Source organism: Lactuca virosa, chromosome 9 (genome assembly GCF_052849685.1).
Source record: "Lactuca virosa cultivar CGN04683 chromosome 9, Lactuca_virosa_CGN04683_v6, whole genome shotgun sequence".
Lineage (NCBI taxonomy): Eukaryota > Viridiplantae > Streptophyta > Magnoliopsida > Asterales > Asteraceae > Lactuca > Lactuca virosa.
The window spans coordinates 74,457,484-74,529,572 of NC_136434.1; the positions used below are offsets into that span (position 1 = coordinate 74,457,484).

The 72,089-nt window shown below is 38.9% G+C and overlaps 1 long non-coding RNA gene across 2 annotated transcripts; it reads left to right on the forward strand.

The window, feature by feature from the left end:
* Nucleotides 1–24,086: 24,086 nt before the first annotated feature.
* On the forward strand, nucleotides 24,087–25,692 carry LOC145138636 (uncharacterized). 2 transcript variants are annotated; one of them, XR_013721636.1, is made up of 5 exons: nucleotides 24,087–24,579; nucleotides 24,669–24,751; nucleotides 24,860–24,953; nucleotides 25,059–25,148; nucleotides 25,460–25,692. It is a non-coding gene; the product is annotated as an uncharacterized LOC145138636 (long non-coding RNA). The 2 variants fall into 2 exon arrangements; XR_013721635.1 differs by having other exon boundaries at nucleotides 24,089–24,579; nucleotides 25,059–25,136.
* The last annotated feature ends 46,397 nt before the right edge of the window (nucleotides 25,693–72,089 follow it).

Consider the following 72,089-nt stretch of genomic DNA (forward strand, 5'->3'; position numbering starts at 1 on the left):
TGGAAAATAAAATTTTGCATGTATAATAGAGAAAACATAGATCCAAGGTTTCTAGGGTTGCATGCACACCATAGGAGTGTTAGAATGCTCAAAATCCATCAGTGGTATTAGAGCCAAGGCTTGTTTTCAATTATAGTTGATGCTACATGTTTTTCCAAAGTTGAAATTCTGCCATTTTTGCATCTGACTGCTCACCACGATGTGTCAGTCTTTACCACGACGTGGTGATGCACCTGTGTGCAGAATTTCGGGTTTTTGCTTGGTATTGGATGAGGATCATTACCCTAAACTATTTTTTGAACCTAGAAAACTGTTTTTCAAGAGGGTAATGTTCTTGCTTGTTCAATTGAAAGGTGATTGTCAAAATTTCATACTTTGTTTTAGTTTATATGATTAATCTAAATTACATGGAATTTGTTTGATTTGAATTACCTTAATCATATGAGTTTAATCTAGAAGATGAACACTCTTTTTAGTTGAATTGTTGTTCTTGATGATTTTAATGGACTTCATAAATTGTCCTCAAGTTATGGAATTCCAAAAGTTTTCTTTTAAATGGATCATTAAAAGTCATAGGTTATTAAAATGAAGAGTCTCATTTTCAAGAACCATTAAACTCATATGTTATGAAGTTGAAAAGTTTTGAAAAGTTTCAAAACTTGTCGTCAAGTTTTGGAAATTTTAAAGTCACTTTAGAAAACTTTAATTCCAATCCCTTGAATTTTAAAAGTTTAAAAATAAACCATTATACTTTATAGTATTATAAGTTAATAATATATATATATATATATATATATATATATATATATATATATATATATATATATGTATAAGATCAAGTCAGTCTTACCGTTAGTAGGCCTTATTCACGAAGCCGGTCTATAAGGGGGGTATAAGCTTGTTGCCTATATAATGGCAACTTAATGGGTGTCCACTCTCACCCACCGCTTCCTTGACTGGTGGAGGGTCGTTAGCCGAACGGTTAGGACAAAGACTATATTTCTCATTAAAAGTATAATGATAAATATAAAGAAACTAAACCTTTTAGAAATTCCCAATCTTAGTTAGTTTAGGAAAATGTGAAATTGATGCTAACCCATGAAATTACACTTTGCACCTTGCTAAAGTCGTTAGTGGAGCGGTTGTGGTTAACCGGCACACTAACTTGGACTTAACAAGGGTGGAAAAGGGTGGCTTAAGGTTTATCATAGATCGGTGGAGCGTGTGTTGTTAACCAGCACATCGATTAGGTGATAAAATTAATTGTACCAAGTTAATTTGCATGATTATTCACACCTTGTTTGTGATCCTCGGTATCCCAGTCACAAACTTGAAGGGCATAATCGAGATTTAAACAAGCCAATGAATTGTTCAATGAATCTCAAAAGATCTAGGAGTTTCAATCCAATTAAAACCTAATAATCTATTTCGTTTTTCATGGTGGAAATTGGTAAATCGTTATTTACCTACATTCAAATATTTTGTAGCTTGGATTACGGCATCCCTCTTCTAAGTTATAAAATATTATGTTGGGTCCTAGCCTTAATATTTCATTTGGGTGTCTTATTAAGGATTCTATATATAATCTAAACTTGTCTTTCTTCCTTTTCAGATGTCTTCCAACAATGCTGCTTCTGGCTCAAACCCTACTGGCTCCTTCTCTCTCATGAACCTTTGTGGGAGAGTCATCTTTCATGGAACTAATTTCAATGATTGGATTAGGAACTTAAGGATGGTCACTCGTTATGAGGACATGGAATATGTCCTCGTCAAGGATCTTAAGGTCATTGATGAGTCTTCTGCTACTCCCGAGGAGACTGTTGAGTACACTAGCCATGAGAATGATGCCACTAAGGTATCTTGTACCATGTTGGCTACCATGACAGCAGAACTCCAGAAATCCTATGAAGATTTTTACCCTTATGAGATGCACCAGGACCAGATGGAAAGATACCATCAGAGTGCTCGTCAAGAAAGGTATGAAATCATCACCTCCATGATAACAACAAAAATGAAGGATGGAGAGTCTATTACGGGCCACCTGCAGAAAATGCAAAGATTCGTGGACCATTTGCTAAAGTTAAATGTGAACTTTGATGAGGAGTTAGCAATAGACATCATTCTACACTCATTACCCTCTTGTTATGATCAGTTCCGCATGACTTATCATATGAACAAGGAGGAGGTCACACTTAGCAAAATTCAAGGACTTTTGAGGACTGCTGAAAGTAGTCTCAAAGGTAAGAATGTTGTTACCACTCCTACTACAACCCCTGTTCTGGCAATCGGGCAAGGTAAAGGGAAAAAGAGGAAGACCCCTTCGAAGGGTACTAAGGGAAAGTCTCTTGATGGCTCGTCTTCGAGTGGAACCAAAGGTGGTTCTGCCACTCCCTCTTCTAACCTGAAGGATGCTCAATGCTTCTACTGTCAGGAAAAGGGGCACTGGAAGCGAAGCTGCCCCAAGTACTTGCAGGATGTAAAGGATAGGAAAGTTAAACCCACCCATGTAGGTATTTACACTATATTGTCTAATAACTCACCACATACTAATTCTTGGGTCCTTGATACAGGGTGTGGAATTCACACTTGTTCTGATTTGCAGGGCCTAAAAAGAAGTGAGGATGTGGAGCACGAGAAGATAAACTTGATCATGGGAAATAGGAAAGCTTCACATGTCGGCAAGATTGGAGTTTATTCTTTATTGCTTGGTAGTGGGTTAATATTAGATTTGAATAAATGTTGTTACTCATCTGAAATGGCGAGAAATATTATTTCCTTTCATGGTTTGTACAAACAAGGATTTACTTTTTCATTTGATAATGAATGTGGTGGAATTAATGCTTTTTATAATGGTGTTTTTTATTTTAAAGCATTACCTTGTGATGGTGTATATGAAACTATGTCGGTTGTAGACAACTTAGGAAATAATGTTTTGCATATTGATTATTCCACTAGTTTGGATAAGGAATTGTCGTCTTGGACATGTCAATAAGAAGCGCATAGGCCAACTCCAAAAGGCTGGAGTCTTGGAGTCATTTGACTTAAAGTCAGATGATAGTTGTGAATCTTGTTTACTTGGAAAATGACTAAGTCACCCTTCACCGGTACCTGTGCTAGGGGTGAGGTTTTGTTGGATCTCATACACACCGATGTGTGTGGGCCCTTCAGAACCGCCACAAGGGATGCTAGCCGCTTCTATGTGACTTTTACTGATGATCATAGTAGATATGGCTATGTCTACTTAATCAAGCATAAGTCAGAAACCTTTGAAAGATTCAAAGAGTTTAAACAAGAAGTGGAGAATCAGTTGGGCAGGAAGATAAAACGCTCCAATCCGATCGAGGTGGTGAGTATCTTAGTATCGAGTTCCTTGACTATCTTAAGGAATGTGAAATTGTTTCACAATTGACACCTCCTAGGACACCACAGCTAAATGGTGTGGCTGAGAGACGCAATCAAACCTTGTTGGACATGGTTCGTTCCATGATGAGTCGAGCTTCGTTACCAATCTCATTCTGGGGGTCTACCTTAGAGACTGCCGCCCATATCTTAATTTAGTCCCTACCAAGAAGGTTGCCAAAACACCTCACAAGATGTGGACTTGGAAAGTTCCCACTGTAGACCACATCAAGATTTGGGGTTGCAAGGCTTTCGTGAGGCGTGAGACTCACGGCAAGCTCGAAACTCGTAGTGAGCGGTGTATTTTCATCGGCTACCCACAGAAATCCTTTGGTCATCTCTTCTACAGACCCAGTGAAAATGTGGTCTTTGTGGCAAGGAGAGGAGTCTTTCATAAGAGAGAATTCATAAGTCAAGGAAACAGTAGGAGGCAAATTGACCTTGAAGAGCTTCAAGAGTCAAGTGGTGAAGGAACCTCAAACCCTAGCAATCAACCTGAGGAGGAAACTCCTGTTGAACCAACTGATGAGTCTGTACCTCTCAGGCGTTCCACCAAAGTTAGGAATCCACCTGAGCATTACTATGGTTTCCATATTACTACGGAAGGTGATATATTTATCAGTGATAGTACACTGGTAAATCTGGATGAACCTAACAACTATAAGGAAGCCATGGCAGGCCCTGAGTCTGCCAAATGGAAAGAGGCTATGGACAACGAGAATCAGTCCATGTATAACAATGAAATTTGGAACTTGGTTGACAATCTACCGGGTCGTAAGACAATCGGGTGCAAATGGATCTTCAAGAAGAAGACCGACATGGATGGGAATGTACACACTTATAAGGCACGACTGGTTGCGAAGGGTTTTAATCAAACTCCGGGAGTTGATTATGATGAAACATTCTCACCAGTAGCGAAGATTAAGTCTATTAGGGTTATGCTAGCCATAGCTGCATTTCATGATTAGGAAATATGGCAAATGGATGTCAAAACCGCTTTCCTTAATGGAAAGTTGGCTGAGGATGTTTACATGAGTCAGCCTGAGGGTTTTGTCGATGCAGAGTACCCTAATAGGGTGTGTAAGCTTGAGAAATCCATTTATGGCTTAAAACAAGCATCTCGCAAATGGAATCTTTGTTTCGATGAGAAAGTCAAAGAGTTTGGCTTTTCGAGGAGCGAGGATGAGTCCTGTGTATATGTCAAGGCTAGTGGGAGTATAGTTAGATTTTTGGTATTGTATGTGGATGACATACTACTCATAGGAAATGACATCCCAACCTTGCAGCAGGTTCAATCCTGGCTTGGGAAGTGTTACGCTATGAAGGACATTGGAGAAGCTGCCTATATCCTACGGATAAGGATATTAAGAGACAGAAGTAAGAGACTAATTGGACTTAGTCAAAGTACCTACTTGGATAAGGTGCTGAAAAGATCCAGCATGCAGGATTCCAAGAAATGTGACTTACCGATCCAGAGTAACGCCGAACTGAGTAAAACTCAGAGCCCGAGTACAAAGGCTGAGATAGCTGAGATGAGTCGAGTACCATATGCTTCCGCTGTAGGCTCGACCACATATGCCATGACTTCTACTCGCCCTGATGTGGCCTTTTCTTTGAGCATGGTCAGCAGATATCAAGGGAACCTCGACAAGGCTCACTGGACTACGGTGAAGAACATTCTCAAGTACCTGCGGAGGACTAAGGATTGGGTCCTGACCCTCGGTGGGAGTGATGACTTGAGAGTAGTGGGGTATAGTGACGCTAGTTTTCAGACTGATAGGGATAATTTACGCTCTCAGTCGGGCTGGGTCTTTACCCTAAATGGAGTAGCAATTACTTGGAAAAGTTCCAAGCAGGAGACAGTAGTTGATTCAACTTGCGAATCAGAGTATATAGCAGCAAGCAAGGCGGCGAAGGAGGCAATATGGCTGAAGAACTTCATTGGAGACCTTGCAGTTGTACCAGCTATAAAGGAGCCTATGGAGATTTTCTATGGTAACGAGAGTACAGTTGCCTTAGCCAAGGAACCAAGGGATCACGGCAGATCCAAGCATATTGACAGAAAAATACCACTTCATTAGACATCGAATAGAAGAAGGACTCCTCATGGCAAAGAGGGTATCATCAGGTGAGAACCCAGCAGATCCCCTCATGAAGGGAGTGTGTAGGGTTAAGCATTTACAGCATGCAAGGCGCATTGGGCTGAAGGATGATATTAGTTTTAGTAATAGATAGCTTTCGAAACTTGTAATAGTTGAAATGTAATTGACATCTGATGTTTAAATAAAAGGTGTTTTTATTTACTTGTATGATACTGTCTTGTGTCAATCATTTACTATTGTTTCATTTTGCATGTTTTGACTTCCAGAATAATTATGTTATGGTATATCATATTATTCAAACTATCCACAGTCGATCATACTCTGGAAGTTGGTATTTAAATAAGACTGTCATGAATTGGGTTTGTAGATTTCTCTGAATTGTATTAGACATAGCAATTGTTGTCGCAACATTCATGAGTGCTCATAAGTTCTTAGTATTGGATTCAACCCACACTCACTTGTATCACTTCATGGAATTTATCTCGAGTGATCGTGAGACGGTAACATCATATAAGTCTTCAAACCAAGAGATATGAGTTGTTGACTATGAGTTGGTTGTACATTGATAGTACCAAAACGCATCAGTAACTTGATGTTATAAAACGTGTTGTTGTGTATAATTTGATGATTAGTTAGTACAAGCATATAAGTCGAAGTTTATCTGTTCCTTTTAGTCCTTGGAGGATTAAAAGCAATATATTGGACCCCTCGATGATTTTTTTTACTTATGTGTCGGGCCCGGTCAGAACTGAATTGATGTGTTCGATTAAGTTCTATATCAAATAAATCGGAAATCGGGAAACAAACTATTGGACAATAAGTACGACGTTGTTCCGTGTATTTGTCCGGCTGATATCTTGAATAGATGATTATATGATCACTTATCTAAAATGGCACAACTTAGTTCTGCGAGACTTTGAAAGAGCTACGATTGCTGGTCGGATCCTGAAGTCATATTTGCAACTATAGTTATTAGACTTATCCAAGTGGGAGACTGTTGGATAAGGTGTCTAAGTCCATAACTACATTTGGTATGTACTTGACCCGATTTGGCATGGTCGATTTGGGTTGCATGGCATCGGAACAATTTGGATAGACTTTTGTGAGAAGAGGATATTTATGGTTTATTAATGTATTATAAGCTCTAATATATTAATATGAATTATTAATTAGTATTGATCGAGAATTAGTTTGGAATTAATTTTGTGATCAAAAGAGACTAATTAAATAAATGGGGATTGATTTGGGAAATCATTCATTCTTATATAGTGGGCTTATGATCCATAGTTCTTTATGATGGGCTAAACCCATGTGGTTACCCATGGATACTCCATGGAGGTTAAAACCCATGGATCATGAAGAATATGGAAAGACATGAGTTATATGGTGTAACCCTAACATGCACACTATATAAAGAAGCCTCATCCTTGTAAAATCGGTACTTAAGAGATACTAGTGAGGGCTAGCCGATTTTTGTGCATAGAATCTTCTCTTAAGTTATTCCAAGTTGTTGGTGGTGTTGTGTGAAGCATTTGAGGCATCACATTTAGGGTGCTAGGCTCACAAAGTCTTAAGGAATCCAAGCTACAAGAAAGGTATGCCAATCTACTAGTTTTTTATATTACATATACCTCATGATATGCTAGTTAGGATAAAACCTTGGAAAATAAAAGTTTGCATGTATAATAAAGAAAACATAGATCCAAGCTTTCTAGGGTTGCATGCACACCATAGGAGTGTTAGAATGCTCAAAACCCATCATGTGCACCATAGGACTGTTGTAGTATACAAAACCCAACAGTTACAAGTTGGTATCAGAGCCTTGGTTTGAGGAATTCGAACATACTTTCGGGTGTGTCTGAACTCAAACTGAGGATATGTAAAGTTTTCAAAGAAAAATGTTTTCAAGGAAAGAGTTTTCTAAGACAAGAAGGGTGTGGTGCATGCAATCAGTCGAGCTCAAGTAAGTTTTTTGTAGAATACCCACATATGCTATCTGTTATGATTTGATTTACGAATCTGAGTATCGCATGCAAGTTAGGTCTAGGGGAGATGCCTTTATATGTTGTATGAGCTGGTAGACTTGCATGCTAGTGATGAGTAGTCAGCAATAGATTGGCCTAATATGTGATGCTTATAGCGTTGGGGATACTGGACGCCATGCTAAAATGAGAATGATTATTGGTATTGATAACTACTAAGTGTATGTTTTAAAAATTGTATACGGTTAGGATCTTATAGCCTTAGAATGACTGGTTTGGCTCGTTTCCTGTTCTGTGTACAATTTGCATGCATAAGGCAGCCAGCAGTGAGGATGGGTGGAGGTGGATAACATGGGTAGTGGTACGAGGACTGAATGTCTGATGATAGTTTCACATGTTGGGGAGTACCCTAGGGAGAGCCTAGGATGAGATTAGTGACATGTGTTACGTGCTTGCAGATTGTATATGTGGATAGACTGACTTATCTAGTGTACGCTGGTTAGATTTACCTTACCTGAATGTTGCTTTCTTTGTGCTTTGTAGGACTCTTATTAATGTGAGTTAGCTACTAAGTGAATATGCTAAGTCACATGTGGCACAGGATGGATAATCTCAGAGTGATGGACTTGACCCTATTGCGCAGCTCTTGTATGAGTCCAACCGTTCTAGGGTTAAAACTTTTACTCGAAGGATTATCTGATCTCTGTTGCATATGGCCATATTCATGAGGTGGCTAGTTGACATTAATGGGAATCCTTCAGCAGCTGAGGGTAGGGTGAGGTTGGGAACCTAGGAAAGCATAGGATATGCTCCAGCGAGTTTAATGGGGCGGTTCGGTGAAGTTGGGAACCTAGGGGGAGCCTAAGAGGTGCTTCGGTAGATATCGTGTTGCTGTTTAGCAGTCATCTAGTATACCATTGGAGTAAGTGACTTAGAGGATTCAGGAGGATTGCTGAGGAAAGTATGGATAGGTGTGGAATGTAGTATTGGGCCCGTACTACTGAAGCACAGGATCCATACTCGAATCGGCGAGAGTCTTGGAGAATCTGAGAACCTTGGGGGAAATGAACTCTTGATTATGCTCCGATCATGAGGATATTTTCCTTGCGGGTTGAGGATGGGCACACATAAGGAAGGACTAGAGTTTCGTCCCGACTCCGGTGGTGAGCCAGTTAGCAGAAGGACTTCCAGGATTTCGAGTTCGCCGTGGATCTCTTGTATCTGGCGGCAAGGATTGATTGTGCGATTTATTGCGCTTTGGGATTGGAGACTATGTCTTGAGAGTAGTTTGTAGCCGATTTAGAGAAGAGGTTGCTCCAGCTATTGCAGTTCATCCGTGACGATTGAGCTGGTGAGCGTGTCGGGGTGCGAGACCCTGAATGATATGGATCCCAGAGCCGAGGGCGGAAAATTGATTAGGAGTACCTTGATGAGAGCGGTCCAGGTTAGGTGAATTTAGTGGAGGATCTCGGGCGGAGACCCAAGAAGTTCGGATTAGCTTTTAAGAGGCTAGCAGGTCGGGTTAAGTGCAACTCTTGTGGAAACTGCACGATGGAGGTTCATTCCAAGGGTTTGGATTGTCATTGGGATTGGAAGGAAGTGTTACACCATGTCCTCATGGTGTTCGAGGTAACACAGGAGGAAGAGGTCAGGATTCCTGCAGATGTTTGCGGAGATGTTATCTTCTGCCAATTTTGATGGATATCGGGAATTTGCATCGCTTTGGAATTATGATATGTTATATCTCAGGTCAGTTCTCTGCTATTGTCTGAGTGAGAAAGGATTGTCAGATGCCATTCAGCATGCCGAGGAATCCTTGAGAAATCTTCAGACAACCGTATCTCGTGGAGCGGGTCCTGCATGTACTGTTATTGTTTCGAGTCTTTGTCGGAATCTGTTCAGGGGTCTGGTTTGCTACAGGTGTAGCAGGGTTGGTCACGTCAGCAGGGATTGCCCACAGGGGGCAAGCCCGTTATATTTTCGTTGTACTCAGGTGGGCGACAAGGAGGTCGACTGTCTGCTGATCAGGGAGGAGCGATGAGTGCACCTGCTTCGGTTATTTTGAGAATCACCAAAGGACGAGATGGTAGAGCAGGAGCCCCAGCAGAGAGGGGCCACACTTCGCAGAATCAGACAGGAGAGATCGGAACTTCAGCAGACGAGGGTGCGGGGTATGTACTTTTTCCTTCCTTCCAACTTTACCGGTATTTTGTTGTTGTTATCTTGCATCAGCATGAGTAAGCGTATTGTTGGGTCATTATCACAGTTGTGGTCGAGTTGTATATATTCAAGAAGAGTCATATGCCATCCTCTTACCATGGATCTTTGGTGGAGTAGCACGAGGTCGTCTCATTATATACAACATATTCCCAGTGTTCGAATGTCATCTTGAGAGTAGTCGGGGTTAGTTCAAGGGCTTGCACAAAATAATTATGAGTAGGTTTTAGTAGCCTTAGTATTTTGTGCTTGGAAGAGCACTCAGGATTGCTGAGGGAAGAGAGAGTTGTTGTTGAAGTTTTGGTTTGACTAACCGTCCTTTGGACTCCGAGATCTGAGCGTGATATCATTTTTTTAAAACATCTCGAGTCATTGATGTTGTTGGGATTCAAGAAGTTTTAGCTGGTTCTCAGGAATTGTGTTGCTTTGATAAGAGTTACTTATGGTGCACTAGTTTGGTAGGCATCGGTCGTGAGCAGATTGATCATTGGAACGTAAGAAGGACTGAGAATCCTTCAATTTTCATGTGCCAAGCGGACATAGTTGAATCTAAGTGGGGTAGAACCATCCAAGTATCCAGGATAGAAGAAAGGATGAAACTAGGATGCATTTCACATCCCCATTGGAGAAGAGAATGCGGTCGTAGTGGCTGTCTGAATGTAGGATTCTGCGGGTAGGGAGTTCGGGAAATTCCCCAACATCTGGATTGCGTCTTCTTGTCAACAGATAGCAGGCTTTGAGGGAGGGAACTGATGGGTTTAGAGCACTATAACATCCCTATGGTACACATACAATCCTAATGCTTTGGATCTAAGTTTTCTCTAGTTATACATGCAATTTTCATTTTCCAAAGCATGAAGCCTAACTAGCATACAACATTGATAATTGAAACATAAAAAGAAGTAAGATGATTACCTCTTGTTGTAGCTTGTAGAACTTGGCCTTTCAAGAGCTTAGCACCTCAAATGTGATGCCTCTAATGTGGCACAAACACTATAAACAAATGGAGGATAATGAGAGAGAGGCTAGGATGCACCAAAAACGGTTAGGGTTCTTCTTAGAACTCTTAGGGGCCTTTTTGGTGATGCTAGGGGTTACATTTATAGTATGGAATTCCTAGGGTTTCACTTGTAAACTCTAATTCACTTCCTTGGGCCTTTAGTGCAATAATCCATATGATAAGCCCTTTGGACTAACTTTTCATGGACTCCCACATAAAATTAGTCCATCCTAATCAACATGGATCATTAGCCCAAACTATATGTATTACTGATTTACTTAATCAGTCCCCGTTAATTTAATCAGTCTCTTTTGATCACTAAATTAATTTCAAGTTAATTCTTGACCAATACCAATTAAATAATATGATTTCTCAATTAATATATTATTCTTATAATATATTAATAAATCACAAATAACCCCTTTCTCAAATATACATCCTATCAAATTGCTCCGGTGAAGGAAACCCAAAAGGACCATGCTACTATCGAGTCAAGTACATACCGATTATAGTTATGGGCTTAGACACCTAATCCAACAGGAACCAGGTTGGGTTCCAGTCAGTACTTGAGTCCAGTTAGGAGGTTAGACCGCGTGATTGCGCAACATTGAGATGTGTTCGGATTGGTAAATTAGTCATAGGATCATATGCGCCGGTTGTCGGATAGTGTTGGAAGTTTTATAAATCTGCGGGTGTAGCTGTAGCATTCACAAGGTTGTCGGATAGTTTTGGAAGTGTTGTAAGTCTGCGGGTGTAGCCGTAGCATCCACAAGGTTGTCGGATAGTGTTGGAAGTGTTGTAAGTTTGCGGGTGTAGCCGTAGCATTCATAAGGTTGTCGGATAGTGTGGGAAGTGTTGTAAGTCTGTGGGTACAGCCGTAGCATTCACGGATTCATTCAGATGATTTAGGCCAGGGAAGGCCAGTTCGCAAGATTGCAGGTAGGTCGCAACTTAATTAGAATCAGGACCGGAAGGATTGTTCGATCAGTTATCCGTGGGCGAGCCTGGATGGTTATGGGAATTTAGGATGGAAACAGTAGATACTGTTGAGCCAAGGGTTAGATCTTGAGTTGCAGGATCATGTGGATGAGTAGTGCATGTCAGTCCTAATATTTAATCTCTTAGGAACCTGGTGGTTAGACCGAGTGCGAGACTGGTAGTCGGGGATCGGCTAAGGGTATTTATTAATCGGCCAAGTAAGGGATGTCGAAAGTTATGGTGCATTATGCAAATGTAGATTCGTGGATCTTGAGGTAGGAGCGGAGTATCAATTTGTTTTAGGAAAGATCCCGAATCGGAGTTCGCGAGTGTGCAGTATAGGATTTTGTTTCAGTAAGATGAGATTTGGAAGCATCTATATGCCCATGACATCAAATGCAAGATTCCAAGGTAATGAATGGGTTTCGTTCGATGGTAGCTTAAGCCATCGTGATGTGTTTCGGGTTGGTTCTATCTGTAATAGAGCCACGACATGTTGGAATCAGGAAACAGCAGATCGAAGGATACCGGGAATGAGGTAAGACTACCGTTATTCAGGTAGCGCACACGTTTGCAGTGGATTTAGTGGCGACAGGTTGTTAGGTCATGATTATTGGATGTGTCAGAAAGATTGATGGAGCCATGAATGGCGGTATAGCTAGGACAGTTATTTCTAGACGTGGTCTCTTTCGGAGGTTGTGTGGGGCAAGTGTGAGGTTGCTAGTCGGCTCAGCAACCGGACAGAAATCTGGTATTCCGAATATAGGCGTTCGACACCCGGTCATGGTAAGTGAATCCAGTCGGTTGGTAACGCCGAGATAATCATGATCGGAGAGAGCCTAGTGTGGTTGAGAATTGTTGCCTTGTTGAACGATCATGGAATGATCGGGGTGACGGCTGTGTCCCTCGGGATGTCGGGTGTCGGTATTTGTTGGGTTCAGAATGGGTTGTCATTTATTGGTAAGAGTTGGATACTCAAGCTTCATCATGGTTAAAGTGCTCTCAAGGCTTCACTCAAAAGGAGTGACACCCGAGACAGGAAGCAGGGTTGAAGGTCAGGTTTAGTGAGTCAGTCAAGATTTGGCCCTGATAGGGCAACGAGTGCATCATGAAAGATTACAGAGGAAGCACTACCCAGAATTTTGCATCAGCCGACTTCGACGACGAAGTCTAGTTCAAGTGGGGGAGATTTGTAACGCTTGGTTTAGGTATTGGTCAGTTTTCAACATTTTTAGAGTTTTTGGCTGCGACTCGACGAGTTGGGGAGCTCCAACTCGTCGAGTAGAAATCATATTGGACGCGGGATGAAGGACCTACTCGACGAGTTGGAAGTCACCAACTCGACGAGTAGGAGCTGAAAAGGGAAACCCTAATTTTCAGGGTTTGTACCTTATTTAAAGGCCTTAAGCCTCACTTGTAGCCTCCCTTATCACCTCCTTTGTCAAGAGAAACCCTAAATCGTGTCTCATCTCCCATTTGGTGTGTACGTGAGCTTGGAAAGTGATTCTTGGTGCTCTTTTGGAAGGAACTTGAAGCTTGAAGAGGTTGGATTAAGTGGAAGGTAGTAGATCCAGGATTTCCTCCAGTATGGCAACCATTTTAAGGTATAAAGTCGAAACCTTGACCTTCCATTGCTTAGATCTCCTTCTATGAAAGTTTATGGCCATTATTAGCCTAGTTTGGTACCATTCTTGGTTTGGAGCATGATATGAAGATATGGCTGTAGATCTGGACATCTCAAGGCCTTTAGGGACTTAAAGTTGCCAACTTTATCAAGTCTTGTCCCTCCTTCATGCTCTAAGTCCTTTGACAAGCCTTGATTAAATGTTTTTAGCCTTTAATGCCTTGCATCGATGTAAAGTTAGCAACTTTACGTGGTATATCAACCCTAGGGGGTTGGATCTGAAGTTTGGGACCTTAGATCCCACTGGAAAGGACTGAACACAAAAAGGACTGAAGGAACTCATCGAGTCCCTTAGTCGACTCGACGAATCGGGTAGGGTTTACATGTTTTCGAGATTATGGATGAGTGCAATGAAGGATTAGAGTTTTGATTCGCATGAGTTTGCGGTCTTCTGTATATTAAGGAACTCAACGAGTTACATAGGTAACTCCGTGAGTTAACGAGTTACTCAAGTGACTCGACGAGTTGTTGGATGCACTCGACGAGTTAAGGTCAACATTGACTGTTGACTTTGACTTTGACCAAGAGTTGACTAGGATTGACCATTCAGTATTCAAGGCCTTTTTGGTGTTGGGCCTACTCGGGTTAGGCCCATTGATGGATTTTGGATATTATAGTGTTCGGCTTTGTTTTGGCGCTTGGGCCTCAGTTTTGGATCATGTTGGGCCAGGGGTAGAATGGTCATTCTACCCCATGAAATGGATTGAGGATTATAGAATGGAACCCAATTGCTAATTGGAAATATCGATTAGTATTGATAGCTCGGGAAGTCGGTGGGGGCAGCAGCTAAGGATGTCATTCGGGAAGCTTCTGCATTCAAGGTGAGTCTTCTCACCATACCAATGGGTCTAAGGCACCAAGGCCGACCCATTTTTCTAGTTATGATGATTGTTGCGGATGTGCTATTGTTACATTATGTATTTATGTGAATACCATGCGGGAGTTCCCATGGAAAGTAGTTATATATGTGGTATGCTAGTTGATTGTGTAGTATTTTGTATGCTAGTTGTCTTTGTGATACTTGTATGGAAGACTCCGGGGGGTTTCCAAGGCAGTTGGATATAAGACCATGTGGGGGTTCCCATGGCAGTGGGCTAAGACCATGAGGGGGTTCCTATGGCACCCAGAGTAAGACCTTGGAGGGTTTCCACGGCATCCTTATATGCTTCTGTGATCGGTATGGTTTATGTAGTTGTTATAGCTGATATGGATTATGTGGTCATTGGTATGCTCTGGGGAACTCACTAAGCTTCGTGCTTATAGTTTTGTTTATGGTTTCAGGTATCATTGTTTTGGAAAGGAAGGGCTCAGCTTGATCGCAGCACACACACCCGTGTTTTCCGCATTATGTGATTTTAGGATAAACTTTGATAATTGTTTTTAATTAGCAATGTTTTTGGAATACTTGGATTAAAAGATATATGTGTTTTGACTATAATAAAAATGAAATTTGTACCCTTGATTTTGGGGTCGTTACAAGGGATGTGCAAGTTTCGTCGCCTATGTTATGGATACCCGGGAGAAGGGTAAGGCGACAGTGGGTGATGTGTCGATGGTGCGGGAGTATCCGGGCGTGTTTCCGGAGGATTTGCCTGGAGTCCCTCCGGAGAGACAGGTGGAGTTCAGGATTGACCTAGTTCCGGGTGCAACTCTGATAGCCAAGGCACCGTATCGGTTGGCTCCTCCGGAGATGCAGGAGTTGTCTACACAACTGCAAGAGCTGTTAGACAAGGGATTTATCAGGCCAAGCAGTTCGCCTTGGGGACCCCCGATCTTGTTTGTGCAGAAGAAATACGAGTCCCACCGGATGTGTATAGACTACCGGGAGTTTAATAAGGTAACAGTGAAGAACCGTTACCTACTCACGAGGATCGATGATCTCTTCGAGCAACTTCAGGGAGAATCTTGGTTTTCCAAGATTGATTTGCGATCGGGCTACCATCAGATGAGACTCAGGGACGACGATGTACAGAAGACTGATTTTCGGACTCGCTTTGGCCAATATGAGTTCGTGGTGATGCCATTTAAGCTCACCAATGCTCCTGCTGCGTTCATGGATCTCATGAACTGCATATGCAAACCAATGCTGGATCGGTCTTTAATAGTCTTGTATTGGTGTTGATTATGATGGCATGTGCGGAATAAGAAAAGATCTAGTGAATCATCATGTAAACTCAAGAACACAAGGAGTAAATAAATCTGTGTAAGCTCATATTAGATCTAGAAAGAATATACAAATGGGTTTGTATAAAGTTTCTCTCTCTAGTCTAACACTCCAAATGGTTCCTTACATAATGGGAGTCACTCACTTCCTATTTATAGGAAAGACTCAACCCATTTACACATACAAGAGGGTAAGCCTAAAACACTACATCCAAGAGTGACTTTGCACCCTAACATTATCCCCCTCAAAGTTAGGATTGGATGTACCGGCTTCAGTCTCCAACGAGCTAGCGCGATCAATACCAAACTCCCCCTCGAAGTAACACCGGTCTTCAAATCCGCAAATGAATATTCGACAAACCCGAGAAGCTTCGAATACCCATCATTCTCCCCCTTTTTATAATCAAAAAATGATTATAAAACCCATTAAGGGTGAGAAGCGCTCGAGGAATGAACTTCACGATACTCCCCCTTGATGTGTACCAAAAATGAAACACCAAAAATCTTGCATGGAAAAACAATCACGAAAAAGCCAAAAAAAATTTCCAATTTATGAAAAATTTTGACTTTTTGAGTGAAAGTTGCAAGATTTTTCAAAAACCGGGTAGAAATTGTCAATTCCAAAATTTTGCAGTGACCCGGTGCGCCCAAAACAACAAAATATGCAAAACTCTCCCCCTTTTCCAAAGCTGGGTAGAAAGCGTCAATTTGCACAAACTGTAGGGGCCTGAAATGCATATTCTTCAATTTTCAGCAAAATCAGTCCTTTTTCGAATTTGGGTATGAACCACCAAATTTTCGAAACTTCAGGGACTAATTTCGACAATTCTGCCCTTTGTTCTCCAAGATACCCCAATTGTCATAGTTGCCAAACATTCGAAAGGTTAGGGGCTGTTTTCAAAACTTTCTCCTTTTTCTTTAAAACATACAAACTTTTGGTTATTCGTACCAAATTTTGTAAAAGATGTCAAACTTTCGTATGTTCAGGGGTCATTTTTGAAAATTATGAGTTTCTTTTTTCCAATTCGTACGAATCCTTCTTCTTCCCAATTCGTACGAAATTATATCATCTTCCCAATTCGTACGAAATTATATCAACGTACGAAACTTCATCCTTTCCCAATTTCGTTTCCCAGACATGTTCCCCTCGTACGAAACTCTCAATCCCTTCGTTAGATTCAATCGACACCAAAGTAACAAAAATTCCTCACATCCATTTTAACGAAAACGAAGGCACACGAAGCCTCTGAATGAGTTCTGGACCATTCAATTCCTCACTGAATCAAAACTTCATTCAAACAATTCTTCCCAAACTCATATGTTCGTCTTTTTGATTTAAACCAAAATCGTTGTTGATTTAACGAAGCATCAAAAACTTCGTTTTTAAGACTATCAAGTTCGAAATTATCATAACTCCAAAATCCACATCACTTTTCACAGTTCAACCCAAAACGAACGAAATTGAAATCCAGACTTCAAACATCGACTCTAAATCTTCCCAGTTCGTTTTTAATCAAGCAGCACAACTCAGCCTCGACCATCTGTTCTTCATCGATGCATCATAAAAGCGAATTTGTTCTCAACCAAACCATTCGAACTCAGAATAACCTAAGTCGATTCCAATTCTTTGCTTTTCAATTCAACCATTCGATCGTTGCCCTTTAATAACCCGTCGAACTTTCGCTTTTCAGTCAAGATCGACTCGACATCAGTGACTTTTGACTATTCGACACAAGATCAACAAATGAAGGTTGTTTAACGTCACCGTCCTTTACACACGAACAAGAACACATCGAATTTTCGAAATTAATTCCCAAATTAGAGTCGATTTCCTCATCCAAATCTCATATTCAACTCAAATCCAACGATTTCTACTTTCAATTCCCTGAATCAACTCCAGAATATCAACTTTGAATATTTCACAGTTTGACTTTTCAAAGTCAAAGAACCATAAACATGAAATTGACGATTTTAATGGCCACTTTTAGATCAAAAAGTGTTCCATCATCAGTTCTTCACATGTTCTTCACAAGAATCTAAAATTTCTTGATCAATTTCATCAAAATCAATCATACACAACCGATTCACTTGATCCTCATCGGCTTGCAATAGAAGAAGCTATACACAACCGATTCACAAGTCCAACTCAATAATCAAAACTGATTGAATGTTAAAGATGACGAAATGAAATCAAATCTATGAGAAAAAGTTGAACAAAACGTGAATCAATAACAAGATGTACAACCGATAAAGCGTATTTGAGAATGAAGAGTGATGAACTGCGAATTAGAGTCAAACATATTTGTTTGGATTTTGGGCTTAAACAACATTATCGGGTCATAAAAGAACAATTGGACTCAATATGGATATTCGAATAACAAATTGAATGATGAACATTAAACAATTCTTGTTTGGGCTGGTCTTCAAAAGAAATTACTGATGAACAGTAAAAAAAATAGAACTAGTTTTTCATTTTGATTTGATGAATAGTAAACGAAATTTAAGAATTGGTTTTGATTTTTGGAATTTTGATCTAAACAAAAATAATTGGATCAATCAATGGGGTTGAAACGGATTTGATCCAATGAAGCAAATCAATCAAAAAATGAAAAACGAAAAACACGAATCGAAATCATGGATGTTTTGGAATCCATTTGAGAATTTGTGATACCTTTTTGACGAATCGAGATCCATTTGCAACGAACGAATCAAATTTTGAAGATCTTGGTTCTTTTGTTGGAATGAGAAAATCTCCAATTTGAACATTGTACCACCCATTATGCGAGATGTACAACTCGTTCTTCGTGTTCTTCAACGATCCAGAACATCTTCAAAAGAACCACCAACACATTTGGGTTTTGACTTCAAATTCAATGCAACATTTGGAGATTGTTGCTTTGGAACCCAAATTTGCTTCACGGATTTCGATTTCACAACAACATTTGACGATTTTTGTGAATAAACCCGCTTGTTTTTGCGATAGATCTTCTTCTTCTTTTTCTTTCTCATCTTTTTGCATCTTGAAGACTTAATTTCATGAACAAACCCACTTTCAACAACTTCAACTTTGTGAGTTTGAATCAAATCTTTTGGAGTTTGATACTTGTGATTTTCTTGGATCACCGGCTTCCGATAAGGAATCATTCCTTCAAACGAATCACAAGAACACAAAATATCATCAGTTTGAACTCCAATCGAGCAAAAAACTTTTTCATCATGAACATCAACTTGAACTCCTTTTTCTTGAACATCAAGAACATCACATTGAACTCCATTGTTAAGAACTTCAACAAATTTAAGAGCATGAAGATCATTTGGGTCTTCAATAAGAGAAACATATTTCTTTTTGAACAAATATTTTTCTTCTCCAATCTTCTTAATACTACGTGTTGATATGGACCATGTAATATCAGCCAACCATTTGATCTCACAAAGTTGTTGAAATATCAAGTTTCCATGATCATCCTTCAATCCTCCATAAGAAACCATAGTTTCCCAATATATCAACTTGTTTAACACCAACCCATAATATTGATCTTTATTGACTTTGTATTTGATATCTTCAACGATCACAATCCAAGAATTGTAAGGCAAATTCACCATGATCACAAAAACTTGAAGATTTCTAGAGCGAGAAAGTGAAAATCAAGGAGATCTCTAGAGAGAGAAAGTGAATATGAACCAAATTCTAGTGAGAGAAAGTGGTACAAACAAGTATTCTAGAGAGAGAAAATCGAATTATGGATCAAATCAAGGAAAAATTCGATTTCTAGAACACAAAACACTCTTAAAACACGAAGTTCAATAAGAACATGAAGAATCATCAAATCAAGATTGCCACCATGGATCAATTCTTGATCTAATCAAGAACACCCGCTCTGATACCAATTGTATTTGTGTTGATTATGATGACATGTGCGGAATAAGAAAAGATCTAGTGAATCATCATGTAATCTCAAGAACACAAGGAGTAAATAAATCTGTGTAAGCTCATATTAGATCTAGAAAGAATATACAAATGGGTTTGTACAAAGTTTCTCTCTCTAGTCTAACACTCCAAATGATTCCTTACATAATGGGAGTCACTCACTTCCTATTTATAGGAAAGACTCAACCCATTTACACATACAAGAGGGTAAGCCTAAAACACTACATCCAAGAGTGACTTTGCACCCTAACAAGTCTTTATTGATGATATCGTGGTTTATTCCAAGATGCAGGAGCAGCACGAGGAGCACTTGAGGGAGGTACTGGAGACCTTGAGGAGGGAGAGACTTTTCGCAAAGTTCTCCAAGTGCGAGTTTTGGTTGTGTGAGGTGTAGTTTCTGGGGCACCTTGTCAACCAGAACGGTATTCTGGTCGATCCGGCCAAGGTAGAGGCAGTGATGAGATGAAAGGTTCCGAAGTCTCCATCAGAGATTCATAGTTTTCTTGGTTTAGCGGGTTACTATCGGAGAGTCATCCAGGATTTATCCAAGATTGTTGTTCCATTGACCCCACTGACCAAGAATTCGGTGATATTCCGTTGGGGGCCTGAGTAGCAGGCAACTTTCGAGACTTTCAGGAAGAAGTTGTGCGAGGCACCGATATTAACCCTGCCAGAGGGTATTGAGGATTTTGTAGAGTATTGTGACGCGTCTATCTTGGGTTTAGGCATAGTGTTGATGTAGAGAGGGCGCGTCATTGCTTACGCCTCGAGGCAGTTGAAGCCTCACGAGGTGAATTACCCGACACACGATCTGGAGTTGGGGACAGTTGCTTTTTCCCTCAAGATTTGGCGACACTACCTCTATGGGGTATGATATACCATTTACACGGACCACAAGAGCTTGAGGTACCTGATGGATCAGCCGAATCTGAATATGAGGCAGCGACGTTGGTTGGATGTAGTGAAGGATTACGACTGCGAGATCCTTTATCACCCGGGGAAGGCCAATGTGGTGGCCGATGCTCTCAGCCACAAGGCGGCCGCGACTCCGACTCGGGATATATGCTTGAGGATGACAGTGATTACTCTGTTGCTGGAACGGATTCGGGAGGCTCAGGTTGAGGGGATGAAGGAAGAGCGTCAGAAGTGTAAGGGGATCATAGGTCAGGCGGCATCATTTGATTACGACAGCCGGGGATTATTGACCTTGCACCAGAGAGTCTGGGTTCCGTATTGGGGCGGTGTACACCAGGTTCTGATGGAGGAGGCTCACAAGTCGAGATTCTCCATCCATCCCGGGGCAACGAAGATGTACCGGGATCTATGCCCAGACTATTGGTGGCCCTGCTTGAAGTGGGACATAGCATGGTTCGTGGAGAGGTGCTTGACTTGTAGAAAAGTCGAGGCCGAGCATCAGCGACCCCACGGCAAGACACAGCCGTTGGAGATTCCTGTGTGGAAATGGGAAGACATCACTATGGATTTCATCACAAAGCTTCCCATGACCGCACGTGGAATGGATTCGATTTGGGTCATCATGGATCAGTTGACCAAGAGTGCACATTTCATCCTGATCCAGGAGAGTATATCAGCTGAGATTTACGTCCAAGAAGTGGTGGCACGACATGGGGTGTCGGTTTCGGTTGTATTAGACTGAGATGTCCGCTTTATTTCCAGATTTTGGAAGCGGTTTCACGACGAGATGGGAACTCGTCTCCATTTCAGTACGGCTTTCCATCCACAGACCGATGGGCAGAGCAAGTGGACAATTCAGACCCTAGAGGATATGATGCGTGCGTGTGTATTGGATTTCGGTGGGAGTTGGGATACGTATCTTCCGTTAGCGGAATTTTCGTATAACAACAGTTATCACGCTAGCATTGATTGACCTCCTTTTGATATGCTCTACGGGAGGAAGTGCAGGACCCAGATCTGTTGGGGCGAGGTCGGTCAGCGGGTCATGGGGAGTACCGAGGTGGTACTCAAAACCACCAAGATGATACAGCAGGTGCGGAGCAGGCTATAGACAACGCAGAGTTGGCAGAAAAGCTATGCCGACAAGCGCCGATCGAATTTAGAGTTCCAGGTGGGAGATATGGTTCTCCTCAAGGTTTTACCTTGGAAAAGTGTCATCCGGTTCAGGAAGCGGGGCAAGCTGGGCCCCAGGTACATCGGTCCATTCAGGGTATTGGCCCGGGTGGGCCAGGTTAAATATCGACTGGATCTGCCAGACGAGCTTAGTCACATCCATAGCACCTTTCATGTCTCTCAGCTGTGGAAGTGCTTGGTAGACAATTCCGCAGCCGTGCCTTTAGAGGATATTCAGGTGGACGACCGCCTGAACTACATTGGGAGACCAGTGGCGATCTTAGACTGGAAGGCAAAAACCTTGAGGAACAAGGTTGTGAAGCTAGTAAAGGTGCAGTGGCTGCACCACAAAGGGGTCGGAGTGGACATGGGAGCTCGAAGAGGAGATGAATGAGCATTATCCAGGATTATTTGAGGCAGCGGACTTCAAGGACGAAGTCTGAGACAAGTAGGGGAGAATTGTAACACCTGGTTCCTGGTATGAAATTAACTTATAGTCTACTCATTATTATAGAGAAACTCGACGACTTGGAATCACCAACTCGTCGAGTAGAGACGATATGGACCGTGTAATTTGAGAAACCTACTCGACAAGTTGGAGGCCTCAACTCGACGAGTTGGCTGGCAGAAATCAACCCTAATTTTCAAGGTTCTGCACCATATTTAAAGACCTTATTGTTTTATTTTAGCCTCCCTCATCGTTCCCTCACACTAATGAAAACCCTAGTTCGTCCCTTTCTATCATTTTGAGTGTGTGAGAGTTGTAAGACTGCTTTCTTGGTGTTTATTTGAAGAAGCTTGAAGAGAAGGGTGAATAGTTGAAGGGAGAGGCTATAGATACGGTGTTTACTCTGTTTTGGCATTCATTTTGAGGTATAAAGTCGATACATTGGCTTTCTATTACTTAGATCTTCATCTATGGAACTATTTTGTCATTCTTGGTTCATATTGAGTAAATTTCGGGAACTGAGCATGTCATGAAGCTATGGCTTCAGATCTAGACATTTTAGGGCCTCTTGGGACTTAAAGTTGCCAACTTTATCATGTCTTGGCCCTCCTCCATGCCCTAGATCCCTTATAAAGCTTAGTTTTAGTGTTTTTAGCCTTTTGATGCTACGTATGGACGTAAAGTTAGCAACTTTACATGGTATTTCAATCCTAAGGGACCAGATCTATAGTTTGGGGCCTTGGATTCGACTGGAATGGGCTGAATATGTTAAGACAGGTAAAACTCGACGAGTTGCTCTGCCAACTTGACGAGTTAGTTCGGTTTTTCCCGCTTTCTGGATACTGTATGGACTCGATGAGTTGTTTTGACAACTCGACGAGTTAACTCAAGTCTTTCATGGTTTTCCGAGTTCTGAAGGAACTCAACAAGTCAGTAGCTGTACTCGACGAGTTGGGTCACCATGGACTGTTGACCTTGACTGTTAATGTTGACTTTGACCATGGTTGACCAAGTTTGACTTTAAGGGTATTTTGGGTACGGTGAGATTTTGATGGATTGATCTCTTAGTGAATGTAGGCATTGAGTAGGGAGCTGAGATTCGGAGTCGGGCCATATCAGTTATGTTCAACTTTTGAGGTGAGTTATCTTCCCGGTAGCAGTGGGTTTAAGGCACCAAGGTCGGCCCACTAGTAGTTGTTTATAGTTAGATAATTGTCTGTGTGATAATTGTCTAGTATGCCACAATCTGTTATGTTTTATGTGCTAGTATGCTATGATATTGTGTGGTAGTGGTAGGGGCGAAATAGACCCCGTATCCGATCGGACAAACCGAAGAGGAGGCCAGCACCCATATATGCTTGGCAATATCCGGTTGGTAAGACCGAAGGGGAGGCTAGCACCCATATATGCTCGACAGTATCCGGTCGGACATACCAAATGGGTATGCCAGCACCCAGATATGCTCGGCAGTATCCGGTCGGACAAACCGAAGGGGTAGGTCGAGCATCCAGATATACTCGACAGTGTCCGGTCAGATTAGACCGAAGGGGTAGGTTGGGCACCCAGATATGTCTGACAGTATGTGGTTATGTGGTATAATGGGGGAACTCACTAAGCTTCGTGCTTACGGTTTACAGTTTTGGTTTCACGTACTTCTTCTTCGATAGGAAAGGAGCCGACATGATAGCAACGCATCACACTATGATTTTCCACATGACTAGATCTTTGGGAGTTGTACTCTGATATTATCTTTCATGACATGATTGGATGTTTTACATACTGCTTTGTTTATGATATGACATGACACTAATGATGTTTTCATAATAATGGTTTTCATAATTACTTAACTAAAATTGAAATTTTTTGTTCTAAATTTTACGATGTTACAATATATATATATATATATATATATATATATATATATATATATATATATATTACTACTTTATAATACATCCATCCTACATAATTTTAAGACAAAGTCTTAAAAACAAGGAAATAACATGTTGACCTTTGATTTTCATCTTAACTAATCTTAACCTTTATGGATCCAAGTGAATAGATTTAGACCAATAAAAAGACTGCTTTTGAAATACAAACACAAGTAATATTGGTTTCCGAGTGCGTCCCTTTCATTGCGTCTCTTGGTTTCCCACACACTAACATAAACCTCCCACTATACCTCTTTCCCCCACTTTTTCTCTCTAAACCCTCACTCACAGCTCCATCACCACACTCATCCTCTGTTACAATCATATTTTGCCACCACCGCCACTACACGATCACCCACCTTCTCAATCTCTCTTAATTTACGAATACATAATCAAATCATAGCCATCATCAGCCACCATTCTCAAACCACCACTCTTCAAAAACAATCCCAAAACCTCTAAACTTTCATTGTTATTTTCAGCAAGACATATCAGACTTCCTTGGTGCTCACCATTTCTAATGAAACCCTTGGTTTCCGATCTGTTTTCGATAAGGAACACGAGGAATGGTATGTTTCATTGTAGCCTCCTATTTGCTGTTCTCGGTTTTTGTTGGTATCTTTTCATGAGGAGTGGTCATCAAAATGGGTTGATTCAAGGTAAGTGTTGATTCCGATACCCAAACCTCCCTCTCTATCTCTATTTCAACCCCTAAAACCAACTCTCAATCTTGATGTTGTGCATATAGGAGACACCGAGACAACCCACGAGTTCAAGTTCCAACCTCAACAGGGAGCCTTTTTTTCGTTTTACTGCATTTATATATTCAAGGTAACAACGATTTCAACCCCTAAATATAACTTGATAATGATTTTAATCCCTAACCTCTTAAACAAAACCTGCAAATGGTTTGATTTCCTAATTTGGTCGATTGAATAGTACAAGGACAGATTCAAACAAGTTTTAGGTTTTCCTGTATTCGACCACCTAACATCGGCACCAACTTCGCCCCATTCAACCACCAATCGATGAGGTGACTCTTCTTTTCTTTTGTGTTTCTATATCCTCATCTTATTCACTTTTTTTTTTCTTAATGAATTGTTGGTGTGAATCATTTGAATGCTTTGAAATGTCACAGTTATTCCAGATATAAAGTAATAGCTGACTAAGAGGAAAAACAATTATGCATGACCAGGGGTGTCTGTTTTAATAAGCTGTGAGAATTTTGGTACCTATTTTCATTTATCCATTAAATCTGAAGCTTTTATTGCATCAAATGTATATATGGGATCTAACATATATATTTGATTGAAAAGCTTAACGTACTCTTTTCATACTGTTGTGTCATTTGAACTAAAATGATACAACCAATGTTATCCATACCACTACTTACCCACCACCGCTGTTGCTTGATATATATAAACCTTGTACCTGCGTCGATCTGAAAAAATTAAACAACCACCATCAATATCTCTCTCTAAACTCTGTCTACCTGTGTTTATGTGAATGTTTACATATTGTTATTGTATTTTTGTTTAGTTGTAGATTCTAGGAGAAAACAGAGGACCGGATCAAATGTGGTGGGAAGATACGAACTCAAATGGGTAGATCTGGAATTTATGTTTCTTTGTCATAACACATTTTGCTTACGGATTCTTTGTTATAGATTAGTTGATTTTTTTTCATTTTTAATTTGGCTTTATATTGTTTTTTTAGATTTTGTACGATTCTCAATCCCTTTATTTATTGTTACAGATTAGATCTTATTTTTAAGTATTGTTTCTATTGGTTTTATATGTATAGATTTTGAGCAATTATTTTATTGTTTTCTGTTTGATTACTGTGAGTTTGTGTATATAATGCATTTCAATGTATTACTTGCTTTTATTTATATTTACTTAACAAAAACTTGATTCGTAAAGGTTTTGTGGTGAGAGAATTTTTCTGAAGAGTATTTATATTCCATTTTATATTAATGTATTATTGTGATGTATTTTATATTTATTTAATATTTGGTTTGTCATTTAAAAAATATAAATCACTTAAATAATTGTAATATTTTTATCAAGGTAACTATTTTAAAATGTATAGTAACCATTTTAATAAATTTATTCATTTGCGGCTTATATGTATACCTTACAAGTGAAATGTTTAGTAGTATATTTATAAGTTATAATATTTTTATCTTTTTCATGTATATTTCATAATTATTATCTAGAAAATGTGTATAAGGACACATGATAATGGTTTATTATATTTAATAAAATGAAGAATTTTTTAATATATACTATTGAATACTATTTTTGTATAAAAAAAGCTGAAAGAAATGTGAATAATAATATAGTAACAACACATTTGATAGAAAACAGTGGAGAACAAGTTTTTGCATTCATGTATAATAACTACGTTGATGATCATAAGAGTATAAGGTATGGGTCATGTTGCATCTCGTTGTTGCTGAGGTGGAGCATCCTCAACGCCGTTAAGAAGCATCAACACCACCCCCCCTTCTTGTTGTATCTAGTTGTGTTGCTTCTTGTTGTGGCCATGACTAGATGCAACGTGATTTTCTATTGGTTGTCCAAATTCTCTCTCTCCATCTCTCTCCTCTTAACATGGTGTTATAACACCATGAACACCACCCTCTCTTCTTGTTGCTTCTTGTCATAACACCACTTCAAGTTGTCCATACCATATGCTTTAAGTTATTATAGGGAATCAAAATAAAAAGCATTAACTAATAAAATCATTGTTTTTCGGGATATGTATAACAAAGACATGAAATATGAAGTAGACGTAGTTATAGTTTAGATTTCTTAACTTCTTAATATTGTTTAAGTTTTTAAGGAGATCTAGAAAAAAGAAAATATTAAATTGATAGTAAACTTTTTATGAACTTCAAATTTAAATGATAATATACGAATAAAAAGCTGATTAAAGTTGTATAACAAAATGTACCTAAAAATAATCTAGGTTAATGTACCTAAAAACAAAAAATATAGGTTCATTAAAAAATATTCAGTTAATCCTATTTTATTCATAAAGTAGATTTTTTATTAAAATTGATCATTTTTATTTACTTTTATCTGTAACTAATAAAAAAGAAAAATAGTTATAATATGACGATTAAATGAAGGACGTAGGTTGTAAAGTTGTATAACAAAGTGTGAGGTATACTAGAAAAAAATAGGTTGGTAAATCAATTTATTATATCTTTTTTTTTATAAAACAAATAAATAAATAAATATAAAATTTCTATCTTATTGTTATGTTTCCATTCCTTACCATTTCTTTATAAATGTAACGTGTAATTAAAATTTTAATACGATTTGTAATCTTTAACCTTTCTTATAATAATACAATTCAAATATTCTTTGAGGTATGAAGAGTTAATTCCAAATAAATTGTGTAGACTTTCTTTTTTGTTATTTTCATCAAATTTTGATTGAGAAAGTACTATTTTGTGTACACACTAAAACATGGACAATAATCTCATTTTTAATCAAAAAAAAGTCACATGCTTCAAAAGTAACTATTCGATGTCCACCAAAAAGAAATTAATGGCCGCTTAGAAATTATTGCGATAAATAATACTAATTTGCTATTAAGCATTATATAAAGTAACTCATTAGTTACAAATGAGTGAATAACTACGCAAATCTTAAACATCACACTCAGATCCTAAAATCATAAACCGAAAATCATTAGCCATAAACCCTAAAGCCAAACCCTAACTAAACCAATAATCCGAAAATCGTTGGCAAAAGGAAGCAATTCACCGTCCCTCTTTACCGTCCGCTGCATCGCGCGGGTATCCTGCTAGTATATATATATATATATATATATATATATATATATATATATATATATATATATATATATATATATATATATATATATATATACACACACACACACACGGGAAAAATCGATATAAAATGTTTACACCTTTGGAAACCCTAAAAGTTAGAAAATCACTAGAAATACATAAAAAAATACTTTGAGAAATCTAATTTTTGTTTTTTTTTTTTGACTTTATAGTGCTAAAAATCGCAACTTTTTATACCATTTCGCTGGAAAAAAATTGGATATATATATATATATATATATATATATATATATATATATATATATATATAAACACATTTATGATTGAACAAATCATTTTATTGATATGTATATTTTTAAATTCATAGAAATATGTATTTGTAGTTCTAAAAACATATTAATTTGTATTTTTTTTACATTTTAAACGGTTTAACCAAAAAAGCCATATATATATATATATATATATATATATATATATATATATATATATATATATATATATATATATATATATATATATACGGAAATAACATTAAAAAAACATAAATACAAAATTTAGTTAAACTTTTTTGTATATAAATACGATTGTACTATATGAATACGTATAAAATAAAAAAACATACTTAGTGTAAAACTGTAAAAAAAATTATAAACTTAAGTGTTAAAACGTAAAAAAAATTATAAAAAATTAAAATAAAATAAAAAACTTTAAACTTAAGAGGTTTTTTGCGAAGTTAATATAATAGTAACCTGGAAACCAGTTATCACCTGTAAAAGGGTAAAACCGATAATTTGTTGGAAAATGTGAGGATAAAAACGGATATAAAATTTAACTTCGGACAAAACCGACAAAACCCTAAAAACTTGAGGGGTTTTATGACATTAACCTTGTTTTTTTTATAGATTTATAGGGTTATTAGGGCTTTTTAGGTTTATATGTTTTCTATTGATTTTGTTATATATATATATATATATATATATATATATATATATATATATATATATATATATATGAAAAATGATGATTTTTAATTCGCTAAAGGGTAATATATTTTTAATTCCAATATATAACAAAAGGATAATGACTTAAAAGACTAATATATTTTTCGATTTCTACACATTTGATCACTGAGTTTTTTTTTTTCGTCCACATTTACCCCTTCAACTTGTTAAACTGTATACATTCAGTCCTTATGACCGGCTACTCCAAGTTACCCGGTAAAAATGACTTAATAGGGTAATATATTTTGATCAAACTCCAAGCAGTCGAGATCGCATTGGACATAAGCATCAACAACCCCAAGCACCTCATCAATGATTGTCTCACGTAAGATGTCGTGAAAAAAACCTAAAGAAATCATTCATAAGTACTGAATGAGTACAAAAAAAGGACTTATTTTGAAACAAAAAAAAATGTTAAGGACTAAATATGTACAAAAATATTAAGGACTAAATGTGTACAAAATGAAAAATATATTACCCTATCAAGTCATTTTTCCTGGCTAACCTGAAGTAACAGGTCATAAGGACTAAATGTGTACAGTTTAACAAGTTTAAGGGGTAAATGTGGACGAAAAAAAAACTCAGTGACCAAATGTGTACGAATCGAATAATATGTTACTCTTTTAAGTCATTATCCCATAACAAAAAGACTTAAAACTGAATTTTCTAAAGAAAAAGAATATCAATATAAATAAATAAATAAAGAGCTATAAATAAGGACTATTTTACAATATATGAGTATTTAATTTAATTCCCTAGGAATCCTATATTTTGTGAAATGGAAAAGATTTTCAAGGCTTAACTACTACGAATTATTCGGTCAAATAAAATCACCATTATCGTTTCTCTCATTGGCAACACTTTCTCCTTTTTTTTTATTTTTTATTTATTTATTTATTTTTATGTTTATAGCCACATAATATATATGATTTAAAAAAAACGATAAACAGTATCATGATCCATATTAACACTTCCTGAACCGGATACTGCCGAGCATATCTGGATGATGGCCTCCTCTTCGGTCCGTCTGACCGGATACTGCCAAGCATATCTGAGTGTTGGTCTCCCCTTCGGTCCGTCTGATCGGCTACTGCCGAACATATCTGGGTGTTGACCTCCCCTTCGGTCTGTCTGACGGGATACTGCCGAGCATATCTGGGTGATGGTCTCCCCTTCGGTCTGTCCGACCGGATACTGCCCAACATATATGGGTGCTGGCCTCCCTTTTGGTTCGTCCGACCGGATACTGCCGAGCATATCTGGGTGCTGGCCTCCCCTTCGGTCCTTCCACCCGGATATTGCCGAGCATATCTAGGTGATGGCCTCCCCTTCAGTCTGTCCGACCGGATACGAGGTCTATTTCACCCCTACCACTACCACACAATATCATAGCATACTAGCACATAAAACATAACAGAAAGTGGCATACCAGACAATTATCACACATACAATCATCTAACTACAAACTCCTACTAGTGGGTTGGCCTTGGTGCCTTAGACCCACTTCTATCGGGAAGGTAACTCACCTCGCACTGCTGAAGCCCCGCGGATAAACTCTAGCTGTTGGATGACAGATTCCCGAACTGTCAACATCAAAACGACACCTAATTAATAATTGGGTTCCAATACATAACCATAAGTCCATGCTTGGGGTAAAAAGACTACTTTACCCCCAACCTAGCTTGACTTAAGCCCAAGGCCCAAGCTCACACTCCAAAGGCCCAAAAGTCAAACAATGGACCAAAGCCCAACATATGGCCCTATTTTCCAAATTGGGCCCAAACCTCTACATGGTCTTACCTTAAGGCCCAATCATTTATTCTAGTCCAAACATTTGGCATTCTGATGGTCCAATATCTCATAATCATCAAGGCCCAATTATGGCCCATCTATGGCCCAATTTTCCAAATTAGGCCCAAACCTCTCACATGGGCCTTACCATAAAGCCCATCCCAATATTCTAGTCCATATACTTGTTATTGGATGACCCATCAATAGCCTAATCACCAAAGCCCAACAGAAAGGCCCAACTCAAGTTCCAAACAAAATTAGGGTTTTCACACAAAATGACGATTAGGGTTAAGTGTTCTTACTTAAACCATTAAGGACTTAATCCATTAAGTCTATCACTCTACTAGGTAAACCATACAATGTGTTCAGGATTAATTCATAATTCCAATCCAATGGTCCAAACATGCGGGTCCCGACAATTCCAAATTAACATATCCAAAATTAGGGTTTTCTAAACCCTAATTAGGGTTTCCAAACCAACCGCGTTCCAATTAGTCCATTTGTTAAGCTTTTAGGTTAATTAATTGTTAATTAAGTCGGGCACCACCCACTACCACATCGGGTAGTGGTGGTCAACGGCGGCAGCCACCACCTCATGGTGGTGGTGACGGATTTTGTGACAACCGTCAATTTTTGGCCAAGTCAAAGTCAACTAAAGTCAACGAGTCAAACCGGTCAACTCATCTAACCCTTGTATATTAGGGTTTCCATCATGATCCTTATTGTACTACTCGCAATCTTAAAATAAAGTATCACTTAGAGTTTTCACGTGTTCGGAAATTCTAAACCTTAATTGGGGTAAGTGATGAATCTACTCGATAAAACATTATTCCATACCCCTCGAGAGCGTATAACATTCATAACAAGGCTTAACAGAGTGTAAGAACCTTACGTTGCGAAGCCAAACACTCAAAAAGGTCACAAAAGAAGTCTCTCCAAATCTCTTTCACTCTAACTCTCCCAAAACTCTCTACGTATGAGAAATCTCTCCAAGAATGTCAAATCTCTCCCAAATCTCTCTAAGTATGAGAAATCTCTCCAAGAATGTCAAATCTCTCCCAAATCTCTCTCTGTATGAGAAATCTCTCCAAGAATGTCAAGTCTCTCCCAAATCTCTCCAAGTATGTGAAATCTCTCCCAAATCTCTCTCTGTATGAGAAATCTCTCGAAGAATGTCAAATCTCTCCCAAATCTCTCCAAGTATGTGAAATCTCTCCCAAATCTCTCTCTGTATGAGAAATCTCTCCAAGAATGTCAAATCTCTCCCAAATCTCTCCAAGTATGTGAAATCTCTCCCAAATATCTCTCTGAATGCCAAATCTCTCAAAGTATGTCAAATCTCTCCCAAATCTCTCTAAGTATGCCAAATCTCTCCAAGTATGACAAATCTCTCCCAAATCTCTCTCAAAATCTCTCTCAACTTTTTATAATCACTCGGGGCATCCCGACCCTCGAATTTGGCGAAAACAGCCCAAAAACGGAAGTCTACGCGAAAAACGGACTTAAGGAGCCGAAACCCCTCTCAAGGAACCGAAACCCTCTCAAGGAACCGAAACCCTCTCAGGAACCGAAACCTCTTAGGAGCCGAGACCCTCTCAACCGAAATGGACCGAGTGCTCTGTCTATTTCGGTCCCCTGATCATGCTGAACCGAGACCTGACCTTGCTGAACCGAAACTGACTTTCGGCTCTCCTTCTCACCTTCGGTCCGAGGAGACTCCATGTTCGGTCCGAGAGGACTACACTTCGGTCCGAGAGGCAACCCTGCGCAGCCGAGACCGAGCCTCGCCTTCTGTCCCTTCTCCTCGCACTCTCGGTTCCTCTTCCCCCTTCTCTCGGATTCCTCTCCAGCAACCGAATCTCGGCCCAGAACCGAGAGGTCTCACAGGTAGGCCATTTCTTCCCGGTTTTCGACTAGTTTTGCATTTTAGGCCCGTTTTTAATTATTTTAACGCGGGATTTTCACCCAAAACTTTATTTTAACATATAAGGCCCCATATTTATTAATTAATCACGTTTTTGGGGATAAATCTTATCCAAGATTTAGTGGGTGAAGTACAAGAGGTGGAGTGTTGACTTTTCTTTAGTTTATGACACAAGCAACCACCCACACCCACTCCATGACTAGCCACACTCCTTCCACCATACCTAGGTCATGTCAATGTACTTTATCATCATTTCCAGCCACTTCCCACGTTCTTAGAGCTGGAACATCCACCCTCTCTCCTCACTTCACTCATTTTCTCTCATTTCCACCAAAAGATCAAACACTTTTCTCTCAACCCTTCTCTCTCAATTTCGAGATTTCCAAGGCATTTTCCAAGGCTTTCCTTCTACTTTTGGTAAGTATATTCATCATCCTTATGATTATTACACTTCCTTCTACTCCAATCATAGATTGCTTACACAAATATCGTCATATTTGTGTTAGATCTTCGAATCTTCAAGCACCTCCCAAGTGTTCTTGAGTTGAGCACTTCTTTTCTCCATCATCCATCTACTGAAATCACTCAAGGTGAGTTCATACCCCTATCTTTTCATGTTTTTCTTAAGTTTTAAGGGGGGGGGGGGGAGGGGAATACAAGTTAAAACACTAAGAACACAACTAAACTCATTTAACAGCCTTCATCAGAAATGTTTAACTCCATTCACGGACTGTTTTGATCGACTTAAACATTTTAGTTTTCAAAACTGTATTAGGTGCAAATAGTTCAGGTTCATACCTTTAAAATGACTATTTGCACATCTCCATATGATTTTTCTACGATTTATGATGATTTTTACAAAACTGCCTATCATTTCAGAAACAAATTCGGACCAGTCTGTGAATGTGAACATTTTAACACAAGTTAAATACTTCCAAAAATCATAATAAAAATTATGAATAAAGTAGATACATTTTGTGAACTCTCAGAATTTATGGATTTCAGTTTTCGACTTCGTATGATTGTTCTATGATCTTTCTAAAACGGTGTAGGAAGGTAAAAATCTAGATAATAGTTTATAACTTACATCACACTTTCTAACTTGTTGAGCAAAGTGTTAATCTTTGAGAATTTCATATTTTACATGTGTTTCTTGTTGTGGTATATTTATATAACCGAAAATACTCACTAAATTGTAAGAATCCTCCATTATTACCATTAGTACCAAAATAAGGCATGATAACACATAGTTATCCTTTGCTATACATTCGACTTACATAGAAAAGGGTCCTTATACATCACAAACAAATATGTTTGAACTATAATAGGTATAGTTTAGGTTCACTACCACTACCACTATTTGATAAACTATAATATGCATAATTCATGAGCACTATCACTACCACTATTTGGTGAATTATGATATGTATAGTTTATGTCCAATACCACTATTTGATAAACTATAATATGCATAATTCATGAGCACTATCACTACCACTATTTGGTGAATTATGATATGTATAGTTTATGTCCACTGCCACTACTCTCTATCTAGCATTGTTAGTTTTCAGCCATAATTACTAAGTGTATATGCTAGAGTTATACAGAATTTAGTCATGATCGACTTAGAATTGGTGGGCCCGCCTTATCTCCTGTTCCTTGTTTGGTTGTGGACCTAGGGCAGACCCATTACATTCGATGGTTTATTTAAGTTAAATTTTATATAACTTATATACACTTAGAGATTATAGAAGGAAACTATAGGAACTTTCTAGGATGCACTATTTATTAATATAGAAACTTACGATTCACTCTTTAAGGAAAATATCGGATTTTCTTTGGAAATGTATCTCTATTAAAACTACATTACGTCTAGAATCGTTAGGCTTCAGCTATAATTGTTAAGCGTATATGCTAGAGTTATATAAGAATCTAGTCACGATCGACTTAGAATTGGTGGGCCCGCCTCATCTCTTGTTCCTTGTTTGGTTGTGGACCTAGGGCAGACCCACTATATTCAACGGTTTATTTAACTTAAATCTTATATAACGTATATACGCTGGACGATTATAGAATAAATCTACGGGTCTTTCTAGGGTTCGTTATCACATAATATAGGATCATTCTTTTCACACTTAACTAAGAAAATATTGGATTTTCTGGAAATCAAACTCTATCGCTTTTACAAGGAAAATGGTTTCTTCCTCAAACAAAACTCTTATGAACTCACCAACTTAATTGTTGACACTTTTTCAAAACTACTTGTATTCTCAGGAAATCAGTGAAACAGGAAAACATCAGCGCTTTGAGGATGGGACGTTAAACCTTCAAACATTTCATTTTTGTCAACATAATGTAATTGATTTGGAAACATGTAAACTCATACAATGATGTAACTTTTTCAATTATATTTATGTTGGTTGTGTTTACTTTGATCACTATTGCAAATTGTTGTAATGATACTATACATGAAGTCCTCCACCCCCGAACGTTTCCGCCATCCTTGGTTTGGGGGTGTGACAGATTGGTATCAGAGCATTGTTTATAGTGAACTAAGTATATCGAACCACATAAGATATACAAACTATAAATGCATTGGGACTAAGGTCTTTGATGTAACATTTTCAAATAACTATACTTTTAGAAATAAATAGTTTTCTTGTTAAAAGTATACATGCATGCATACATACTAAGGTCAGCATCATACTAGGACAAAACAAAAGTTGTGATTGTTGAATGGCACGAGTAGGCTTGGGGATGTATGGTCAGGTCTGGGAATGACATAGCCTGATCAACTATGTCTAACCCAGAAGTGATTAGCATATGCCCGGGAATGGTTGTGTTGTTGCAACAAGTCTAAAAACTTACCAACTCTATCTACAAACAAACATTGAAAAACATAAGTCAAACATTAAAATACTATAGGAGTATTTTGTGATACTATAACCAACTTACGTGAAAACTAAAGACCCCTATTAGTAGGTCTATAATGACTGAGTGCATACGCCAAGGTTATACATAATTAAAGATATTATAGACTCAGAATCTATGACTATTGCTTTACTTCCTGTTCCTTGTTTGGTTGTGGACTTAGAGTAGAGTCATTTATTCGAAGGTCTATTCTATCTCAGATTATGTATAACTGGTATGCACTACGTGATTATAGACGTGACTAATAAGGATCACCCCTATAAGTAATTATAGGATTAGGCGTCTATTAAGTATCTCTTTTACCCCTATTCTCGCACGAGCAACGGGAGGGGTAAATCTAAACGCCTGTATAAAACCTACTAAACTCATAAAATTCATTCATATGGACTTCCTTTATGAATTGCATGCAAGATATTCTTAAGTCGGAGCATAATACAGAAAAATCTAGTTAAAAAACAACCGACTTGTCTCTACTATTGGAAACTTACCGTCTGATCATCTTTACAAACTTATGACAGAACTATGCCGCCAAGGAAAAGACCCAGACCTTCCGGCAGCACAGCACCACCACCTCCACCACCACCTCCACAGTTTGACTCCGCAATGTTCCAAGCTGCAGTAACCGCAGCCGTAGATGCCGCAATGTCGCAAATTGGTACGAATGGTACCGGTGGTGCTGGATCTGGAGCCACAAACTCTAACCACGGGGACAGTACGGGACGTACGAGGGAATGTTCGTACAAGGACTTCACTAGTGCCAAACCCGATTCTTTCGATGGGAGCGGGGGCGTCATCACCTTGATGCAATGGTTCGAAAAGACCGAAACGGTCTTCGAAATTTGTGCATGCCCCGAAGCAAACAAGGTCAAATTTGCAACTTACACTTTCTCTGGCCGGGCCCTCACTTGGTGGAAAAACCACGTTAAGTCATTAACACTTGCAATGGCTAACTCGTTAAGCTGGGAGGACTTAAAGACAATGATGCTGAAGGAATATTGCCCAAGAGGCGAAGTGCAAAAGCTGGAGCAAGAACTGTGGGATCTTAAGATGACAGGCTCTGACCTTGCAACTTATACCGCCCGATTCTGTGATCTAGCACTCCTTTGTCCCACTATGGTCACCCCGGACGACAAAAAGTTGGAGCGATACCTCTGGGGATTGTCCTCCCAAATTCAAGACAACGTGTTGGCCTCGAGACCAACTACCTTTGAGAGTGCCAAGGAATTGGCACAACAACTCATCGACCATCGTGCCAGCCATGACACTACGATAACTACCCATGATCAAGCAAGAGGAGGAAACAACAAAAGGAAGTTCTGCGACAACAAGAAGGACCAACCAACCCAGGACTTCACTAAGAAGCAACAGATTGTTGCTGTTCATGCTGCCACAACCCACGCCGCGCCATCACCCATAAATCGCTATGCTGGAACTCTTCCGAAATGCAACAAGTGTAGCTTCCATCACACTGGGGCTTGCCGGGAGTTGCATTGCATAAATTGCAACAGGAAGGGACACATTACCCGTTTCTGTAAGGCACCAGCACGACCCATCAGCCAGGTCCCCGACATTGGAGCAAGCCCAACTTGTTACGAGTGTGGTGAAACGGGACACTTCAAGAGAGACTGTCCAAGGACAAGGAATGCCGGTGATGGTGGAAGGGTGCTTGCGATCACCGCAGGAGAGACCACCCTGGAACCGCCCGTAAATATCAGTACGTATTTCTAACATCGACGTTTAAATTCTAAATTTCTTTTTATTTCTAAATCTAGCATCGATTAAGGTATATCAACCATGAATCTCGAGAACACGGCAAAACCCAAATAAGTCTTATCACCTATATAAAAACGCAGGGTTTTTACTAGTGAATCTATGATGGCTAGTGTAAGCATTATGGTCATATATCATTAAGATTCTATGGACTTAGAATGTGTGATTCCGCCTCATTCCCTGTTCCTTGTTTGGTTGTGGGCTTAAGGCAGGGTCACCCATCCGAATGCCCTTGCAATCTTAATGATATAACGACTAGTTTACACCAAGCGATTATAAAAGAACTGGTAGGACTTATAATGTAAATTTCGTCACAATTGAAAAAGCATTCGTAATGCTAGTACTCGCAAATTTCATTATAAAATATTCATAGTGGTAATACCAGGTACAAAGCGGAGAGCATAAAGGCACACGTAGAATACACTATCATCCCAAAACAATAACTCCTTTAAATCGACTCAACTCAAGTTACAATAAGAAATTCCAAGGTCGTCATTTAAACATCAAGCGGGTTGTTCCCCGCCATATCCATTTCCTTATACTACGAAAAGTTCCCCCATCTTTCCCCCAAATTCTTGAAGTCCCAGTCGCAACACTAATTTCGGGACGAAATTCTTTCTAACGGGGGGATGATGTGACAACCGTCAATTTTTGGCCAAGTCAAAGTCAACTAAAGTCAACGAGTCAAACCGGTCAACTCATCTAACCCTTGTATATTAGGGTTTCCATCATGATCCTTATTGTACTACTCGCAATCTTAAAATAAAGTATCACTTAGAGTTTTCACGTGTTCGGAAATTCTAAACCCTAATTGGGGTAAGTGATGAATCTACTCGATAAAACATTATTCCATACCCCTCGAGAGCGTATAACATTCATAACAAGGCTTAACAGAGTGTAAGAACCTTGCGTTGCGAAGCCAAACACTCAAAAAGGTCACAAAAGAAGTCTCTCCAAATCTCTTTCACTCTAACTCTCCCAAAACTCTCTAAGTATGAGAAATCTCTCCAAGAATGTCAAATCTCTCCCAAATCTCTCTAAGTATGACAAATCTCTCCAAGAATGTCAAATCTCTCCCAAATCTCTCTCTGTATGAGAAATCTCTCCAAGAATGTCAAATCTCTCCCAAATCTCTCCAAGTATGTGAAATGTCTCCCAAATCTCTCTCTGTATGAGAAATCTCTCCAAGAATGTCAAAGCTCTCCCAAATCTCTCCAAGTATGTGAAATCTCTCCCAAATCTCTCCAAGTATGTGAAATCTCTCCCAAATCTCTCTCTGTATGAGAAATCTCTCCAAGAATGTCAAATCTCTCCCAAATCTCTCCAAGTATGTGAAATCTCTCCCAAATATCTCTCTGAATGCCAAATCTCTCAAAGTATGTCAAATCTCTCCCAAATCTCTCTAAGTATGCCAAATCTCTCCAAGTATGACAAATCTCTCCCAAATCTCTCTCAAAATCTCTCTCAACTTTTTATAATCACTCGGGGCATCCCGACCCTCGAATTTGGCGAAAACAGCCCAAAAACGGAAGTCTACGCGAAAAAAGGACTTAAGGAGCCGAAACCCCTCTCAAGGAACCGAAACCCTCTCAAGGAACCGAAACCCTCTCAGGAACCGAAACCTCTTAGGAGCCGAGACCCTCTCAACCGAAATGGACCGAGTGCTCTGTCTATTTTGGTCCCCTGATCATGCTGAACCGAGACCTGACCTTGCTGAACCGAAACTGACTTTCGGCTCTCCTTCTCACCTTCGGTCCGAGGAGACTCCATGTTCGGTCCGAGAGGACTACACTTCGGTCCGAGAGGCGACCCTGCGCAGCCGAGACCGAGCCTCGCCTTCTGTCCCTTCTCCTCGCACTCTCGGTTCCTCTTCCCCCTTCTCTCGGATTCCTCTCCAGCAACCGAACCTCGGCCCAGAACCGAGAGGTCTCACAGGTAGGCCATTTCTTCCCGGTTTTCGACTAGTTTTGCATTTTAGGCCCGTTTTTAATTATTTTAACGCGGGATTTTCACCCAAAACTTTATTTTAACATATAAGGCCCCATATTTATTAATTAATCACGTTTTTGGGGATAAATCTTATCCAAGATTTAGTGGGTGAAGTACAAGAGGTGGAGTGTTGACTTTTCTTTAGTTTATGACACAAGCAACCACCCACACCCACTCCATGACCAGTCACACTCCTTCCACCATACCTAGGTCATGTCAATGTACTTTATCATCATTTCCAGCCACTTCCCACGTTCTTAGAGCTGGAACATCCACCCTCTCTCTTCACTTCACTCATTTTTTCTCATTTCCACCAAAAGATCAAACACTTTTCTCTCAACTCTTCTCTCTCAATTTCGAGATTTCCAAGGCATTTTCCAAGGCTTTCCTTATACTTTTGGTAAGTATATTCATCATCCTTATGATTATTACACTTCCTTCTACTCCAATCATAGATTGCTTACACAAATATCGTCATATTTGTGTTAGATCTTCGAATCTTCAAGCACCTCCCAAGTGTTCTTGAGTTGAGCACTTCTTTTCTCCATCATCCATCTACTGAAATCACTCAAGGTGAGTTCGTACCCCTATCTTTTCATGTTTTTCTTAAGTTTTAAAGGGGGGGGGGGGGGCGGAATACAAGTTAAAACACTAAGAACACAACTAAACTCATTTAACAGCCTTCATCAGAAAAGTTTAACTCCATTCACGGACTGTTTTGGTCAACTTAAACATTTTAGTTTTCAAAACTGTATTAGGTGCAAATAGTTCAGGTTCATACCTTTAAAATGACTATTTGCACATCTCCATATAATGTTTCTACGATTTATGGTGATTTTTACAAAACTGCCTATCATTTCAGAAACAAATTCGGACCAGTCTGTGAATGTGAACATTTTAACACAAGTTAAAGACTTCCAAAAATCATAATAAAAATTATGAATAAACTAGATACATTTTGTGAACTCTCAGAATTTATGGATTTCAGTTTTCGACTTCGTATGATTGTTCTATGATCTTTCTAAAACGGTGTAGGAAGGTAAAAATCTAGATAATAGTTTATAACTTACATCACACTTTGTAACTTGTTGAACAAAGTGTTAATCTTTGAGAATTTCATATTTTACATGTGTTTCTTGTTGTGGTATATTTATATAACAGAAAATACTCACTAAATTGTAAGAATCCTCCATTATTACCATTAGTACCAAAATAAGGCATGATAACACATAGTTATCCTTTGCTATACATTCGACTTACATAGAAAAAGGGTCCTTATACATCACAAACAAACATGTTAGAACTATAATAGGTATAGTTTAGGTTCACTACCACTACCACTATTTGATAAACTATAATATGCATAATTCATGAGCACTATCACTACCACTATTTGGTGAATTATGATATGTATAGTTTATGTCCACTACTACTATTTGATAAACTATAATATGCATAATTCATGAGTACTATCACTACCACTATTTGGTGAATTATGATATGTATAGTTTATGTCCACTGCCACTACACTCTATCTAGCATTGTTAGTTTTCAGCCATAATTACTAAGTATATATGCTAGAGTTATACAGAATTTAGTCATGATCGACTTAGAATTGGTGGGCCCGCCTTATCTCCTGTTCCTTGTTTGGTTGTGGACCTAGGGCAGACCCATTACATTCGACGGTTTATTTAAGTTAAATTTTATATAACTTATATACACTTAGAGATTATAGAAGGAAACTATAGGAACTTTCTAGGATGCACTATTTATTAATATAGAAACTTACGATTCACTCTTTAAGGAAAATATCGGATTTTCTTTGGAAATGTATCTCTATTAAAACTACATTACGTCTAGAATCGTTAGGCTTCAGCTATAATTGTTAAGCGTATATGCTAGAGTTATATAAGAATCTAGTCACGATCGACTTAGAATTGGTGGGCCCGCCTCATCTCCTGTTCCTTGTTTGGTTGTGGACCTAGGGCAGACCCACTATATTCAACGGTTTATTTAACTTAAATCTTATATAACTTATATATGCTGGACGATTATAGAATAAATCTACGGGTCTTTCTAGGGTTCGTTATCACATAATATAGGATCATTCTTTTCACACTTAACTAAGAAAATATTGGATTTTCTGGAAATCAAACTCTATCGCTTTTACAAGGAAAACAGTTTCTTCCTCAAACAAAACTCTTATGAACTCACCAACTTAATTGTTGACACTTTTTCAAAACTACTTGTATTCTCAGGAAATCAGTGAAACAGGAAAACATCAGCGCTTTGAGGATGGGACGTTAAACCTTCAAACATTTCATTTTTGTCAACATAATGTAATTGATTTAGAAACATGTAAACTCATACAATGATGTAACTTTTTCAATTATATTTATGTTGGTTGTGTTTACTTTGATCACTATTGCAAATTGTTGTAATGATACTATACATGAAGTCCTCCACCCCCGGACGTTTCCGCCATCCTTGGTTTAGGGGTGTGACAGATTTCCTTGATTATTCCGGCCAAGATACAATTGTACAACAATATACAAATGTACACACACACACACACACACTAAATAACACACATACACTCACTCTGCTACCCTTGTGGCTGCAGGCGGTGGTTGGAGGTGACAGCTACCATCTCACAGTGATGGTGATGACTTCCTTGCAATATTCGACCAAGCAACAATACACGACACACACTAACAGCAGAAACATACACACATGCTTTGCCCAGAATAGGAACACAACCACCCACCTGGTAGCGTACGGCGACGACAGTGGCATGAGTGGCGGCAATAATAGCGGCGGAAGATAACGGTGGAACAGCCGCTGAAGTGGTGGTGGCGATGCAACATAAAAAAAAGAAGCGAAGAGGGTGAGAGACTCCCACCGAAAACTGCCGCTACAACGACCACTAACGCGTTTCTTCTGGTCATCCACTATCATGACGTCCCATGGCAGCCTTGGCCTTCAACAACAGTGATACAGCAACAGCGGAGCACGGCGACTTCGTCTTCGACGAGAATGGCGGATGAAGGTGGCGACAGTTGCTCACAACCTCGTTGGTCCCGGAGCTCCTCCTCTAACGACGTTAGCACCCGTTCTTCCATAGGATAGTTGCGGTGGTTGACTTCGGTGGTTGACGACGGGTTTCCGGCTTCAACAGGTAAGGAGGCGGCACCGAAAATCGTACGAAGTGAAGGTGGCGGCCGGAGGTGAAGGGAGGTATAAGGTGGCGGCTGGAAGACTCATTAGGGTTAGGGTTATGGGATGGGGGTGACGAGTTATATGTTGGATTTGGTGTCTAAGCCCATAACTATATCCGGTATGTACTTGACCCGATTGTAGCATGGTCCTTTTGGGTTGCCTTCACCAGTGCAATTTGATAGGATGGACTTTTGAGAATAAAGTTATTAATGGTTTATTAATATATTATAAGTATAATATATTAATTCAAAAATCATATTCTTTAATTATTATTGATCAAGAATTAATTTGCAATTAATTTAGTGGTCAAAAGAGACTAATTAAATATTTGGGGTTGATTATGTAAATCAATCATTCTTATAGTGTGAGCCAATGATCCATTAGGATGGGCTAAATAGTTCATGGATAGTTCATGGATAGTCCATGGAGCTTTAACCCATGGAGCCTAAGGGATATGGAAGGTCATAGTGCATTAGGGTTACATGGATGAAACCCTAGAGTTTGAAACACTATATAAAGAACCCCTTTGAGTAAAAAATCGGCTAAGCCTATCACACTAAGAGTGTAGAAGCGATTTTTGAGCCTACAAGTCTTATTCTCTTAAGCCTCCTTTGTATCTTGTGTTTATAACACATTAGAGGCATTACATTTGAGGTTCTAAAGTTTCTAAGGCCAAGAACTACACAAGAGGTAAGGTATCTAACTAGTTGTTATGATTCAATATTATGCTAGTTAAGTTGTATGCTTTGGAAATTTGAAAAATGCATGTATAATTAGAGAAAACATAGTTCCAAAGCATCTAGGGTTGAATGTGCACCATAGGAGTGTTGTAGTGCTTAAAACCCAACAGTGGTATCAGAGCGTAGGATTGTTTTCTGTTATATGTGATGCTCACTTGTTTCCAAAGCTGGAAAATCAATTTTTCTGCACTTTGACAGATGAAGTCGCCGAGTCCATGAAGAGACTCGCCGAGTCCACTCAGTAAATCATCAACTAGGCGAGTCCAGTTCATGCACTCGACGAGTTGGTGCCCCTGTGTACAAATTTTCGAGTTTTTTTCCAGATATGGATGGAGTCATTACCACAAACTGTTTTGTAATCATAAAAATTGTATTTTCTGAATTGGTAATGATAGTCTTCATCATTTAAAGGCAATTGTCAAATGTTTAGATAATAAAGTAATTATTTGTAGTATTTGATATGAATTGTCTTGCTATGAGTTAGTTTAGATCAATAGGAAATTGTATGATAATTGTTATTAATCATGATTGATCTAAGAGTGTTCTTGGTATGAGTTTTGTAACTTGTCCTCAAGTTATATGAAAGGTCTCATTCATGAACTTTAAAACTCATAAATATTCATAAGTTATGAATATGAAAAGTCTAGAAAAGTTTCAAAACTTGCCCTAAAGTTTTGGAATTTTTAAAGTCACACTAATGAGACATTTAATTCAAAAACCCTAGAGTTTTAAAAGATTAAAATTCTACCCTTATACTATTATAATATTAAATATTAATACTATATATATATATATATATATATATATATATATATATATATATATATATATATATATATATATATATAAGAAAAGTCAGTCTTACCGTTACTACGCCTCATTCACGAAGCCGCTCTATAAGGAGGGGTATAAGGTTGCTGCCTATAAAATGGTAGTTTAATGGGTGTCCATTCTTACCCACCGCTTCTTTGACTGGTGGAAGGTCGTTAGCTGAATGGGTAGGATATGTTCTCATTAAAAGTATAATGAAATATAAAGTAACTAAAAATTTTATTAAATTCCCAATCTTAGTTACTTTAGGAAAAATGTGAAAAATGGTGCTAATCCATGAAATCACACTTTGCACTTTATTAAGTCGTTAGTGGAGAGTGTGTGGTTAACCAACACACTAATTTGGGACTGATAAGTGTGGAAAAGGGTAGCTTAATGTTAATCATAGATCAATGGAGCATGTGTGGTTAACCGGCACATTGATTAGGTGATTTGTAACATTAAGAGTACCAAGTATATTTGCATGGTTATTCACACCTTGTTTATGATCCTCGGCATCCCAGTCACAAACTTGAAGGGCACAATAGAGATTTAAACATGCCATTGAAAGTTCAATTAATCTCAAAGGATCTAGGAATTTTAAATCCAATTAAAACCTAATAAGCAATTTCGTTTTTCATTGTGGAAATTGGTAAATCGTCATTTACCTACTTTCAAATATTTTACAATTGGATTACGACATCCCTCTTCGCAATTGTTGAATATTGTGTTGGGTCCTAGCCTTAATATTTCATTTTGGGTGTTATATTAAGGATTCTCATCTAATCTAAACTTTGTTCCTTTTCTTTTATAGATGTCTATGCCAAATAATGTTTCAAGATCAAACCCTTCAGGCTCTTTCTCCCTAATGAACTTGGTAGGGAGAACCATCTTCAATGGATCCAATTTCAATGATTGGATCAGAAGCATTCGTATGGCCCTTCGATATGAGGACAAAGAATATGTCCTAGATAAAGAGTTGAAGGAAATTGATGAAATAACTGCTACTCCCGAGGAAATTGAGGAGTACTGGGTTCATGAGAGGGACGCGACAAAGGTGTCGTGTATTATGATAGCTACCATGACTGCTGAGCTACAAAATTCCTATGAGGGCTTCTGGCCCTATGAAATGCACCAAGATTTGATGGAAAGATATCATCAAAGTGCTCGACGGGAGAGGTATGAGATCATCGCCTCCATGATCACCACTAAAATGAAGGATGGAGAGTCCATCATGGGCCACTTGTAGAAAATGCAGAGATATGTGGACCGCTTGCTAAAGTTGAATATCAAATTTGATGAAGAGTTGGCCATTGACATTATTCTTCATTCTCTACCTCCTTGTTATGATCAGTTTCGTATGACTTATCATATGAACAAGGAGGAGGTAACTCTTAGAAAACTTCAAAGCCTCCTCAGAACTGCTGAAAGCAATTTGAAAGGTAAATATGTTGTTACCACCCCTACTCCTACTGCTACTGCCCCTTGTCCTGGCAATTGGACATGGTAAGGGTAAGAAGAGGAAGGCTCCTCCAAAGGGAAAGTCCCGAGATGGATCTTTTTCTAGTGGAACCAAAGTTGGTTCTGTTATACCCTCCACCAATCCAAAGGAAGCAGAGTGCTTTCATTGCCATGAAAAGGGGCACTGGAAGTGAAGCTGTCCCAAGTACTTGCAGGACATAAAGGATGGGAAGATCAAGCCATCCTTTGCAGGTATTTACACTATTCAATCTAATAACTCATCAAATGCTAATTCTTGGGTCCTTGATACAGGTTGTGGATTTCACATTTGTTCTGATTTGCCGGGACTAAAAAGAAGTAGGGATGTGGAGCACGGGAAGATAAACTTAATCATGGGAAATAGGAAAGTGTCTCCTGTGACCAAGATCGGAATTTACTCTTTATTGCTTAGTAGTGAGTTAGAAATAGATTTGAATAATTGTTTCTACTCGTCCGATATGGCAAGAAATATTATTTCCTTTCACAGTTTGTATAAACAAGGTTTTACCTTTTCTTTTAATAATGAGAATGGTGGTATTTATGCTTATTATAATAGTGTTTTTTTATTTTGAAGCATTACCTTACAATGGTATATATGAAACTATGATGGTTGTAGATAACTTATGAAATAACGTGTTACATATTGATTCATCCAATGATTTGGATAAAGCATGCTTGTGGCATTGTCGTCTTGGACATGTCAACACGAAGCGCATAGGCCAACTTCAGAAGGCTGGAGTCTTGGATTCATTTGACTTGAAATCGGATGACACTTGTGAACCTTGTTTACTTGGAAAGATGACCAAGTCAACCTTCACTGGTACTTGTGAAAGGGGTGAAGGTTTTTTGGATATCATACACACTGATGTGTGTGGACCCTTCAGATTTGCCACAAGGGATGCTAACCGCTTCTGTGTGACTTTTACTGATGATTACAGTAGGTGTGGCTATATCTACTTAATCAAGCACAAGTTAGAAACCTTTGAAAAGTTCAAAGAGTTTAAGTCAGAAGTGGAGAATCAATTGGGCAGGAAGATAAAGATGCTACGATCCGATCGTGGAGGAGAGTATCTTAGTATCGAGTTCCTTGACTATCTTAAGGAATGTGGAATCGTTTCACAATTGACGCCACCTAGGACACCACAGCTGAATGGTGTGGCTGAAAGGCGCAATCGAACCTTGTTGGACATGGTTCGTTCTATGATGAGTCGAGCTTCGTTACCTATCTCATTTTGGGGGTACGCCTTAGACACTGTTGCCCATATCCTTAATCTAGTCCCTACTAAAAAGGTTGCCAAAACACCTCACGAGATGTGGACAGGGAAGGTTCCCTCGTTGGATCACATCAAATTTTGTGATTGCGAGGCTTTCGTGAGACGTGAGACTCACGACACGCTCGAACCTCGGAGTGAGCGATGTATTTTCATCGGCTACCCATATAAGTCCTTTCGATATCTCTTCTATAGATCGAGTGATAATGTTGTCTTCGTTGCGAGAAGAGGAGTCTTTCGTGAGAGAGAACTTATATGCCAAGGGGACAGTGGGAGGCAAATTGACATTGAAGAGATTCAAGAGCCAAGCGGTGAAGGAACCTCAAACACTAGCGATCAAACTAAGGAGGAAACTCCTGTTGAACCAATTGATGAGATCGTACCTCTGAGATGTTCCAGTAGAGTTAGTGCTCCACCTGTGTTATATGGTTTTCATATAACAGCTGAATGTGATACATTTATCAGTAATAGTACATTGATAAATCTGGATGAACCTAAAACCTATAAAGAAGCCATGGCGGGCCCCGAGTCTGCAAAATGGAAAGAGGCTATGGACAGCGAGATTCGGTCCATGTATGACAATCAAGTTTGTAACTTGGTTGACAACATTCTGGGTCGAAAGACAGTCGGGTGCAAATGGATCTTCAAGAAGAAGACCGCGTGGATGGGAAAGTACACACATATAAGGTGCGAGTAGTTGCATAGGGCTTTACTCAAACTCAGGGAGTTGACTATGATGAGACCTTTTCACCAATGGTGAAGATTAAATCTGTAAGGGTTATGTTAGCCATAACTGCATTTCATAACTATGAAATATGGTAGATGGATGTCAAAACCGCTTTCCTTAATGGAAAGTTGGCTGAAGATGTTTTCATGAGTCAGCCAGAGGGTTTTGTCAACGCAAAGTACCCTAATAGAGTGTGTAAGCTTGAGAGACCCATTTATGGATTGAAACAAGCATCTCGTAGTTGGAATATTAGTTTCGATGAGAAAGTCAAAGAGTTTGGTTTTTCGAGAAGCGAGGATGAGTCCTGTGTTTATGTCAAGGCTAGTGGGAGTGTGGTTAGCTTTCTCGTGTTGTGTGTGGATGACATACTACTCATAGGAAATGACATCCCAACCTTTCAGGAGGTTAAGTCCTGGCTTGGGAAGTGCTTTGCTATGAAGGATCTTGGAGAAGCTGCCTATATCCTAGGGATAAGGATATTGAAAGACAGGAGTAAGAGACTAATAGGACTTAGTCAGAGTACCTACTTGGACAAGGTGATGAAGCGTTTCAGCATGGCGAACTCCAAGAAAGGTGACTTACCTATCCAAAGCAATATCATACTGAGTAAGACTCAGAGTCCAAGTACAGAGGCTGAGATAGCATAAATGAGCCGAGTACCATATGCTTCCGCGGTTGGCTCAATCATGTATGTTATGACTTGTACTCGCCCTGATGTGGCTTTTGCTTTAAGAATGGTCAGTAGATATCAAGGGAATCCTGGTAAAGTTCACTGGACTGCGGTTAAGAACATTCTTAAGTACCTGCGGAGGACTAAAGATTGGATCCTTACCCTCGGTGGGAGTGATGACTTAAGAGTGACAGGGTATTGTGATGTCGGGTTTCAGATCGACAGCGATAATGCATTCTCAGTCGGGCTGGGTGTTTACCCTTAATGGAGGAGCAATAACTTGGAAAAGTTCCAAGCAGGAGACTATGGCTGATTCAACATGTGAATCAGAGTACATTAAAGCGAGCGAAGCATCGAAAGAGGCGATATGGTTGAAGATCTTCATCGAAGACCTTGAAGTTATGCCATCCATAAAGGAGACTATAGAAGTGTTCTGCGATAATGAAGGGGTGGTTGCCTTAACCAAGGAACCGAGAGATCATGGTAGATCCAGACATATCGACAGAAAGTAACACTTCATAAGACATCAGGTAGAAGAAGGACACCTCGTGGTGAAGAGGATATCATCACAGGATAACCCTGTTGGATTAGGTGTCTAAGTCCATAACTATAATTGGTATGTACTTGAATTGATAGCAGCACAGTCCTTTTGGGTTGCCCTCAACCTAGCAACTGGACAAGGAAATTATGAAAGGAGAGATATTAATTTATAAGATTAATAAATTAATATATAAATGATTTATTAATATGTTAATAGATTAATATATTAATTAGAAATCATTATCTTTAATTAATAGTTAGCCAGAAATTAATCAGAATTAATTTTGGGGTTAAAAGAATTAATTATAAAGTGCAAGGACTAGTTTGCAATTAACTAATAGTTGAGTGGAAGGTTCCAGAACCCCCTTGGAAGGAGGTGGACGAAATTCATAGGGGAAACCCTAGAGATTTCGTCCAAGGGGTCCAGATAAGGCCCTTGGATCTTGCTTAGGCCCTAAGCAAAGGATAACTAGGGTTTTTCCCTAAACCCTAGATTCCTCAGCTATTTAAGGAGCCTCCTGGCTCACATTTGAGGACACTGATTTCTTTGGAAGAAACCCTAAGGCCGAAATTGCATACTCTCTCCATCCTCTCTCCTACTACTTTCCTTCTTGCTAGTTCTTGGGTGTGATTCCATTAGAGGCATTACATTTGTGGTGCTAAGCTTCCAAGAAGATCAAGATCAAGATCAAGAGGATTATCAATTGTTTGCTATAACAATTGAAAGGTATGTAACTCCTAAACCCTAGTTTGTTAATTTCGAAATTAGCCTCTCTCCTCTAGGGTTCTTGTTTTGCAATTCAAAGTTATATGTTCAATAGTTAAAACATAGATCCAAAGTAGGTTGCATGTGAACTTAGGAATTGTTTTCTAGTTTATTTGTTTTACCTAAAGCCCTACAGTGGTATCAAAGCCATTTTTTGTTTTAAATTGAATTGCTATAATTGTTGAATTGCAAATTAGGGTTTATAGCTATTAAACCCTAAAGGCCAAAATTTCGATTTCTAGGGTTTTGGATCAAAGGGTTTTTTCGAAAACCCTAGCCTCCAAAGAACCCTAATCGAAATTAGGGTTAGGGTTTTGAAAACCCTAGCCTCCTCCCTTGTAAATTTCGAAATTGCTAATAGTTTTAGGGTTTCTTGTTTTGGATAATTGTAACTTAATTAGATTAATTGGATAATTATCCTTACCCTATTTTTCGAAATTTAGAGGGATAAGGATTAGGATTAAATTAATGGATTAATTTAATTAGATAATCCTTACAAGATTTAATAATTTGATTAATAGTTAATTAAAAGATAAATATTAAATCTAGTTAATTGGTTTATTTAAATTTAAATTTAATAGCTTAAATTTCGAAATTTATAAACCCTGAAGTTTTAAAATGTTTTAAAACACACCTTATATATATATTATAATTAAAAGTTTAATATTATATATGTATAAGAATATGGTCAGTCAAATCGCTAGTATGCCTCATTCACGAAGCTAATCTATAAGGGGGGTATAAGGAAACTGCCTATAAAATGGTAGTTGAATGGGTGTCCACTCTCACCCACCGCTTCCTTGATTAGTGGAGGGTGGTTAGCAGAACGGATTTGATAGGACAACTACTTCTCATTAAAAGTATAATGATATTAAAGAAAGTACTAGAACATTATTTTCAAAATCCCAACTCTAGTTACTTTAGGAAAAATGTGAAAAGTATGCTAATCCATGAAATTGCACATTATGCTTTATTGGTCGTTAGTGGAGCGTGTGTGGTTAACCAGCACACTAAAAGGCACTAATAAAGAGTAGTAATGGGTATCTCATAATTGTCATTTTGATGGAGCGTGTGTGGTTTACCAGCACATCAATAGTTAATGATAAAGACAATGAGGTTACCAAGCACATTTGCATGGTTATTCACATCTTGTTTGTGATCCTCGACATCCCAGTCACAAATTGAAGAGCATAATCTGAGATTAAAACATGCCATTGAATAGTTTCAATGTATCTCAAAAGAATTAGGAATTTCACTTTGTTTGTTTCGTCTAATGGTGGAATTGGTGAATCGTCATTCACCTACCTTTATGAAATTTGCACTTGGATCTCGGCATCCCATTTCTAAGTTGTGAATCTTCATAGTTGGATCCTAACCTTGATATTATATCTTTGGGTTATTCTATTAAGGTATCTTGAAATCTAACTAAAACTTTCTTTCTTTTCAGATGTCTACTCCTGGAAACACTTCTGCTTCGTCCTCCTCCAACCAGAACTTCTCTTTGCTCAATATCTGCTCCAAAGTCGTTATGGATGGCTCAAACTATAACGATTGGATGCGCAACATCAAGATGGCTCTTCGTTTTGAGAACAAAGAATATGTTCTTGAAAAGGAGCTCAAAGAGCTTGATTGAGAATGAAGCTACTCCTGAAGATCTTGCTGCCTACAAGAAACATTACGATGATGCTACCAAAGTGGCATGCATCATGGTGGCAACTATGTCCCCAGAACTGCAGAGGTACTATGAGGACTACTGGCCTTTCGAGATGAACAAGGACCTTATGGAAAAGTACCATAAGCGAGCTCGTCAAGAAAAGTTAGAAGTAGTCAAGTCACTCATGGCTTGCAAGATGAAAGATGGGGAGTCGGTTGTGTCACATGTGCAAAGAATGCAACGCTACATAGAGCGTTTGGTCAAGCTCAATATTCACTTTGATGAGGAATTGGCCATTGACATGGTCTTGAACTCACTTCCTGAATGTTATGGGCAGTTTATTCTAACTTACCATTTGAACAATACTGAGCAGACCTTGGCCCAATTGCACAACTTGTTGCAGACAGCTGAGGCAGGGATGAAGGGTAAAAGTATACCCTCCACACCTACGAGTGCCCCTGTTTTGGCTATTGGACAGGGAAAGGGGAAAAAGAGGAAAGGTCCTCCCAAGCAAAACTGGAAGAGCAAGGCTCAAGCTGGGTCATCTAGTAATGGCCCAAAGGCTAAGCCCAATGGTTCCACTCCCCATGTTTCTGATCCAAAAGAGGCAGTTTGCTTTTACTGCAACCAAAAGGGGCATTGGAAGAGATCTTGCCCACAATATCTTCAAGATATCGAGGATGGCAAAGTGAAGCCATCTTCGGCAGGTATTTACACTATTTATGCTAATAACTCATTATCTTCTCGTTCATGGGTCCTTGATACAGGATGTGGTTTTCATATCTGTTCTGATTTGCAGGGTCTAAAGGAAAGTGAGGAGATAGAGCGAGGAAGGATAAACCTGATCATGGGAAACAGAAAGTCTTCACCAGTAACCAAGATCGGAGTTTATCAGCTTCTGCTTAGTAATGATGTTAGATTAGATTTAATAAATTGTTGCTATTCGTCTGAGATGACGAGAAACATTATTTCATTTCATGCATTGTTCAGACAAGGTTTTACATATTCTTTTAATGATTTGAATGGTTCAATTTATGTTTATAAGAATGGTGTTTTTATGTTTGAAGCTTTGCCTTGTAATGGTGTGTATGAAACAGTGACTTGTGTTGATAGCCTAGGAAATAGTGTACTTAATATTGACTTGTCTAATAGTGTAGACAAGGCATGCTTGTGGCATTGTCGTCTTGGACACATTAACAAGAAACGCATAGCCCAACTCCAAAAGGATGGAGTGTTGGAATCATTTGACCTAAAGTCAGATGATATGTGTGAATCTTGTCTTTTGGGAAAGATGACAAAATCACCATTCACAGGGTCTTGTGAAAGAGGTGAAGGTCTGTTGGATCTCATACACACGGATGTGTGTGGGCCCTTCAGATCAACTACAAGAGATGCTAATCGATTCTATGTGACTTTCACTGACGATTATAGCAGATATGGATATATCTACTTGATCAAGCATAAGTCAGAAACTTTTGAAAAGTTCAAAGAGTTTAAGCATGAAGTCGAAAATCAATTGGGCAGAAAGATAAAGATACTTAGATCCGATAGAGGCGGGGAGTATCTTAGTATCGAGTTTAACGACTATCTGAAAGAATGTGGGATAGTCTCACAATTGACTCCTCCTAGGACACCACAGTTAAATGGTGTATCTGAGAGGCGCAATCGAACCTTGTTAGACATGGTTCGTTCTATGATGAGTCGGGCTTCGCTTCCTATTCACTTCTGGGGGTATGCCTTAGAGACAGCCGCCCACATCCTCAATCTTGTCCCTACAAAGAAGGTTGCCAAAACACCTCACGAAATGTGGACAGGGAAAGTTCCCTCGTTAGCACATATTAAAGTCTGGGGTTGTGAAGCTTTCGTAAGACGAGAGACTCACGACAAGCTAGCAGCTAGAAGTGAGAAATGTGTTTTCATTGGTTACCCAAAGCAGTCTTTTGGATATTTGTTCTACAGGCCTAGTGAGAACGTGGTCTTTGTAGCACGAAGAGGAGTCTTTCTTGAAAGAGAGCTCATATTCAAAGAGGACAGTGGGAGCACTATTGACCTTGAAGAAATTCAAGAGTCAGCCAATGAAGGAACCTTAGATGACACTAGCACTCAACCAGAGGAAACAGTTCCTGTTGAACCAATCGATAACTCATTACCTCTTAGAAGATCCACTAGGATGAGTGTGCCACCTGAGTTGTATGGTTTTCATATTACTTCAGATGGTGACACATTCATAAGTGACAGAACACTGGTAAACTTAGATGAACCAGTCACTTATAAGGAAGCAATGGCAGGCCCAAAGGCTTCCAAGTGGAAAGAGGCAATGGACAGCGAGATTAAGTCCATATATGACAACCAAGTTTGGAATTTGGTTGATAGTGCACCAGGTCGTAAGACAGTTGGGTGCAAATGGATCTTCAAGAAGAGGACAGACATGGATGGAAATGTGCACACATTCAAGGCTCGACTCGTTGCAAAAGGTTTCACTCAAACCCCAGGGGTTGACTATGATGAGACCTTCTCGCCAGTGGCTAAGATTAAATCTATTAGGATATTGCTCGCCATAGCTGCCTTTCATGATTATGAAATCTGGCAGATGGATGTTAAAACTGCTTTCCTTAATGGGAAGTTGGCTGAAGATGTTTACATGAGTCAGCCAGAGGGTTTTGTTGATGCAAAGTTCCCCAATAGAGTGTGCAAGCTTGAGAAATCCATTTATGGATTGAAACAAGCATCTCGCAGTTGGAATCTTTGCTTCCATGAGAAAGTCAAAGAGTTTGGTTTCTCTAGAAGTGAAGATGAGTTCTGTGTGTATATCAAGGCTAGTGGGAGTATAGTAACTTTTCTGGTGTTGTATGTCGATGACATATTACTCATTGGTAACGACGTTCCAACCTTGAAAGAAGTTAAGTCTTGGCTTGGAAAGTGTTTTGCCATGAAAGACCTTGGAGAAGCTGCCTATATTCTTGGGATTAGAATATTAAGAGATAGAAAGAAGAGACTAATTGGACTTAGTCAGAGCACATACTTGGATAAGGTACTAAAGAGGTTTAGTATGGAAAATTCCAAGAAGGGAGAGCTACCTATCCAGAGCAATACCAAATTGAGTAAGACTCAATGCCCGAGTACAGATGTTGAAATAGATGACATGAGTCGTGTACCTTATGCTTCCGCTGTCGGATCGATCATGTACGCTATGACATGTACTCGCCCTGATGTGGCTTTTGCTTTGAGCATGGTCAGTCGCTATCAGGGAAACCCAGGTAGAGCTCATTGGATAGCAGTAAAGAATATACTCAAGTATTTGCGAAGGACAAAGGACTGGGTCCTTGTACTTGGTGGCAATGATACTTTGAGAGTAGATGGTTACAGTGATACCAGCTTTCAGACCGATAGAGATAACTTCCGTTCTCAGTCAGGCTGGGTATTTTTACTGAATGGAGGAGCAGTTACTTGGAAGAGTTCCAAGCAAGATACGGTGGCTGATTCTACTTGTGAATCAGAGTACATAGCAGCGAGTGAAGCGTCGAAAGAAGCAGCTTGGTTGAGGAACTTCATCGGAGATCTCGGAGTTGTTCCAACCATCCAGGAGCCTATGGAACTGTTCTGCGATAATGAAGGAGCGGTTGCCTTGACAAAGGAACCGAGAGATCATGGTAAAACCAGACATATCGACAGAAAGTACCATTTCATCAGACATAGAGTAGAAGAAGGCCATCTTATAGTAAAGAGGGTGTCATCTGAAGATAACCCAGCAGATCCCCTCACAAAGGGTCTGAGTAGGGCTAAGCATATTCAGCATGCCCGGAGCATAGGACTGAAAGATGATATTAGTTTTAGTAGTTAGATTAGTTTTGTTCTGAAACTTGTAACAAAGTAAATGTAATTGACTTTTGGTGATTAAATAATAAAGTATTATTTATAAGTTTGGTTTCTGCCTTTTGTCAATTGTTTATTATTGTGTTTCATTTTTGCATGTTTTACTTCCCGAATAATAAGATTATTCAAACTCCACAGTCGCTCGTACTTTTGGAAGTAAGTAGTGAATCAAGACTGTCATGAACTGGATTGTAGATTGTCTAAAGGATAGACATGGCAATAGAATTGCTGCAACATTCATGAGTACTCAGAAATTGAGATTTGAGTATTGGATAAACCCTCGCTCAGAGTATCACTTCATGGAATTCATCACGAGTAATACTGAGACGATAATATCTTATAATTTTGAAACGAAGATATATGAGTTGTGATTTACAAGTCGGTCATGCATTGGTGATACGAAAACGCATCAGTAACTTGGTGTTATAAAACGTATTGTCATGTATAATTTAATGAGTAAAAGATACAAGCATATGAGTCAACGTTTATTCGTTCCTTTTGCCCTAACCGGAAAAGCGATATCTGTGGGCCCCTCGATGATTTGGTGTTGACTTATGTGCTGGGCTCAGCCAGGACTAGATTGATGTCTTCGATTAGAAGTCATACATCATCACAAATCAGGAATCGGGAAACATAGATTCTGGACAAAGAGATTGATTACATTCCATGTCTTTTGTCTAGGGATATCTAGTAGAACGAAGGATTATATGATCACTTATCTTAGGACACGTAACTGACTGGGTCAGAGTTCGGCAGCAGCTTTTGGAAGCTACAATTTGCTGGTCAAATTTAGAAGGCATACTAGCAATTATAGTTACAGACTTATCCAAGTGGGAGACTGTTGGATTAGGTGTCTAAGTCCATAACTATAATTGGTATGTACTTGAATTGATAGCAGCACAGTCCTTTTGGGTTGCCCTCAACCTAGCAACTGGACAAGGAAATTATGAAAGGAGAGATATTAATTTATAAGATTAATAAATTAATATATAAATGATTTATTAATATGTTAATAGATTAATATATTAATTAGAAATCATTATCTTTAATTAATAGTTAGCCAGAAATTAATCAGAATTAATTTTGGGGTTAAAAGAATTAATTATAAAGTGCAAGGACTAGTTTGCAATTAACTAATAGTTGAGTGGAAGGTTCCAGAACCCCCTTGGAAGGAGGTGGACGAAATTCATAGGGGAAACCCTAGAGATTTCGTCCAAGGGGTCCAGATAAGGCCCTTGGATCTTGCTTAGGCCCTAAGCAAAGGATAACTAGGGTTTTTCCCTAAACCCTAGATCCCTCAGCTATTTAAGGAGCCTCCTGGCTCACATTTGAGGACACTGATTTCTTTGGAAGAAACCCTAAGGCCGAAATTGCATACTCTCTCCATCCTCTCTCCTACTACTTTCCTTCTTGCTAGTTCTTGGGTGTGATTCCATTAGAGGCATTACATTTGTGGTGCTAAGCTTCCAAGAAGATCAAGATCAAGATCAAGAGGATTATCAATTGTTTGCTATAACAGTTGAAAGGTATGTAACTCCTAAATCCTAGTTTGTTAATTTTGAAATTAGCCTCTCTCCTCTAGGGTTCTTGTTTTGCAATTCAAAGTTATATGTTCAATAGTTAAAACATAGATCCAAAGTAGGTTGCATGTGAACTTAGGAATTGTTTTCTAGTTTATTTGTTTTACCTAAAACCCATCAAACCCAACAGATCCCCTTACAAAGGGACTAAGTAGGGTTAAGCACTTGCAGCATGCACGAGGCATTGGGCTAAAGGACGATATTAGTTTTAGTGATTAGATAACTAAGAAACTTGTAATAGCTAAATTGTAATTGACATTTTGATGATTGAATAAAAGGTGTTTTTTTATTTATAAGTAAAGTTACTGTCTTGTGTCAATTATTTACTATTGTTTCACTTTGCATGTTTTGACTTCCAGAATAATAAGATTATTCAAACTATCCACAGTCGATCATACTTTGGAAGTAGGTGTGAAAGAAGACTGTCATGAGTTGGCTTGTAGATTTTTCTAAGGAGTTAGACATAGCAACATGTTTGCTACACCATTCATGAGTACTTCTCAAATAAGATTTGAGTATTGGATCAACGCGCACTCACCTGAATCACTTCATGAAATTTATCACAAGTGATTGTGATATGATAATATCATATAATCTTCAAACTAAGATATATGAGTTGTTGACTACAAATTGGTTGTGCGTTGATGATATGAAAACGCATCAGTAACTTGATGTTATAAAACGTATCGTCGTGCATGATTTGACGAGTAGTTAGTACAAGCATATAATGTCGAAGTTTATATGTTCCTTTTATCCTAAGAGGATTAAAAGCGATATCTGGGCCCCTCGATGATTTGTTTTGACTTATGTGACGGGCCCAGTCAGAACTAAATTAATGTGTTAAATTATGTTCTATGTCAAACATATCGGAGATCGAGAAACTAATTGTAGGACAATAAGTATGACTATGTTCCATGTATTTGTCCGCTGATATCTTGAAGAACAGAGGAATATATGATCACTTATCTGAGGACAGTCACTGACTGGGTCAGAGTTCGACAGCGGCTTTTGGAAGCTATGATTGCTAATCGGATCTTGAAGTTACATTGACGGTTATAGTTATTAGACTTATCCAAGTGGGAGACTGTTGGATTTGGTGTCTAAGCCTATAACTATATCCGAATGTATTTGACCCGATTGTAGCATGGTTCTTTTGGGTTGCCTTCACCAGTGCAATTTGATAGGATGGACTTTTGAGAATAAGGTTATTAATGATTTATTAATATATTAAAAGTATAATATATTAATTGAAAAATCATATTATTTAATTAGTATTGATCAAGAATAAATTTGGAATTAATTTAGTGGTCAAAAGAGACTAATTAAATATTTGGGGTTGATTATGTAAATCAATCATTCTTATAGTGTGGGCCAATGATCCATTAGGATGGGCTAAATAGTTCATGGATAGTCCATGGAGCTTTAACCCATGGATCCTAAGGGATATGGAAGGTCATGGTGCACTAGGGTTACATGTAGGGCTGTAAACGAATCAAACGAACACGAACGAGGCTTATTCATATTCGTTCGTTTAAGTTAACCGAACAAATGAACGAACACAAACGGATAAACGAACGGATTTTCTTGTTCATGTTCGTTTGTTTAATAAATTGCATTGTTCATGTTCGTTCGTTTATGTTCTTGAACATGCTAAACGAACATAAACGAATGAACATAAATGAACAAAGATAAACAAACATATTTTGAACATATATAAACATAAATGAACATATAATATAGTAATGTGATCAAATACAATAAAGCATATATGAACAAAAAGGAACTTTTATGAACGAACATAAACAAACGTAAACGAACAACATAAACGAACGTTCACGAACATAATTGAACGAACAAGACCATTGTTCATGTTCGTTTGTTTAACTAAATGAACGAGAATTTGTGTTCATGTTCGTTCATTTATTAAATAAACGAACATAAGCAAACTTCCCGCCGAACGGTTCACGAACAGTTCGCTGAACGTTCGGTTCGTTTACAGCCCTAGTTACATGGATGAAACCCTAGAGTTTGAAACACTATATAAAGAACCTATTTGAGTAAAAAATCGGCTAAGCCAATCACACTAAGAGTGTAGAACCGATTTTTGAGCCTACAAGTCTTATTATCTTAAGCCTCCTTTGTATTTGGTGTTTGTAACAAATTAGAGGCATTACATTTGAGGTGCTAAAGTTTCCAAGGCCAAGAACTACACAAGAGGTAAGCTATCTAACTAGTTGTTATGATTCAGTAGTATGCTTGTTAAGTTATATGCTTTGGAAATTTGAAAAATGCATGTATAATTTGAGAAAAGATAGTTCCAAAGCATCTAGGGTTGCATGTGCACCATAGGAGTGTTATAGTGCTTAAAACCCAACATTATATACCCCGACTCCATACAAAACTTCATAACATCTTGACACAATCGGTCCCTCCTTCCCAAAATATTTTCAACTTAGCTCCAATATTTACCAATTATACCCTGACTTCTGAAATCCCTTTCAAATTAAATCCATAATTTACCAAACAACCCTCAACCTTCCAGATTCTTTACAATTTAACTGGAGGTTCTCATTGGAAAACAGAATCACAAACCTAATTATCCCTGTAGATCACTTATACTTGGCCCAGGCTCAGATAATCCTTCGAGTAGAAGATCCATCCCTGCAACAATTACACTCAGACGAGAGCTGCGTAACAGGGTCAAATCAATTACTCTATACTACAAGAAAAAGACCCTTTTACGACGCGCAAACCACGACGCTCCTTGATTTATGTTACGCAAAAGTGTGTGACATTAAAAAAGTGTCATCTCTTCAAAAAATTTAAGGATCTAGGTCACGAATTATTGCGCGCCCTTAAATTAGTGTCTAAACAAACAAAAAAAACACGGAGGGCACCTATAATAAAATGCGTGTCGTCTAAGGATGTCGCTTTATAAATTTTAATGGAACGCGCGTTCCAACCTTTAATAGCTAAGCGGGAAACAAAATCCCCAAAAATTAGAAAACCCCGCTTTGTTCTCATCTTCCTTCGTTTCTACTTGTCTCTGATTTCCCACAGATAAATCAAAACAACATACAGACGAAGAACCCTAAAATCCCGATTCTCTCATTTTTCTATCGACTTAGTACGTACTCGGGTTTTTGGTGATGATCGACGGGTACGAGACATAATAGAACAACTGAAGTAGCTATTACAAAGGGTTGAAATTATATGGAATCGTTTGGAGATGATGGAGTTTAGCTTTCACATTCGTCAAATCTTAAGGCGGAACAAGATTGTTGAGATTGAGGGTTTTTTGCTCCCAAAAATAGACCTTACAAAATCATTGCGATTGAGGGCTCGATGACGAAGAACTAGGGATTCTAAGCCCAGCAAGGTTTCCTCCTCTCCTTAATTCACGTTTTCAAAAGCATCAAGAAGTCGTATGGTTGATATTAGCTTCAGGCAGTCTTTCATGTTTGCGTCTTCTGCCCAAACCCTTCGATGATGGAGCCGCCATATACTTGGATTACGATAACTAAACCTCCACAGTAAGCTCTAGTACTAGTTATTTCGTACTTCTAATTCATCCTCCTTTAACCCTAGTTTTCTATTTAGTTTTTACAGCCTTTGCTTCGTCATCACTTCCATCTCCCATGGTCACCTCTTTTCCATCTTCCATCATTGTCCGAAGATGTCTTTATTTTTGCTCCCGCGGTCTCTTCCATCAGGTAAGTTGTTGGACAATCTCAGCTACTCATTCTCGACTACCTCTATTCTCTCTCTCTTTTTTTCTCGATTTTTCTTCTTTGTAATATATCATTAATTATATTGACTAATCTGATTGATTCATGTATCATTCAGGTACACAAAACATACTTCTCGTGTCTCTAGAGTATGTGAAAGTGCCTGATTACAAGGTATGATTACAAGTCATGTCAAACACTTTCTTAGGTATTTTATTTAATAGGATGGACACAATTCCCACTTTTAAAAATCCCAATCTCGGCACCAACACACAACCATAACCATTGTAGTTCTACCTTACCTCAATCCCAGCCTCTGGATCTATATAATTTGAAAAGATTACAATTCAATTTGTGATGGTATGGAAGATTACAAAAATAGAGAACAAATCTGGAAAACTGAAGACTTTACATCTGTATCAGAAAGATTAGAGAGAACCAGATATAAATTACAGTTGGTCAAGGTTTTAGTGTAGGACGGGTGTTACCTGTATCCGAAAATAAGAGAGAACGAGTTGAATTGAGGGAGAACTAATGTAGAATAGATGATGCAAGATCAACAAACCTGATCGCAATGCCACGAAGGGAGCTCGGGCTGCTCGATTACAACGTAACAAAATGGTAATTTGATTATCTTACTGGAACTTGCCATATATTAATGTTCCTTTTTGAATTGAATCATAAAGAATGACATAATAAAGAAAGTCTGGCGAATTAGGCTTTACCCATTAATTCTCGACTTTTTACATATTTGCCCCCATTGATTGTTTGGTTTGAATGATGTAGATGAGAGAGCAGAAGAGAGCTGCCTTTTTGAAAGAGAAAAGGACTACAAGTGCAACAATGTGAATATTTCTGGTTCCAGTTCCATCTCTATTTTGCAACTTTATGTTTGTCATAAAGTTTGTCAAAGGTATAGATAGATACTTAACTGACACAATTACATGACCAATTCTGCAATTTCTTGGCAATTCAAGCACTGATAAAAGAAATAAATAGTTTATACGAAAGTACACACATCTTAAATATTTGGACTAATAACTGTTGAATACTTGTTTCTAAATTTATCAGTGATTTTTTTATATCACAAAGAGTCAATCTGTCTTGTTGGAAAATTAATTAAGTAATATTTCATCATAGATTCATCGGACCTTCGTGTAATTATGCTAATTTGACAGTTAGATTATTTTAATCAAAAAATTAGTTGCAAGTTAAGAACTAGTCAGAAGATATATAGAAATCTATACATGAAAATGAAAGCATATCATTATATTGCTACAATATATAACTCAGCTACTACTTAAACTAATAAATAACTTTAAAGATAATGATTTCATTTAAGAATTCCTTTTCAGGAGGTAGTTCTTGCAGAGACAGAAATGAAAGCATCTCAACGAAGAGTTCAAAATGGAAGAAAGAGTGAAGTCAAACATGGCATAAAAGGCTCCAAAAGCTGATGAACAATATCAGTAATGCCGAAACTGCCCTCAAACTGGTCTTCAGTGAGATCCCACATGTTGAGGCTGTCATTTTGGTTCTTGGAGGTAGTCCTGCTCGACCTCAACATGTATATGAGCTTGTCAAAAGTTGAATAAAAAAAAATAAACAAGGGTAATATTGTAATAGGGAGGGTCTTAATACATAAGGTGACCAACCTCTCACTTAGCCCGACAAGTCATTTTGATTTTATTAAGTAAAAAAGAAACAACCTTATCTATCCACATGCATTTAGTCATGTACTCATAACTCATTAAGTAAAAAAATAAACAATATCTAGATTGTCATTGAGCATGACTATTAGTTATGCTATCATTAATTGTGGAACCATGTTAATTCTCAATATTTAAGCCTTGTTGTGTGGTTGATTTATTTATTTTCCATGATACTTTGTTAGTGTTGAGATATCATTTAGTTGGTTTATTACTCAACCTTTGATATATGTTATATCAGGTACCAAATTTACAGATGGAAATGGTGAATGATCAACTTGCTGCTGATTTATCTCGCACGGATCAGGTAAGTAACTCATTGCCTACAACACTGCTAATGATACTGATGGCTCTAAAAGTGCACCACAATTTGTAACAATTATTAGCAGCAGGGCTGCTTTATATGCCATCATAGAAGAATTGTGGTGATTCGTGAATCTCACATTCAATGGGAGGAATTGTGGTGTTTGGAGGTGGAGGAGGTTGTTGAGGTTTGGATACCACATCTATCTTGGGAGAAGGCGAAGTTTCTGTTATCACCAAGTTATCATCTTCTCCAGCTTCATCTACGAACCTTGAACCTTTTAAGTCGTCTATCAGGTCAAACACTTTTTGGAACGATTGTGGAACCTGTTTGCTTAGCTCATCATTGGACATAGTCTTTGGAAGGACATCCACAGAATTTTGAACTTTCTGGATTGCAAAGAGGATTTCATTCTGCTCATCTCTCAATATCTCCTCTCTTTCACTCTGCTCTCTTTTTTGCCTCTCTTTTTCATCTCTTGCTTGCCTTACACTCTCACTCTCTGATGCTCCCACCTCTGCCTCACCAATGGAAATTCCAAAGAACCCTGTTTGCAGCAGGGATGCTTTATATGCCATCATAGAAGAAGACCCTGCTGTCCCATAATTTGTAACAATTTGTATTATCATTATTTGATTTTAATAATAATTTGTTTTGTTTTTATTGTTGAGGTTATAGACTGATAGTCTTATGTTTTATTAAATCTAGAGGATCAGGTTTGAAGAGGAAATTACCAGAGGGAGAGGGAGAGGGAGAAGGATCCCATTTGAAAAAGCATATGAAACATGTTCATTACAGCTTTTCTAATAATAATATTTAGAAACATGTTCATTATTATTTCTCTCTCTCTCTCTCTCTCTATATATATATATATATATATATATATATATATATATATATATATATATATATATATATATATATATATTCATATGTCATTGTCACAGGAAGTAGATCCATTTGAGAGATTAACTGATCAAGACATCCACACTGCAATCCACAATGCAACTGGTCCTAGATCCGCTTTATTCGTTCCAGAGGTTTAAATTTTTATTTATTTATTTATTTATTTATATTAATAATTTAACCCTTTAATACATATATATAGGTTCCACTTCAAGTTTTGGTTCGAAGACAAATAGCTCGGTTGTTGGATCATTGTCTTCAATGTGCTAGACTTGTATATAATGAATTAGTAAAGGTATTATCTTTTTTTCTTTTTCTTTTTCTTTTTTATAATTCAGAATAAATAAATATTTGGGAAATATTTCAGATCAAGCATAGTTGTCTAGTGCATGAACTACAACGGTTTCCTGTTCTTAAGATGCACATTAATGACATTGTTGGGAGTTTTTTGTTTGAAGGTCTTCAACCTTCACAAACCATGATTGGACACTTAGTAGAAATGGAGGTATTAGACCAAAGTACTTCAATTGCAATTTTTATACATACATGTTCCTGTTCATTAAACCAAAGTATTTATGGTGTCAGGTTACTTCAGTAAAAACTTATAGTTGGTATTGACCATTGACCATTGATTGATTGACTTACTTTTTTCTGTTTGATGCAGAGTCAACTGGGAGGGAAATTGTTAATTTTTCAAAGTAAAACAAAGGGTTGATTGAACAAGAGAAAAGAAAACACCAACACTCAATGGCTAATAAGAATAAAAAAAATAAAGATATGAGGCAAAAAAGGTAAAACAAACTCGTATGTATGAATATGATTTGTATGGTAATTAAATTTATAGTGTATGTATGTTTTGGTTTGCATGCAGTCTTTGTTTGGCAGCTTGGACAAAGTTTGTAGCACCTGATCGTCCATGCCACTCTTGGTAAAACAAATTTAGAGTGTACTTCCATTCATGTTAGTAATTTCTCATTATGATGTGTTGTTTCTTGTGCAATTTTATTTTTAGGAGGTATTTTACTTTATTAAATGTTTAAAGTTACAGGACATGATTATGGGCACATCATGGAACATTTTAGGGCAGTTGTTGGTTTTCCTCTTGGTGATCCATCAATGAAGTGGCCAACTTGCATCATGTAATAACATTTTAGGGGAAGATGTAGGTATATGTTTTTTTTAATGAATAATGTAATCATATATATGAATATGAAATAAAGTTTGTTATTTAGTATGTGATAATCATGTATAGGGAGAAAACAACTTCTATTGACTTGTTTTATCTTTCCATGGATCGATTATTTGTATGACATTAAATTTTATGCAATGGATTGTATTTTTTGTATATGGTATTTTATTTTTTGTTATGAGACATTAAATGCAAATTTAATTTGAAAATTAGTAAATCTATAAATAATATTTTTTTTAACATTTAAAATTATGATACGCAAAAATGTGTGTCATCTTCATTTATGACATGGCCTTTCTTGACAGGGGCTTCCTTGATACGCATTGCGTGTCATAAACACGCGCGTCATAAGATTACGGCACGCAAATGTGTGTCGTCTTCCTTTATGACAGGGCCTTCCTTGATACTCATTGCGTGTCATAACTGCGTGTCATAAATGCATGTCATAAATGCGGGTCGTAGATGCGCGTCGTAAATAGACGACGCGCAAAAGCGTGTCGTCTCTCGTTATGACTGGGCCTTCCTTGACACGCATTTGCGCGTCGTCTGAGCGTTTTACGACACGCATTGCGCGTCGTAAAAGGCTGTTTTTCTAGTAGTGCTAAGATTATTTAATCCAAACTGCAAGTGACTTAACACTTTCAATCCACAAGTTACTCCACACATATGAATCCCCCGATCACTGTTACAGTCTGTAACATCACGCTACCTCCTATCTGCTTTCCAATGGTAACCGAGACCTCCCTGGCCCTCAACTTATCCAGAATACTGAATTCCTGCCCGGTTGCTGAGCCAAGAGCAACCTCACAGTCGCCTCACGCGACTTCTGAAGAGAACTTCGGTAATTGAAGTCTGCCCTAACCATATTTCCACTTATGGCTCCATTATTCCTTCTGATCTTCCTAATCATAATAGTCCGACTACCTGTTGCCATCGAACCTAATATGAAAAGTGAACGCTACCTGAATAACTGTAGTCTTACATCATGCCCGGTCTCCAACGACCTGCTGTTTCCTGATACCAAGCATGTTGTGTTCTACCCATAATCTTACGAACTGGCCCACTCTGGCCTAATCATCTTAAAGAATCTGTGAATGCTACGGGTCATCCCGCACTCTCACAACACTTTCCACACTATCTGACCGCTAGTGAATGCTACGGCTACCCCCGCAGGCTTACAACACTTTCCATACTATCTGACCACTAGTGAATGCTACGGCTACCCCCACAGTCTTACAACACTTTCCATACTATCTGACCGCTTGTGAATACTACGGCTACCCCCACAGTCTTACAACACTTTCGCCCTAACACAACCGCACATAGAGTCGAGCAGGCACTTGACCGAACGCCCAAAATGAACTCAATTCATGACCGGAACCCCAACCCGATTCCCTAAATTCTGCTATCAAGCACCAAGAAGACGTGATTCACATGCTGGGAAGTTTTACCGAACTCCCAACTCATAGAACCCTCAAACCAAGCAGCCACTTAGGTCGCCCTCCTCCTTGACGGGGATGCAAAACTCATCCTAGTTTTGTAAGCACTCCTGCTCCTGAATACCTGAATGATTCTCCCCACTTTGAATTGACTAATTTCCCAAAGCACACGAGAATTGAAGGATTCCCAATCCCTCCTACCTTACAACAATCAACCCGATGACAACTAGGGCTTACCAACTAGTGCTCCATCACTAGCCAACCTCAACGATTAATAAACTCCTGGGATCCGGAAAAGTACTCTTGAGACCTAAACAGTCCGATAATCCAAATCACATACCATGTTACCATACCAATTCCTTAAGTTCTTATGCTAACAACTAACGACCATAACTCTTGCCTTGTTCTGACGAATCTCTACTCTAATTTCTATCCTCAAGGAATCATTGAACTCTAACTGAATTCAGTCCACACGAAGGTATGATTCCCTGGACACATCCTATGATCAAACAACTCACGCAACTGGCACCACCATCTTCAGGCTACCATTCCTTTCCTAGCAACGATAGTTCCTTGAACTCCAAAGTTCTTCCATAGGCAGATGTCGATCGTACCCGGATAGATGACAGAAGCACTGAACCATGGCTTCACTGGAGAACCACCCCACCAACTCCTGACCAAAGATCCTCGAAATAATACTCCTGAACGGATCCCGAAAAAGATCCAGAATGGTAACAGTACACGCAGAACCCATTCCACAAGATACGTCCATTTAAAAATTCATCAGAGACTTCTCGGCATGCAGAATGGCATATAACAGTCCTTGATAACCTAGGCAGAGAACCGACTTGAGATCTAACTTACTCAAACTCAATCGAAATTCTAAAGTGGTACAATTTCCCGACATCCACCTTGTAGTAGCAGAAGATGACATACCCGCAAACTTCGGAAGGAATCCTGACTACCTCCTCCTGAGTTACCTCGACCATTGTGAGGACATGGTGCAACACTCCCTTCTGATCCCGATGACAGGAACTAACAGTAGAATCCTCCTTCCTAAAGGATTCTAGAAATCCACAGGCTCTGGGCTCCAGATGAGCCCCTAACTGCCCCGCGACAATTTCGGCCCAAAAGGCCCTGATAAGACAACCGAGGGCTCCCAAAATCCCTCCCATGGATGAACGTAAGACCACCGAGGTCCATTTCAAAACTCTGTGGGTAATCTCTGATGAGATGAACTCCCGCGATCGTGCATCGATTGGCCCAGGTCCTGCTACTGAGTTGGAACTAGAATCGGGATCACATTCCTAAGGGTTCCAAATCAGTGTCCCCCTCTCGGGCTCTAGAAATCATATCCTTCAGGGTCTCGCACCCTGCACACTCACCAGCTCAATCATCCAATGCTGAACTGCAGTCGCTGAAACAACATCTGTCCTAAACCGGGTCACAAACTCCTCCCAAGACATAACCTCCAATCCCAAAAGCACAATAAATCACACAATCAATCCTTGCGCCCCGATACAAGAGATCCAAGGCAAACCGAACCTCAGTTCCTAAGGGGTAGGGACTAGTACGGAAAACACGTTCCATCTCCTTAATCCAACGCGAACTCAAATCCTTGGGCAGTCCTTCCACTAACTGGCTCACCACCGGAGCCGAGACCAACCCTGGTCCCTCCCCATGTGTGCTCATCCTCATCTGACAAGCAACTATCCCCACGATCAGAGCATAACCCATAATTCTCCTTCCCATAAGCTTCTTAGATTCTCCAATACTCTCACTGATTCGAGTATGGATCCTGTGCTTTCAGTAGTACGGGCCAAATACTACCTTCCACACCTATCCATACTTTCCTCAGCGATCCTCTAGGGTCCTCTAAATCACTTCTTCAAACTGATGCACCCAAAACTCTCGAACCGCACTACTAACCCACTGAAGCATATCCTAGGCTTTCCTAGGTTCCTGAACCCACCCAGTCCTCAGTTTTTGAAGGATTCCCATTAATGTCAACTAGCTACCTCATGAATATAGCCACATGCAACAGATATCAGATAATCCTTCGAGTAACAGACTCAATCCTAGAACGGTTAGACTCAAACGAGAGATGAGCAATAGGGCCAAGTCCATCACTCTGAGATTATCCATCCTGTGCCACATGTGACTTAGCATATTCACTTAGTAGCTAGCTCATATTTCTAAGAGTCCCACAAAGCACAAAGCAAGCAACATTCAGACAATGGAAAATCTAACCAACATACTCCATCAAGCCATTCTATCCTCTAATCAGGAATCTGCACTATCATGTAATTCAAAGGCTCATACAATCAGGCATAACCTAAACAGGCCATCCTATCACTGACTGATCAGTACTAGCATGTAGGTCTACAAGCTCATATAGTAGGCATACAAGGTATCCTTCCTAGATCCTTAGTCGTAATCTAGCATGCATTTCATATATTCACAATTCATATAATACTATAACATGTATGGGTATCATAGGGAAAACTTACTTGAGCTCGGCCGATTGCACGCATCACACCCCTTGTTCTTAATTAAAACCCTTAGTTTTATATTTTAAAGAAAATTATTTTCATTATGAAAATCTTTCAAACCCTAGATTTGAGTCCGTATACACCCAAGAGTGTGTTTGAATCCCTCAAACCAGGGCTCTGATACCAACTTGTAACATCCAAAATTCAAGACCAAAAATTTCATTTTTAATTAAGTTATTATAAAACCAGTAGTATAAAGACATCCATAATATCATGCCATGTCAAACCCAGTGTATCAATAATCAAACATGTCATCATAAAATAATATCAGAGTATAATCCCAAAGATCTCATGTGTGGAAAACATAGTGTGATGTGCTGCAATCATGCCGGCTCCTTTCCTCTCGAAGAAGAAGTACCTGAAACCAAAACTGTAAACCGTAAGCATAAAGATTAGTAAGTTCCCCCATCAAACCACATAATCACATACTGTCGGGCATATCTGGGTGCCCGACCTTCCCATTCGGTCTGTCCGACCGGGTACTACCGAGCATATCTGGGTGTTGGCCTCCCCTTCGGTCTGTTCGACCGATATACTGTCGAGTATATATGGGTGCTGGCCTCCCCTTCAGTCTGTCCGACTGGATACTGCCGAGCATATATGGGTGCTGGCCTCCCCTTCGGTCTGTCCGACCTAATACTGCCGAGCATATCCGGGTGTTGGCCTCCCCTTCGGTCTATCCAACCGGATACGGGGTCTATTTCACCCCTATCCCTACCACACAATATCATAGCATACTAGCACATAAAAAATAACATATAGCGGCATACCAGATAATTATCACAAAGACAATCATCTAACTACAAACTCCTGCTAGTGGGCCGAGCTTGGTGCCTTAGATCCACTTCTACCGGGAAGGTAACTCACCTCACACTGCTAAAGTCCTGCGGATAAACTCTAGCTGCTGGATGACAGATTCCGGAACTGTCAACATCAAAACGACACCCAATTAATAAGTGGGTTCCAATACATAACGATAAGTCCATGCTTGGGGTAAAAAGACTACTTTACCCCCAACCTAGCTTGACTCAAGCCCAAGGCCCAAGCTCACACCCCAAAGGCCCAAAAGTCAAACAATGGACCAAAGCCCAACATATGGCCCAATTTTCCAAATTGGGCCGAAACCTCTACATGGTCTTACCTTAAGGCCCAACCATTTATTCGAGTCCAAACATTTGGCACTCCGATGGTCCAATATCTCATAATCATCAAGGCCTAGTTATGGCCCATCTATGGCCCAAATTTCCAAATTGGGCCCAAATCCCTCACATGCGCCTTACCCTAAAGCCCATCTGAATATTCTAGTCCATATACTTGTTCTTGGATGGCCCATCAATAGCCCAATCACCAAAGCCCAACAGAAAGGCCCAACTCAAGGTCCAAACAAAATTAGGGTTTTTACATAAAATGACGATTAGGGTTAAGTGTTCTTACTTAACCCATTAAGGACTTAATCCATTAAGTCCATCACTCTACTAGGTCAACCATACAATGTGGTCGGGATTAATTCATAATTCCAATCCAATGGTCCAAACATGCGGGTCCCGACAATTCCAAATTAACATATCTAAAATTAGGGTTTTCTAAACCCTAATTAGGGTTTCCAACCCCATCGCGTTCCAATTAGTCCATTTGTTAAGCTTTTAAGTTAATTAATTGTTAATTAAGTCGGGCACCACCTACTACCACCTTGGGTAGTGGTGGTCAACGACGGCTCACGGCGGTGGCCACCGCCTCACGGTGGTGGTGACGGATTTCCTTGATTATTCCGGCCAAGATACAATTGTACAACAATATACAAATGAACACACATACAAAATAACACACACACACACACAATCAGCCATCCTTGTGGCGGCAGGCAGTGGTTAGAGGTGACAGCCGCCGCCTCACGGTGGTGGTGATGACTTCCTTGCAATATTCGACCAAGCAACAATACACGACACACACAAACAACAGAAACACACACATACGCTTTACCCGGAACAGGAACACAGCCACCCACCTGGAGGCGTACAGCGACGCAGTGGCACGAACGACGGCAACAACAGTGACTAACGGCGGCGGAAGATAGTGGTGGAACAACCGCTGAAGTGGTGGTGGCGATGCAACAGAAGAAGAAGAAGCGAAGAGGGTGAGAGACTCCCACCAGAAACTGCCACAACAACGACCACCGACACGTTTCTTTCAGTCATCCACAGCCATGACGTCCCATGGCAGCCTTGGCCTTTAACAACAGCGTTACAATAACAGCGGAGCTCAGCGGCTTTGTCTTTGACGGGAATAGCGGATGAAGGTGGAGACATTCGCTCACAGCCGTCGTTGGTCCTGGAGCTCCTCCCCTAACGACTTTAGCACCGGTTCTACCGTAGGATAGTTGCGGTGGTTGAATTCGGTGGTTGACGATAGGTTTTCGGCTTCAACAGGTAAGGAGGCGGCACTGGAAATCGTAGAAAGTGAGGTTGGCGGCCGGAGGTGAAGGGAGGTATAAGGTGGCGGCTAGAAGACTCATTAGGGTTATGGTTATGGGATGGGGGTGACGAGTTATATACCCCGACTCCATACGAAACTTCATCACATGTTAACACAACCGGTCCCTCCTTCCCGAAATATTTTCAACTTAGCTCCAATATTTACCAATTATACCCTGACTTCGGAAATTCCTTCAAATTAAATCCATAATTTACCAAACAACCCTCAGCATTCCAGATTCTTTACAATTTAAGTCCAATAATTACCAAATACCCCCTGACTTTTGAAATCTTTACAAATCAATCTGATAATTACACTTAGCCCCCAAAAATCTAACTTATGACATATTCAGCCCTTCCTTCTCTAAGCATTACAATTTAAATACCCATTTTACTCTTTAGCCCTTGCTTCCCAAAGCTTATTACAATAAAGACCCCAATTTCTAGAAATTATGTCATTTAGCTCCTTATGACTAACACTGGTAACTTATTACGGATTTAGGGCTTCTATTCATTTATTAATCTTTATCCATTTATTTATGTAATAAACGGGATGTTACAGACTAAGTTCGTGAATCACATGTAAACTGAATATATATAGCACACATACAATTATAAACAAAATAGCATTCGTATTCCATCTTGATATTTGAATACAAAGTTTTTACAGATAATAATAGTACATAAATTGCCTAAGCAAATAGGCATATATTAGAACAACTAGTAAACTAGGTCACCTGTAATCCAATCCATCTTGAATTTTTGTATAGTGATTTCCTGAGAATACATGTAATTTGGAGGGTCAACACAAGGTTGGTGAGAGTTATAGGTTCTCCGCTAACAACATTAATACTTTTTTAAAAAGTCTAAAAAGTATTTTCTTTGTATGTGTAACAATAGTTAAAACTGTGTTTGCAAGGAATCCTTGAAAGCCAAAATGTATCTTTTTATAAGTAAATACATACTTAAAAGTGTGTTTCTATAGAATCTTTGAAAGCCAAAATGTATCTTTGTATAAGTAAATTCATACTTAAAATAGTTTTCAAAGCAACCAAGCCCATGGTTTGTAGTGTGTGTAAGAGATAGAGAGAGAGATTCCAATTATTGTTTATAGCGAGTCCTATAACCGAGCTATATAACTAAATGTACCCCTTACAATGCTTCATTAGACGTTGTAGTAACAATTGTAGGCACTTATCACCCGTTTCGATTGATCGGTCGAGGTTGTAGCTAGCAACCGCAAGTGTTGACGTCAACCCCGTATAGATCTATACATATGTATCTCG